The sequence below is a fragment of the Haliotis cracherodii genome, unplaced genomic scaffold, assembly GCF_022045235.1.
Source record: "Haliotis cracherodii isolate W230 unplaced genomic scaffold, xgHalCrac1.p SCAF_8, whole genome shotgun sequence".
Taxonomy (NCBI): Eukaryota; Metazoa; Mollusca; class Gastropoda; order Lepetellida; family Haliotidae; genus Haliotis; species Haliotis cracherodii.
The window spans coordinates 35,077,814-35,138,761 of record NW_027266341.1 but is presented as its reverse complement, the minus strand read 5'-3'; the positions used below and the strand labels follow the sequence as shown (position 1 = coordinate 35,138,761).

The window sequence follows — 60,948 nt, the reverse complement described above, 5'->3', positions numbered from 1 at the left end:
GAATGTCTTGTTTCGTCCAATCAACAACACCAAAAGAATAGGAAAGGACGGGTACAGCAGAAGTATTTGTGGCTTTGACTATATTGCGGGCCTTCAGCTCTGAACTCCAGATTTGCTTATGTCTACATTTGTACTATGCCCGAAGGTTTTCCTTGAGTTTGTTCCTAACCTGCATCCCTAAGTTCGTATGGGCTTGACCTCCCACGAGATTGTCAATAACTCCTCCCCCAAGTAAATTTACTGATCTTATCCGTTCTATCTTGCCACGTTTCAGATGAAGATGTCGCAAAAGGACTCCGATATTATAAAAAGGGACTCGACAATGAGAATATGTTTTTAGTGTGGATCCTCCACTGGCAATAACGTCAAGGTCATCCATTTGAAGGCGGTGAGTAAGAGGTGTTGGTGATCTGTGCTGAGGAGGTCCATGATGATAACCTTCCTTCCAGCAAAAAGCTTCAAGGATTGAGTGACAAGGGACTGAAAGAACCGCCCTGAAATATTCCTACTGACTAGCAACATATAATCACCTTGCCAGTTTGAGGGTGTATTTGTATATGGATATTGTAATGAAAAATAATGAAAATAAACTGTGATATACATCAATGTATACGCTCTTTTAGGCTATGTACCTAATTTGGTGAACCCTGAATTATTTACTCTTTGCTTTGGAGACGCCCCACCACCCCACCCTCTTAATCCGGAATGAGCAAGGCACCTGCATGACCGACGGTAACCTCCTAAACGCCAGATGCCCCAGTTGTCAGTCAGCTCCGACCAGGATTAGTCAAGGTTGGTCTGTCAAGTAATAGTTACGTGTTTACCCTTCATTAAGTTGCCGTAACTTGACATACGATGGACAAATAAGCAGGAAGTGGTACTCGGTTTCAACACAGTCTAATTTACAAAATTTGCATTTTCTTAAATTTCTTGGGATTTTAAAATGACGTCCATTCTTAATTTCCAAAGTATGACAACTCAATCTGAATCTCGTCCTACACAAGCCCCTGTACTCATTGCGTACCTTGTTGTACTTGGCTAGATGTTCAGTGCTTTGAGTAACCCGAAAAGTGTTCTGTGCATGACAGCGTTCGTGTTTTTTAGTAAGACATTCGTTGTCATACCATGGGGAGTCACTATGCCTTTTACATCTATTCTCCTTTTTGAACACACAAGCGGCAGACAGAATAGCATCTGTCAGTAGAGTCACTGCAGTAGATGCATCTGAGAGTGAACATAAAGCTGCACGTTCTAGCATATCAGTGATACATGGCGATGCTATATTCATCATGAATGTCTCACGAAGTTTATCAGTCCATATGTACTTATAGTGTAACTGTCTATTCTCAGGTTCGAACGCATCCCCCTTATGATGAATGCTCACACGGATTGGTAAATGATCACTTTCTGAGCGGGACATTATGTCAAAGTCTGCAATATGTTGAAATATATCTGTTGATGCTAACGCATAGTCTATGACGCTGCATCCCAGATATCCTACGCGGTATCCTACGAAAGTGAAGTGGCCGGAGTTTGCCCCAACCCTTCCATTGATAATATGGATGTCCAGAAGTGAGCACATTTCCAGGAGAGATCTACCGAACGTATTCACCTACTGGTCGCTAGATATTCGTGGCATATCGAACTTGGTTAAAAGGTTGGTATAATGTTCATCCCCTTCCACATAGTGAATGATATCATCTCCAATATAGTCTTGTTCTGTGCCATTTCTGCTGTTTAAGTCCCCGAATAATAAAATAGAAACATCTGGATACTTTTCCAACACACTAAGTGATAAGTTCAAAAGTAAGTCTACACCTTTGCGACTATCTTTGTCATCATACCATGACGAGCCTTCTGGCTGAATATATCTAAAAACACATAAGATATTTACAGGTAAGTCACAACTTAATATGTCCTTGTCAAACAACACGGTTACTGCATTATCCCCAACCTTAACATCAAGAATGTACTTCGCTAATTGTGCTTTAACTAAAACTATTATTCCCCCAGAATATCGACCATACTGAGATAACTTATTTGCTGGTAGAGAAATGATCTTATAGTCGGGAAAATGAGTGCTAATGAAACCGATTTCTGACGTCCATGTTTTATATATCGCGATGACCTCATGGCTGTATATGAAAGTACAAAAGTCACTATCCTTAAGTTTACTCAGTAACCCTCCAATATTCCAGGAGAGAAATCTACAGGTGTTGGGTAAAGCATCACGGTCACGGTGCAAAATATTATGTAAACCTCCCGCCCTTCAAAAGATCTGTTCTCGCCTCCCTTCGTTCTGGTTCTCTGAAGCTAGACGTTGAAACCGACAGGCTAAGTATCCCGGCTTATAGACGTTATTGTCCCTTCTGTGTTGACACTCCTGCCGACGAAAAACACTTTCTCCTTGAGTATCCAGTCGATATTCGCTACAATGATTTAACAAATTATTTTCTATGAACTGTATTCATGGTATAATATGACTATTCCAAACAATCCCAACGCCGGTATACTGTATCATCCAAAGGTAAAATGTGTTTAAAATACGTGCTCGCAGAAAGTTTTATTACAATTAAGTACAATGTTCTTTTTATCGGTCATGCAGTTCAATCTATTATGTAATGCTACTACTGTCTCGTTTCAGCCTATTTGTTTGCTTCGCAAAATGTGTGAATTTTATATATGGGTTTTTCACCATAAGAATCAGCAAGGCTGTAATTTTGACTCGAACGCCTGACAGACAATAGATACACACACAGGATGTATAATCTTGTCAAATGTATATGTGAACGCAGATTTGTCCATGTATGTATGTATGTATGTAAGTATGTATGTATGTCAGTATGTCAGTATGTCAGTATGTATGTATGTATGTATGTATGTATGTATGTATGTATGTATGTATGTATGTATGTATGTATGTATGTGACTGTATGAAGGTACAATATCTGTTTATTTGAATGTGTATAATATGTAATCGGGTATATGAATAAATATGTGGATTGCCTTTAAATGTAACCTTAGAACCAACGTATTGAGATATGCATTTATGCATGTGTGTATATGTGCCTATGTGTCTGCATATGTATGTAGGGATAATTATGTATATTTGCATGTGTGTAGGGATGCGAGCACGTTTAGGTGTGTGCTGAATTTGCATATATATCTGTATGTATGAGTTTTCGCTAAATTGTGTGCGTGTGTGTGTGCGTGTGTGCACGTGCGTGCCCAAATCTGTGTGAATGTGGGCATGCATGCTAAGGTGAAATGTATGGAATGGGCATGTGCCCTGTTCGATGCATATATATGTGCTTACGTATGCGCACATATATAAATATGTGGTTCATGTGGGGAAGGGCTCCTTCGTGATTTTATAATTATATGTACCAATCTTGCTTTTATGCATGTAATGACACGTTATTCTTATATCATCCTTTGTATAATGGTATGTCTCCTAAAGACAAAACTGGTCTTGCATGGTTCGTTCGTTCGTTCGTTCGTTCGTTCGTTCATTCACTTATTTCGAGAAAATACGCACGACATCCCAATAGGGGATAAATGGAAATATTAAATGTTCTGTAGCTTACGCACGCTGGTGTGATGTACAGCGTGGTTTACAACAGGGCTGTTCGTTGTGTCCCTTACTTTTTAATCAGTGATCAATGATCTCATGCAGACGATTTTGTTTTAATAGCTATAAGTGAAAACGAGCTGAATATTTTGTTAGATAGTCTACATGACTGGTGTGTTTGCAACTAAATGACTATAAATAGTGCCATGTCAGGTATTGCATTTTAGACGTCCTTCGGTGGTGAGAACTAATATTTTGTTTTCATGCTGAGATGTTAAGTTAGAAAATGTTGGTTGCTATAATTAATTAGGTTTGCTTGTAACTGAGCATTTTGATTATGCTCGTATGTCCATCCGTGGCAAATTCAGCGAGCAGAGTCCTTGGGTTGCTTTGCACAAACTATAAACTCCTGGGTGAAGTGCAGTATCAAACCTATTCTAAGCTTTGTCAGTCTATGGTATGGTCTGCTATTGAATATAGTGTTGCAATATGAGGTACTCATAATATTTCACTTATAAAATATTCTTTTGTATAAGTTAGCTCGAATTTGAAACTAATAACATTTTTTTGTGGAGTAACGCTTTTGCTCAACAAAAGAAACGAAATTTTAATTTATGAGTACATGTACACTTTTTCTGACCTTAGCCGTGAACATTAAAAATGTAAATACACAACCCTTTTGTTGTGTCACAAGTAACAAACTTTATGTATAAATGGTTGGTTGCAAATCAGCGGAAACAAGCCGTAGGAAAAACGAATGGTAGAACTAGCACAGGTGGTAATGAGCTTCGCACATATTCAACTCTTAAAAATGAATTCGTAACGAATTCAATGTGCAACGTAACATAGTCCGATCTCAATGAAAGGCATTGACACTTTTTAGATTTGGTACTGTTCCACTAAGAGTCGAAACTGGAAGATATGAGCCATGTCTTTTATCTGAGAGAAAATGCTTTTATTGTAAAGATTTGATTGCACTGTCCTTGATGCTCTGATGAAAGAAACCGCCCTTTTAACAAATGCACACACATAATATACTATTCATGTCCTTTTATGATGTTGAGAAAGTTGAGTTTCTTTTGTCGCATCCTGAAATGGCAATTTGACCTGCTTGAATATCTTGAAACAACGTATGTCACTTTGTATATACATGTCTAATATTCACCTAACTGTAAATTAGCTCCAGTATTAAATGTTTAGTTAATTTTTCTTTTCTTGTATCTTACGTAAAATACTCTCTCATAACGTCTTTGAGAGGCATTTAGAAGTTGGAGTTCTAAGTAAGATTAAGATATATGGATGAAAAACTTCTTTACAATTATGAGTCCTAACACTGTTCTCAAGCAAGTGAACAACTTCCTTGTTCCAATATACTTGCTTGACAACCGTGTCAGAACCTACACCGAAACGTCGCTCCTAATTGTAATAAGAAGTTGTTCATCCCTACACTTTATCCTTACTTAGTATTCTCTCGTAGTTCCACATGGAACGGCTCAGCATTCTAATGTATTTTATCTCGTGTATTATTTGTTTGTATCATATGTTGAGGTGAGACTTAAGTAATCTATCTGTCCGCCTGGTTGACCAATCCTACTGAGTAAGGAGATGTGAAAACTACATGAAATGGTCTTAGGGTGGGACAGCATCGCACGCCATGTTGAAAAGCGACGTCTCAAAGTTAGCACCAGGACTTTATAACCTTGATTGCAAAGTTTAGTGCCATGTGTATTATTTTATATAGTTTCTGTTTGATTATTCAGCAAGACTAGACAGAAACGAGTGTTTCTCTTCATGGTTGGTTGGCTACATACACGAAGTCTCACACTCGTGTAGATGAGGGGATGCACTCGTTTCCCATGTCAAATGGTATATATATGGACTTAAACCTTATGCAAAATATATTGACCATAAAAGGCAGTTGACCGTTTTCATAAGCCAATGAAACAAATTCAGCATATATGTTTCCACATTTTCCCACCAATTCAAATAGAAATTACAGATTATGTAAGCTATATGAATATCATTAGTTGAATGTATAAATACACCCTTGTGACAGAAACTCGGATAGTTCTCCAATAATCATTTCTTCGTCGGTGTCCTGCACGTGAATCCTTAGAAAGATGGAAGCTCCCGCCTATCAAGTTTCTCGTCAATACAATTGCTTGTATCACAGCGGTAAGACATATCCGGCGTCGTATGAAACCCCAGGCAGTATTTCAGGTAGGCGTTTAAAATATATATAAGACTTTGGTTATTTACAATTTACAACAATACAGTGCATAAATTGTATTTACCAAGAGGACTTGATTTATTATTGAAAACTTAGATACATTGTTTGACAAATATTTCAAACTGCTGAATTTTAAAGACAATTTGCGTATTGTGATAACATCCATGTGACCAATCGTTTTCAAAATACTTGCATGTACTTGGAAAAGTACATGATTTGTTGGCATCAGTGCACAAGACTGATTGTCAAATTTTCCCTTTTTCCCATGAAAAAACCCGTAACCACTTGAATACGGTTTCTTTCAAACACATTGTTAAATTTATTGCTTAAAATAAAAGTGACAAGTTCTCTTCCTTATTCATAAGAAATCTCTGCTAAAAGCAGAGTCGATTGTACGATTCCGACTATAAAACATGGGATCTTATCGTACATGTCAAAATAAGGAACTGCATCAGATAAATCTTTTATCGCTGATGCGTCAAATTTGGAAATGCCCACCACATGTCAAGCGTGAAACGTTTTGAAAGCATTAATATGGCCTTGAATGTTGCAAAAAATTATTTAACCACGAGGTGCTTGTGAGTGTTCGGGACACAACACATTACCTTGCCTTACACCAGCTTCAGATAATGGCTTAGATACAGATCGACAGTATGTGGTGGGATTGTCCTGAATTTACGCAGGTGTGATATCATAGCCCCAATAAATGCATTACCTTTTGAATTATCATTAAAAAATTAAGATACCGGCACTCAATGTTATTCTCGTGAATAACATTGTGCACCTTTGTTGTCTGCTCCAAGCATTGGATGTCTGCCAATGTCACGGATTGAAGTCGTTATGACAATGTCAGCATTTACACATGTGCAGAAATTAAGGAATAAAGGAATACAGGAATAAAGGCTATTCATCAGCGGTTTTCATTCGAACATTTAACCACCATAACCATAACCAGTTGATTTTTCCTGCAGGCTAAAAGAGACCGCGTCAATAGAGAAGGGCCGATCCCCTTGTGAAAAGACGTTGTACAAGTTAACATCTAAGATAGCCCGATACCGCGTCGAATCATGAACCTTTGAACTCTGCTCAGTGGGAAAATAAGTTTCATCCTAAAAATTAATAATAATAAAAAAAATAAAAAAAAAAAAATAAATAAATAAATAAATAAATAAATAAATAAATAAAATAAAATAAAATAAAATAAAATAAAATAAAATAATAACAATAATAATAATAATGTACTGCTGGACACCGTGAGTGTCAACCAGGCGAAGTGCCATTTCAAATCGACCTAGACTCAACTTTTCAAGGAGAGGCTATCTGAACGACCATTCTATCGAGTATATGTGCAGTGTGTTGAGAAGCCCAGCAACCCTGCAGAATCCTTCGCTTGGATGAAGTCGGCTGGCCTGAAAAGTGAAACAGAAGGATTTCTGTTTGCTCCTCGGGACCAGTCACTTCCCACTCGAAACTGTCAATGTGTGATTTTGCAACAAAATGTAAATATGAAATGGGGTGGCTCGATAATTTTGTTACCGTCTTCGCCATGCTTGTGGTTTGTACGACCAAGAATATGTAGAGGGCGTCATGAAAAATGATAAATACAAAATTCTTTGGAACAGGCCCTTTACAGCCTCAGACGTATCCAGGACAACAAACCTGATTTTGTCCTTTTTGATAAATCCAATGAAATCATTTATGTCATTGAATTTTCTGTCCCTTTGGACACTTATGTGATTGGCAAGATTGAGGAAAAACATGGCAAATATGAGGACCTCGCTTTCGAAATGTCATGCTTGCATCCCAAGTACCAAGCTGGCCGACTCCGAATTGTTCTCAGTGTACCTTCCAATCTTTTCATTGACATTGGGAGCGTGCCCGGGTTTGCTCCCAGGAATACAGCTCTTCTGACAATCTGAGTAATGCAGAAGGCTGCAGTGTTGGGGACTCGACATATTCTCCGTTCCGGGTAGGTTTGACAAGGCAGTGCTTCCTGGGAGAAGTCCCATTCGCTGTCTGGGCTGCGTGGAGAGGGGGCAAGGGCCCTGAGCTGATGATGAGCCTAACCAGACTGACTGTGCCAGGATCACCCAAACCCTCTTTGCTGCATCTTGTATTTTGATCTGTACATAATCATAATGATGATGAGTGAATTAAAATAAATAAATAAATGAATAAATGAACGAACGAACGAACGAACAAATAAATAAATAAATAAATAAATAAATAAATAAATAAATAAATAAATAAATAAATAAATAAATAAATAAATAAATAAATAAATAAATAAATAAATACCTTTTTTCTATGAATCAGTATCAAATATCATATAATCAATAATCTCGGCTTGCATTACTTAGCATCCAGATAGTTCTTTGTGGAATCTTATAGTCTAATGACACATTTTAAACCCATAACCAAGGGCCAGGAAAACTAAGTGATAGTGATTCATATACACATGATATGGTCAGAATCCCACAACGTACTCTGCTTTCAACAGAGTGACCCAATGAAAGGTTAGCATTTCTATTATCATGAGACTTTATATAACTGTCATAGAAGTATAACACTAAAAAGGTATCAACAAGTTCAGTGAACACAATACGTAACTTCATGGAGTTACATTCCAGACATCTTCCTCCGGCGATTTCACAAAACTAAGGTAGTAGAGTAGGTAGCTAAGCAGATTAAGTACTCAGCCGAAATGCCGTCGAGAAACCTTATAGCCAACTTCCCGTGGCAAGCGTGTCCAACAGCCTAGATCAAGGCCTAGTTTCTACCCTTGACACATCAAGACCACTTTTCTTGGCTCGACCCTGGCGCCACCACGCGTTGATCATGACTTGTGCCCTTTGTAATGAAAACGCGATATCCAATCAGATCGCTGTTCTTATCTCGGATGGCTTCACAGCGATGGCGACTGTGACGAACTAGTCGGTCAGATAACGAAAACATTCGCGATTTCATCCGTGATAGACAGATAATCACAGGCAATCACTGGGATGAAAAAAGACACATTCGTGTCAACAAAGACAGGCAGCGGTAAATCACTTACGTACGAACATGTGGATGTTGATTTTGTGAAACGTTCTCTGATTGGACTATTGATATTTGCGATAGTCTAATCATATTTAAAGGGGCACTGATCTAACGCCATTCCCCGGACTGGTTGTTGCCTTTGTTATTATTTTTTTCCCCCGTGAGTACCCGGATGATACGCAACGCAACTGAGCGTGACCAGAGACTGGGCTACCGTCTGCAAGGACAGCTAAATAAACTTGGAGGCTGGAGGCAATATTTGTTTTACGCATTTTTGCATAAACACTGATTGGTTAACTGTGATCTATAAAGATTCGACAAAGGGCGCATGTTAAATAATTTCTTCAGCCTAAACAAACTGACAAAAAGAACGGCGGAGCTCATCGGAAGTCGTCATTTGGAAATACCCCAGATGGTTATAGTTTAATACTAAAAAAAGTATCCATGCAGTGAAAGCATTTTCGGATTTCGGATTGCATAATACGATTACTACTCCCTTGTTGTCATCCAGATTTTCTCGTATAACCCTACACTTGTGTATTTGTCGTCATTCACTTGATGCTCAGTTAATGAATTTATTACAGGTACAATTATTGGTAGCACCACTTAGATTACCTGACAAAGGTTCTCATTTGGCATTTATTGTGTCTGGGGTAATTATTCAATCTAAATCCAGGTTTGAAGTGAGGTTATGTAATATGCACGTGGCAGCCCAGCAAGAGACTTTTTTTTGTAAATCAACGGATCGTTCCTAGTCATCAAAGGATTAACAGAAAATACGTTGATTGATTAATCACTGTTATCTTGCACAGTGGGTATGTCAAAAGTGAGTGTTTACATGTCTAGGTTTACTAAAACAAAGGGAATACACTCATATCATGGCGTGAAGTGCCGATGTAAAAACAACATACAATTTGTTCAAAGGGTTAACTGATAATACGTTGATTGGTTGCTCATTGTTATCTAACTCAATGGATTTTTTAGGAACCGTCGACGTAATGAAAATAGTTGTCACGTGGCCTTTCTCAGCCGACCCTTGAGACTTGACACCCGAAACGATATATATCTTTTAGAATATTTGATAGTTACAGAGACACGTGACATCGAACCGATTCGTTCTTGTTTTTCTACGTCTTGGTTGGGAAATTCTTCAATGCTTGATAGACGTTGTTTTCACAGGTCTTTTCCTTTGTTAGAGTGTATAGATTACCGTCAATTTGTAAAATGTGATTCTCTCAGGCAATTTATAAAATGTGTAAATATTTCAGTCATTTTGACTAAAAAATCTGTCCAGATTGATTAAGACGATCAAAAGGGCCTACAAACATCACAACAGATTATTATGTAGGATTAGAAGCCAAACAACATAGAAATGTACTTTTCAACGTAACATTTTCAGTCTCTTGGTGATGACATTAAACATCAAAATTTTTGGAATATGTTATCATAATAATACAGATGGAAATGTTTTTCAGTCACTTTGTAAAATAACTGAATATTTAGACGTTTAATAAATATGTTACACATTTTGACAGTAAAAAAATATACACACTATAAAAAAAGCAATGCTCAGGTGAAATATTTACTTTGTGTTGCAAGTCAAAATAGTGTAAACGAAAATCGCAAAATTACCAAGCAAGTGACTTATCAAAACTTCGTCACCATTACCGATGCTACCCACAAAGATACCTACATTTCCTTATTATCTCGAAAACTGGATTTCATTTTGTTGATCAATGTGACCATAGGCCCTTATTACTACCGGTATCCATAAAAGTGACCCATGCGCTTACGAATGGCGCAACAGAGGTCGCGAACTAGTCGAGATTTCTGCTCTACATCCGGGTACTCACTGGGAAAAAACAATAACAAAGGCAACAACCAGTCCCGGGGAATTGCGTTAGATCAGTGCCCCTTTAACACATGAAAATGTGCTTGATGTGCAAATACTTGGATTAAAAGGCTAGTGGACGCTCTTGCCTCGGGAAGATGCCTTATAACAGTGCCGCGAGAGATCTGGAGTATTGCTAAAGACAGCGTAAAATGTATACGACTGTCACCGGGTCGTAAAACCAGTCTAATGACCATACCGCTTCCCTCTCCGGCGTCGTCACCGTTCGGCAAACTCCGGCGGTCGTCGTTGTCATGTAGCTTCACACCCAAGGTAATTGGTGACCCGAAAATTATATTATCTAGCGCATTTTATTTTAATCGCATACTTTTATCAAGTATTGATTTGATATATGTTATCTTATATATGTTTGTTACCTTATCCATGTATGAAAATGTTTTAGTAACTTTGATTTTCACACAGTAGCACGATTATCTAGAACTGGTCGATATTATTCGTGTTTTTATGGTCATTTTGGAGGTAAATCTGTAGTGGAACAGTTGGACAGCATATGTTAAGCGCTTTATTTGGTATTTACATCTTCCGTTTTGGTTTAGTACTTAGTTTGCTATTTGTTTTTTTCACAATGAAAAGACGCTTTGTTTCGCTCGCCATTCTATACCAATCCCCTCCTTACCCAGAGAGGCTGCTTTCTCCGAGGTCCGCGTGTGTCATGATAAAAAAAAACAAACTCTTGGCGAAATACTGTGGCTTTACGCCCAGGTATCGCGAGCCGTTTTCGGGTCGTCTTGCCACTGGTTGGATCAGGTCGATAATTAGGTTATTGGGGAGTTTTCTATCTGATACTGACTTACTCTGGTGGTATTGAGATAAAACTTAATAGCTAGGCTTTCATATTTCGCACCCACTTTCCCAACTATCCGTGGGAAACAAACTTTCCCGCGATTGTTTAGTTTAGATCAAGTACCTATGTACCATTTGGAGTGAAGTTACTCTTTTGGTCAAGTACCCCTTTCAATGACTGTAAGGCTGGATACTCCTCAGGTCAAGCACCTTGTATTTTGGGGAATTTTAGAATTCCCTTGCCCAGTCAAAGTGACTGAGCCTTTCGTCTAGACTATTTTGCTATTCAGAAGTTTTTCGTCTATTTTATTGTTCAACTGATTTATTTTAGTGACAGATCCGTTGTGTTTATTTCCAGCTCTATAACCCAGCCGAAGCAGAAGTTATTCACTCATTAGAGTGTTGAGTTAGTTGGTGGCAATCAAATCTCAGGTCAGTAAAAATATACACCCCCTATATGTAAATAGAGAAAAGGAGCGTCACTCGCCATCTTGCTGGTTTGTCTACATTCTATATCCAGGTCGACTTTTTTATGGTACACTTATTGGCAAGCACATTTCTGGTCGTTGATTGGTGGATACCACATTTCTACACATGTACAAGTCATCTGAATTGGATTAATATCCCTTACTTACCGAAATATCGACAGTTTATTACTGACCAACAACAAGTTCCTGTGAATCAAATTAATTCCCACCCCCACCCCCCCCCGAAAAGAAAAAAAACCCCCAAAATCAATAAAAATAAAAATCAACAAATAAAAACAAACAACCACACACACACAAGTAACTAAATGTATATTTAGATAAATATATAACCCAGAAAAAATAAAGGAGAGAAAAAAATAAATAAAACATACATAAACAAATAAACATTAAAACCTAGAGGAATATGAAAATGTGTAATGCTAAAGCACGAAGACACGATAAACTGTACCAACATTTAAATGTGCCCCGTTATGCATGCTTTACCTGGGTTACATACGGGTGATCTACGTTAGAAATAAGCATGCAAATTACACTAATACGCGATATTTCATGAGAAAATATCATATCTCCGTTAAAACATAAAACCAATATTTATGAGTCTACATATTGATATAAGACTTTATCACTGTATCCAATTCCAAAATTTTAGATGTAAACTTTCGGACAGTTCAGTTCAAAATTCTTCAACCTTTAATACATCACAGGATTTGTAACTAGACGACGGGAATCTGCAGTCTTGACTGTGTGTTTTCTTTGATGAGAATGTTTCTCACCGACCTTAGCGTGTAGGGGTGTGATATCCTGGGCAGGAAATGACAGTGTTTTGACATTAATTAACGTGTTGGACATCCCTAATTAACCTTTACTAATTCATGTTAAACCAACACACGATGTTTTCTGGAAGTGGACAATCGCGAATGCCATAGGGCTGACACGACACATGTTAATAACTGTCCTAGAACTTCTAAAGTTACTAAACAATCTTTATACCTAACGACTAGCATATAAACTAAACATCGTCTCTATCAGAAGCCAGCTAAACAACCAAACAATCAAATTTCAAAAACAAACCAAATTCTTAGGACTTATTTTCAATGAACATCTCACCTGGGATGCTCACATCCAAAACCTAACAACTAAATTCAGTAAAGACCTAAACACCCTAAGATGCCTAACTGGCTCTAGCTGAGGAGTTTGAATACTATTCCTGTTGTTTTTTATGAGTTAAGGGAGAAGCCCCATTTGTCAGCCCATTGTTGTATTTTATTTAGATATTTTTGGAGTAAATTTTGGGCCATTTTAATGCTTTTAGTGCGGATCATCCGCGAATTTAGATGTGTTTAGTTTAGGGGATAGGCCATCGAATAGATCGTTTATCATTATATTGAAGAGGGTGGGGCTGAGGATACTGCCCTGGGGAGTGCCATTTTCTAGGGGACATTGGTCCGATAGTGTTTGGTCTATACCCATGGTTGTTTTACGATTGTTTAGGAAGTCCTGGATGTAGTTTATTATCTGACCTTTGAGTCCTATTTTTTAAAGTTTTTGTATGAGCCCATCGTGCCATACCATGTCGAAAGCTTTAGAGAAGTCTAAGAAGATGCCTGTGGTATATTGTTTATTTAATTGTCCTCTCTTAATATCTTGCTCTAGTCGGGCGAGGTTATCTAGGGTTGAGCGGCCAGGAGTGAAACCGCTTTGATCTGGGTTTAGTACCTCAAATACAATCACACTGCCTCCCAATGCACATACCCTGAAACTAAATGTAAAAAATGCGCACAAACAGACTGCCCAGGCACATGCACACCCTGGTGCATCCACTGCAAATCCATCCAACACACTTCACTTTCAAACCAATGCCCACACAGACACACACTCACCCAGCAGGCCAACAAACACATAAATATAGACACGGCCAAAATCCAAACACGAAAATTTGCTACACCCGCATCCAAACCACTCCTCCCTACACCACACCCAAACACCATCCCACAAACAAACACCACACCCATAAACGACAGCTCTGTCTAGGGCCCCTACCGAGAAACTGCACCCACCTCACACACACAAGCAGCCACTCAACCAACCACGAACCCTCCCACATCTCAACATAGCCAAAACATCAACCCCTGCATGCAAAACAAACCGTAACACGACCCACATCCAAGCACCCTACAGCCCACATGGCAACAACACTCCCCCACAAGCAAGCACAACAACAAAACACAAACACTTAGAAATCCACAGCTACACCCATCCCGCAAACACCTACACAACCCTCCACATCACATGCCTCCCCTATGGAAACTCAAACAGCTAAACCTAATCTAACCGATGAGGAACATTTCCTTCACTACTGAGGAGACAATTGACACTACTCCAACTAAAACAAACCAAACTTCCCTCTCAGCCCCAAAAAGGAAGAAAAAACTAAACCGCAAAACTCCCCAACCAGCTAACACCCAAAACCTAAATAACCCCACCTTACTCCTAGTATACATGCATAGTCAAAACTCACCAAAAGCTAGCATGAAATCCTTCCACAAAGTAGCTTTCAATCTAAAATTAACCCATCTTCCCTTCTTCCTCTTTAACCTCCATCTAAAAGAAGTCACCGAATAAACTAAAAACTAAACACTAAATCACCAATCACCCGAACCCAATAATGGAAGGACTAAATATTTTTCAGTGGAACGCCAACGGACTCACCTTCCACGGCCATGAACTAAAAACTAAATTTAAACTAAATAAAGGCCCTCACATTGCTTGTATCCATGAAACCAAATTCTCAAAAAAATCGAAATTCACACTACCTAACTACAACTCAGTTAGAACTGACAGAGCCAAACCAAAAACATGAAGAGCCGCAGGAGGACTAATCATATTTATCAGGGAAGATATAAATTACGAAGAAATAAAAATAGACACGCCAAACCTAGAGGCCAACGGCATTAAAATCACATTATATAACCGAAAAATAAACATCATAAATATATACCACTGAGCGGAACAAAAAGTCCAACCTGAGGATCTAAACAAACTACTCAAAATAAGCGATAAATCTACTATATTCCTAGGAGACTTTAACGCTCACCATCATACATGGAGCATAGATGATAAAATAGATATTCATGGCAAATTAATTTCCGAATGGATAGAAACAAACGACCTAGAACTCCTAAATAACAACCAACCCACGAGGTACGATAAGATAAACAAAAAAATGTCGGCTATCGACCTAACCATATGCACCGCAGATCTAGCTCAAAGTACTCAATGGGAAGTGCACGACGTCCAGCTAGGTAGTGACCACTTCCCCATAAACATAACCATAGGAAATACAAACGTACCAATCCAAACAGAAAACCAAGAACCAAAATTCCATTACAATAAAGCTAACTGGGACCAATTCCAAGATATCTGCAACGAAGCTAACTTAAACGAAATAGAAAATAATGATCCAGAAACCTATTGTAGAAACCTAACAGACTATATAATAAACGCAGCCAAAACCTCCATCCCCTTCAAAACATCTAAGACAGGCTAGGCAAACCCACGGTACCATGGTGGAATGAGGAAATAGAACAGACTAGACGAAAACGTAAATCAGCCTTCAATAAAGTAAAACGCGACTACAAACATCTAAACATAGCCCACGAACTAAACCACCAGGTTAAAAAACTAGTCCAAATAGCCCAAAGTAGAGACTGGAAAAAAATCTGCGAAGGTATAAATAACCGTACAGATGCCAGAACGGTCTGGCGCAAAATCCACGCCATTAGAGGCTTAAAACGACATAAAAAAACCCCTAACATTAACAACTCAACCAACCCCGCCCAAAAAGCAAATAATCTCGCCAACCACTTTTCGACCGTTAGCAGTAACACCAACTTCAGCCAAAAATTCCAAGATAAACTTAAAACAAAAAACAAACCCACAAAAGAACCAAACAATAACAATCTAGAAATAAACCAACCCTTCACAATGGAGGAGCTCCTCTACGTAATCCAAAACAGGAAAAAGGGCACAGCCCCAGGATTTGACCTCACTTCTTACCAAATAATTAAAAATCTCCCGCTAAAACTACTCCAGGCACTACTCAAACTATACAATCTCATCTACCTAAACGGACAGGTTCCTACTCCCTGGAAACAGGCCCTAGTCATACCAATCCCTAAACCTAATAAACCAGCTAATCAAGCTAACTCATATAAACCAATATCCCTAACTTCAAACTTATGCAAAGTAATGGAATCAATGGCTAAAAATAGATTACAACATTACCTAACCCAAAATAACATCAACTATTGAACTGCATGGCAAGTATTTATAAAACGACCGGGGGAGGACATATTCTGGGGGGAGATTTTATTTCGTAGGGTGGGGGAGAGTTTATTTCGAGAGGGGCGGAACTGTACTGGTATAAATTCGCCGGGGGGAGATTTTATTCTGGGGGCGAATATATTTCGTGACACCGTCACACGACGACACGTCCACGAAATGCCATTATGTTAGTGTAGGTCGCGTTTTCCTTTCGTTTAAATATGAAATTTATCAATCACTAGGACGGTACCCATTGCTGTAATTTGATTGGCTGCCTTAGGTCACGAACTTGAATTTGATCATAACGATACCCATAGCAGATTACGGCAAAAGAGCATCATTAGAAACCAATTTCTATCTAATAAATTCGTATGTTACAACTACAAAAATACTCCTGGCGAGGTTACTGTTTTATGATTAAACCTTTCTAACGATACCAAATTAACACCGAACGAATCTTCACAAGTGTTATTCATACAGTTTCGAAAACGGAAGTATGTTACTCAGCGGAAAACCACTGTTATTGGGAAATATCTGTATATTTGTATATCTGTATATTCCGATTACGTAAACTATGAAAATAAATAAAAGTGAAATATTGTGAAATTTTACAACAGCCAAAGATCGGCACAATTTTCGCTTCCTTTGGGCCTCATCTGGACGCTATAAATGTGTTAGCATACATTATTAAATAACTAAATTAATTTTGTTGTAAATGCATTAATTAAATAATGTGATAAACACCGCCTTTATATTTATAAACAGTGGGATCAGATCTTTCAAATGAATGAATGAATGAATGAATGAATGAATGAATGAATGTCTTGGTTTCCTCTGAACAAATCCGAAGATTCTCAAAACATCAGAATTATGTAATGAAATACTTAAATAACAAAATAATCAAACATATATATCAATGTCCCTCATATGTATAGTCTGTAAACAGTGAGAAATATTGGTTGGATATTTTAATTTGATATAAATACTTTGCGAATCCTATAATAGTGAAATGCCACGTTAATTCATCAATGCCATTGTTATGTGCACCAAGAATGAATGCTAACATATCATGGTCTTCCATCATCTCTCATTTAACATACATTTCAACATCAAGATTATCAGTTAGAGTGGAAAAGAATACATCTCTCTCTCTGAAAGTACACCTTAACAGTTTAAGATGACATGGTGATAATAATCATGAACAAAAGTATTACATTTTGTACATTCCTTAGATATTTTGCTTCTGGATACAATCCTAATTACATACTGCATTTCTTCTCTCAATTCTGGATGTGACATTACAATGCTGTATAACAAATGAAGAGTAAGCGTTGAGCGAATTTTAGGATATCGAAACAGGTCAGCTCCACATGATAATTTATATTGCCATACATCTTCCTCGTGGGTAGTTTAATGTAATACAATCTATTGCGCGTATTCTTCGCAGGGAATTCCCCTGTGCAAACGTAGTGAAATACATGATGAAGTAGATTAAATTTCTTAGCTGTTGAAAGCAACACCCCACATAAACTCCACATAAATTATTGTTAAGAAAAAAATAGAGTGACGTAGATGCTCAGTAAACAGTTTTACAAATTGAGACACATGAGTTGTTGCAAAGACACCCCAGCAGCTGTAGTCTACATTTAGCTATATAGCCAACCATGCTCGAAAGTCCCTAGATTAGCAGTAGTGGCAAGAATAGGAGAACGTTTGTCAAAACCATGTATAATCCTGGAAAAGTAATGTTGGGTGCTTTCAGCTAATTCAGGATCTTTACCATGGTAATGTAATCCACATCTATAAAAACTTGTTGTTAAAGTCATTCTTTTCCATATCTGAATATTTGCATACTGATGTAAATCACTACTATTCAGACCAACAGAGAGGAGAGAGTTAATACTACGCCTTAATTTTGTGCAGCTCCCTTCAATATATAATTTGAAAGGACGATTACTTTGTAGAACAACACCCGCATATTTTACATTATCAAACACAGGTATGTCATAATCCCCAAAGTGATAAGATTACGTACACAATAATTGCTTCTTTTAATGAAACATAACAATTTTACTTTTCGATGCATTATAAGTTAATCGCCATCAGATTGCTCGTCCTTATACTGAACACACGCAAACATGGAAGTATAACAGTGATGTAGCAGAGACCACATGTTACCTCTAATACCAAGATGATAGAGTTTTACAAAGAGACCCGAGTGCCATATTCGATCAAAAACTTTCTCGTTATCTAGAAATGCTGTGTAGATACATGTTCCCCTGTTAACACAGCTTTGTACACATTCGATGAGGGTAAATAGCGACAGCGCCGTGCTCAAACTGCAACATATCGGGAAAATTACAGGCATTTCGGGATGTCCACGTTTCTAATGTGTCTAGGAGCATTTTCTCAAAAAGCTTACCAAGGCAAGAAGTTAGCGTAATACCTCTATAATTGACAGGGTTTGATTTATCTTTGTTACCCTCATAAATAACTATAATTATCTTTAGGCTGCAGGTGTGTACTGAAGTCTTAGAATTGCATTAAATAGTGGTGCCAACTTCAGTACTAGCAGCTCACCGCCAAACATAACATGTTTATTATCAACAAAGTCAGGGCCAGATCATTTGTTCCTCATCAGTTTCTGTACATGTCTAGAGACTTCGTGAACGGATATTTCAGCACACAAAATCCGTAAAGCAAGTTAAAAAGACGATATAAATCGCCAACGCAGAGAATATACAATGTCGATTATCTGCCAAAACAAATTCAATTGGGCGTAAAAGGAAAATAGTGGTGAAAATTTATATGAATGGATCATTTAAGATCAGCGACTTTACCAGGTATTTGTGATAAGCATCACCAACACAATGTGCTTAAAAAAATAAGAAAGTAATCTCGTGTGGATGGCGTTTTGAAACGGCGGTTTGTATATCCTCATTCATGTTCGACGAAGTGTATACAAACATGCGTAGGGGGAGACAAAACCCGCTATGTATTCAGCAGATAATGCCAATTTTGTTATGGGGTTGGTTTTGGGTAGATTATTTGCCTATTTCGTACGCTCGACGGTTTCGACCCTTTCTAAAGTGTATACAGTTTTTACAGTCGTGTATTGTTATTAGATCGCATTGGAGCAGAAATGTCTGGATAAATGTCGTGCTGTGTATTATATATGTATAATATATAAAAAATATAACAAAAAATAATGTGAAAATTTGCAGAACACAGAACGCGACAAATTATTTCGTGTAAATTCAAATACCACCTGAGTAGCTCCACTTTAAAAATTACGCTGTAAGGATGGCTGAGAAAGACGGGTCGAAAAGAACCAACAACATACGTCCTTGTGGATAGGTTTTCGTCTCGCTGACGATGCATAGATCTAAATGTAGCAGGGCGTGGAGTCATCCCACAGATGACATTCTTACCTTGTCAGCTTGCTGACGTGGTAAACCTCTTTGGTCATGTGGACAAGGCGTCCGACCTCTGATCAGAAGGTCCGTGGTTCGAATCCCATCACGGTACTGGGAAATTTTATGGCCGCTACATTGACGCCCAACGTGGGGCTGAGCACGTTCATATTAAATTTGAGCAAAATAAGCCTCAGTACCCTACTATGCGTCCCGGGACGTGCCTTCTGTTGACGCGGGAGTATGTCGCAGGGCGTGGAGTCATCTCACAGATGACATCCTTACCTTGTCAGCTTGCTGACGGGGTTAACCTCTTTGGTCATGTGGACAAGGCGTCCGACCTCTGATCAGAAGGTCCGTGGTTCGAATCCCATCACGGGACTGGGAAATTTTATGGCCGCTACATATGAAACACGAGAGGCAGATTCACTAGTCTCTTTTATTTCTTCTTCAGGTGGGTAAACCATAGTATACATGCCATTTATCATTTAACTAAAGCATTTATCCATGACATAAGCTTATGACATAAAAACATGTATGTCATACCCCAATGACATAAGTATGCAAATTAGATATGCAAATTAGATAACCGGAAGTGGGACTTTTTTCGCCGGTGCACGTGAATAGGTGTTTACAAACAACATGGATACCTTTGATGTTGGAGACAATGTTTTAATAGATCAAAGGGGAAGTGCTACAGTGATATCCGTGTTGACAAATGGATATTACAGGTTACAGGTTGATGGTACTTTTTTTTCTCAGCGAAGGAATATGCCATAAAGGAGTTAAGAGGTTGTTTATTTTGGTTTACACGGCTATGGAAAACATGTATCACTACGCACGATCTATACGTAAGATTTCGACAAGTTGCTGATGTTATTGTTAATGCAATTATTCCTTAATAGGGAAGCAAAAATGATAAATAGAATTCATCACTCGTGTTTTTTAATATGGGAAATATCAAAAAACACTCGTGATGAATCCTCTATTTACACGGTTACATGACTTTGACATGACTCATTATATTGAAAACTTTGTTGTGTATCTGCAGTCAGCATTGAGATTCACAGACAGAGTTAATACGGGCAGATATGCCGGAGGAATTATTGTTCTGGTTAGAAAGGAAATAAGTAGTTTTGTTTCACATTTTCATTCATGTCATTTGGGTATATTCCTGAAGTTTAGTCATGATTTATTTTGTCATAATCGTGACGTGTTGTATGGATGTACATATATACCACCACAATATTCCAGATATTATGACAGCAAACTTGAGAAAAATGGTATTATTGAATTAGAAGAGTTACTTTTAGACCAAGCTATTAAGTTTAGATATGATCCTATATTATTGATTGGAGGTGATCTGAATGCTAGAACAGGTAATTTACAGGAAGTGTTTCCTACTCTAGCATATAGTACAGAGCGAGATGACGTAGATAAGATAGAGATGGAGGAAAGGATATCCGAGTATAACGTCATTAATACTTTCGGAAAATCTTTAATTGACCTCTGCGTATCCCTGAGTATTTATATTCTCAATGGGAGACATGGCACTGAGTCTAAGACAAGTAGTTTTACATTTAATCGGAGTTGCTGGAGTAGTTTAGTTGATTTTTGTTTAACGTCTATAGAAAATAATGATTATGTAAAAGAATGTAATGCTGAAAATAGGACTGCGCTTAGAAAACTGCGTTGCCAAAGAACAACTTTAGAAACTATAGATCGGTAAGAAATAAGAATAAGACTATACGGAGAGAGAAACAGATCACATTTAGAAAACAGACTGTAAGTTATCTAGATAATTTAGTAAAACAAGACGGAAAAACTTTTTGGCGAAAAATTAGAAGTCGTCGGTGTCAACAAACTCCATGTAATATAAAGATAACGGATTGGTTTGATTTTTTTCAACACTGCATAGTGACCATATCGAGATTGATTGTGATATTAATATCTGTATGTCAAACAAATATGAAATGAATTTTGATGATGATTATAACAGGAAAATAAGCAACGATGAACTTATAAAAGCTATCAGCAATCTTAAAAATATGAAAGCTCCAGGTTTAGATCAAATTTTAGGGGAATATGTGAAAGCAGGACAATGTTACTTTATTCCTTATCTCCTTGATTTATTTAATTATCTCTTTAAAAATGGTCTTTTGCCGGATTCGTGGAACATAGGTATAATTCTTCCTCTGCATAAGAGTGGTGACAAAACAAAGCCAGATAACTATAGGGGCATCACTTTAATATATATTAAGCAAACTCTATACATCAATCATTAATAATAGATTAACAAGTTGGGCAAATAGTTCTAAGAAAATATCGGAGGAACAAGCTGGTTACTCTACTTCTGATAATATTTTTGTTTTGAATGCTCTAATCGACAAGCATTTGTCTAAGCGTAAAGGTAGATTCTACGTCGCTTTCGTAGATTTTAAAAAAGCGTTTGATTCCGTAGATACAAAATATTTATTATATCTCTTGGAACATATAGGTCTAAAAGGAAATATGTTTAATGCTATTAAATCTGTGTATGAAAAGGTTAGAAATATCGTAAAGTCTAATGGACAATTTTCAGATATATTTGAATCTCACATAGGTTTAAAACAAGGGTGTGTTTTAAGCCCCTTACTATTTTCTCTGTATATAAACGAACTTGTTTATACTTTAGACAACGAAAACATTAGAGGGGTACAACTTTTTCCTGTATATATGGAATTGTTGATACTTTTATTTGCAGATGATATTGTATTGTTTTCAGATACGATTTCAGGTTTACAAAACCAATTAAATACTCTCAATAAGTATTGTAACAAATGGAAATTGACAGTTAATTTAGACAAAAACAAAAATAGTGGTATTTAGAAAATATGGAATTTTGAAAAAACATGAACGATGGACTTTTAATAACCAAAATATCGAAATAGTAAAACACTATAAATATTTGGGTGTTATGTTTTACTCAAATATGAATATGATAAAAACAGTGAAATACACATGCCAAAAGGGTAAATTAGCACTTTATGAAATTTTAAGATCATTAAATGAACTTGGGTGCTTGTCTTATGACGTATTCTTCAAAATATTTGACGTAAAGATTAAGCCTATTTTGTTATACGGTGCAGATATTTGGGGCACCAATACATTTGATCCACTTGAGAAAATTCAGATTTATGCAAAAGATTTCTTGGTTTACCGTCACAAACTCCAAATGCTATGGCTGTGGGAGAATGTAGTAGATACCCGTTATATGTTGATTCATTTGTGCAATGTGTAAAATATTGGCTAACATTAATACACATGTCAGATGATAGAATACCAAAAAAGTCGTATAATATGTTAAAACACTTAGATGAATGTGATAGGAGAAATTGGGTAACAAATGTTAGAGAGTCGTTATTTTTGATAGGTCTTGGAGAAGTCTTGGTTCTCACAAGGTGTTGGTAATATTGATTATTTAATAAGCATGATTAAACTTAGATTAAGAGATATTTCTCTTCAAGAGTGGCAAACAAAATTAAGAGAAAGTTCAAGATTCGATAGTTACAGTAAATACAAATTTTCATTAAATGCTGAACCATATGTGTATTGCATAGAAGATACTTAGCTCTTTTAAGAACTGGAGGTGCAAAAATTTACATAAATGGAAAAAGATGGAAAAATGATGAAAAAAGTAAACGAATCTGTCAGAATTGTAATTTAAATGAGCTAGAGGATGAATTCCACATAATAATGAAATGCCCATGTTTTAATGATTTGAGAAATGATTTTGTACCAAAGAAATATTTAAGGAAATGCACATCCAAATGTTTTGTTAATTTAATGAATGATTATTATCCAGCTATTGTAGAAAACTTGCTAAAATTCTGTAAAGCTTTTACTCGGGTTCTCGGAAATCTCGCTTTTTAGACGTTATCCATGCGCAGACGTAATATCATAAAGTCAGTGCGACTGTGCACTTTATTAGTCCCGATGTCATGCTTTGTTCTTGCACTTCATTTTCCATGTAGCATTCAGCAACATTATGACCTCGACACTGATTAATTAACGTCTCTTGGTATGACGCGGCCACCAGTGGCGACGTCTTCAGCTTGAAAGGGCTGTGTAATTTTAACACACAATCCTATGTAATGCATGCAAGTTCTCTCAAGTTGTTAGAGTTTCGTGTGTCCTTTAATCAAAACCTTCCACATGCTCAATATAATTTAACCAAAACAAATATGAGTTTACGAATGAATGGCCAATGATACTGAAACATAAAGCGTCTGGAAGCAGGAAAAAAGATACATCACTGTCAGTTATAGAAACTATCACAGGCCAACGAGCTTCACAATGAGGTTTTTCGGCTAGCACATGCATTAAAACAAAATTTACACAGACCAATTTTAAGCGTTCGGCTAAAACGAGCAGGCCCAATGTTTTACACGACTCAATATTCACTACTTTAGGCCATACAAAATAATTAACTGATTTCCCCTCCCACTGACTACGAAACATCCCGCATCACAAAATGGCCCTACTAAAAACGCATGATGCACGTGAATCGCATCCTTCGACAGTAACTCTTCACAGATGCCTTAAATAGTTCGACAGATGCCTTAAATAGTTCGACAGATGCCTTAAATAGTTCGATCAGGAACAAATAAAATGCCTCCCGCCTCCCATATCCTTAAAAATTCAATCAAACTGTAATAATCAATTTATTGTGGCCATAACATCCACATTCAGAATGCGAGAATACCCCTAACAGTATTCCATACAAAACAGTTGTATCGTGTTTCACCTGCTTTGCCGTTCTTAGTCCGTCATTACACCTAATCATGTTGCTGTTTCAGAATATGACAAGGACCAGAAAACAGGAAAAAAGGTGTCAGCCTTTCTTGGACCCGACTTGTGGGACGAGACCTACGACAATACTGACATCAGCTTGGAATACATGGATCTGGAAGAATTCTTGAAAGAGAATGGCATCCCAAACAATCCGGACAAAGCGAACGCTGCCAATCTGACCAAGTTTCAGTCTCCAAACAGACAGGTGATCAGTAGTGGTCACAACCTCCAGGCCTGTGACTCGCCACAAGACACGTTACCTAGTATGAGCCAACAAGCCATCAACTCAGCTCAAGACACGTTTCCCAGTAACAGCCAACAAGCCATTAACTCAGCTAAAGACACATTTCCCAGTAACAGCCAACAAGCCATCAACTCAGCTCAAGACACGTTTCCCAGTAACAGCCAACAAGCCATCAACTCAGCTCAAGACACGTTTCCCTGTAACAGCCAACAAGCCATTAACTCAGCTCAAGACACGTTTCCCAGTAACAGCCAACAAACCATTAACTCAGCTCAAGACACGTTTCCCAGTAACAGCCAACAAACCATTAACTCAGCTCAAGACACGTTTCCCAGTAACAGCCAACAAGCCATTAACTCAGCTCAAGACACGTTTCCCAATGACATTCCACAAACCACTCCATCGCCACAAAATACATTTCCCAATGACAGTCGACAAACCACTCCATCGCCACAAAATATGTTTCCCAATGACATTCCACAAACCACTCCATCGCCACAAAATACATTTCCCAATGACAGTCGACAAACCACTCCATCGCCACAAAATACGTTTCCCAATGATATTCCACAAACCACTCCATCGCCACAAAATACATTTCCCAATGACAGTCGACAAACCACTCCATCGACACAAAATATGTTTCCCAATGACAGTCGACAAACCACTCCATCGCCACAAAATATGTTTCCCAATGACATTCCACAAACCACTCCATCGCCACAAAATATGTTTCCCAATGACATTCCACAAGCCACTCCATCGCCACAAAATATGTTTCCCAATGACAGTCGACAAACCACTCCATCGCCACAAAATATATTTCCTAATGACATTCCACAAACCACTCCATCGCCACAAAATATGTTTCCCAATGACAGCACGCAAGCCAGCTCCTTGTCTCCAACCACGTTTCCCAGCCAACTGCCATCTCACCAGTCACAGCTCGCCGTCTCGCAATACGACACGATGCAATCACTACCAACATCAGGTATGTGGTTGAGGATATCATCACCGTGTGTTGGGCAAGGCCTTGTAATGCCATCAAAGCTTTCTTAGGTTACCAGTTGTCTATGTGAGAAATTAAGAGTACAGGCTACTTCACCAGGGATGCCTTATTGAACAGTTCAAGAATTGTTTTCGTTTTGAAGACTTGTTTACCATCCTCACAAAGTACTCGAGGTGTTTTTCAACGTTTGTTTAGTAAAATCAGTGGAAATTGGCTACCGATCGGGTTGAGAACGTACTTTCAAAGAAATATTTCCTGTTGCGATGATTGAGCCATCAGCAAGATCATGGTCTAACGTAGCGCTAAATGAACAGATTTCAGAATGCATCATGTCAAACTCGGATGTAAGAATTTTGTTTGGAGTCTTTAAAACTGGAGACTAAGATGTGTTATTGCATCCTTTTCAGCTCCAACAGAAAGTAAGCTTGGTGAATCCAAAGCCACTGAGTCGTCGTACACGGGTGGGCCCGAGCCTAAAGTAGACTTTGACCTTTCACCTCCTGATTTGGCTTTGGTGAGCATACCAGGTGTGTATTGTTTTTCTGACCCATGTTTTCCTACTTTGTAGTGACCTCCTCAGCAGCTTACAGTCCAGTAGGAAGTCCAGCAGCCAGTCCTAAATCTGTTGACTTTTCTGTGTCTTCAGATGATTTGACTCTCGTTAATATCGAAGGTAAAACAGATATAATGTGTGTCTTCTGTTTCTAAAGGTATATCTGTATGGTCCATCACTTGATTGTCTGGTTTGTTTAGGGCGTGAGTACTACTCTGCGGCGTCAGGCAACAAATTTTAAACAAACGTTTACTTTTATATGCAAATTGTGAGAGTGGCAATTGCTCCCGGTAGGGCTGGACATGCCTACCCTTTTCGCGAACAGCTGGTGTCATCACTGACTTTCAGCGATAATTCATATATTTTTCACCGCTATTTTGCCTTTTACGGCTAATGGAATCTGTTTCAGCGGATCATCGAGACTGATTATTCTCTGGCGTTGACGTTAATGTTAATATTGTTGTTGCAGGCTTAAAAGACTTCGATCCTCGAAAGCGAACATTTTCAGAAGAAGAGTTGAAACCTCAGCCGATGTTTAAGAAATCAAGAAAGGTATGTCCATTTAGCGTTTTGACAACCAGTGCCTAATGTATCTTCGTTGCCTGATATTCTCCAGAGAACGAGGATTAAGGTTCGAGTTTCACATCAGCATCACCCCTGTTGTTAATGTGCATCTCCACCAGCAAAATACAATACGGGGCGGTGGGATAGCCTAGTGGTTAAAGCGTTCGGTCGTCACGCTGAAGGCCCTGTTTCGATTCCCCACTAGGTACGCGTTTTCTCACTTTAATTGTTTAAGTTCTCTGAGGAGAACCGTGTTTTCTATGGTCATGATATTGTTGGAATATTGCAACAGCGGCGTAAAATCCAACTCACTCACTCAATATACAATACATATATTTCATGCCGAGACGTTAACATTGTCCCCCCACCCCTCCAACACACACACAGACACACACACAGACAGAGACAGACAGACAGACAGACAGACAGACAGACAGACAGACAGACACACACACACACACACACACACACACACACACACACACACACACACACACACACACATTCAATGGTATATTTTATATAATTCCAGATCTTTGTCCCTGACGACAACAAAGATGACAGATACTGGTGTCGGAGGAAGAAGAACAACGTCGCAGCTAAACGATCCCGGGACGCCAGACGCATCAAGGAGAACCAGATAGCCATGAGAGCTGCGTTCTTGGAGAAGGAAAACACCGTTCTTCGCAGAGAACTTGAACAAATAAAGAGAGAAAACGCGGATATATTGATCTCATTGACCGAGTTTGAGACAATGGAAGCATGATGGACACCTCTTCCATTTTCTATAAGATGTTAGTTTGTACATCGTTGGACCTGTATGCTAAAATGAATTCGTCTGTGATGAAGACAAACACCCCATGCCGCCGGGGAGCGGTAATGCGCAATCAAGACACCGATCAAGGTGCCCGATCCATTTGATCGCCAATTACCTTTGGTTGGTTCATTTGTTGTTTAACGCCACACTCAGCAATATTCCAGCTGTATGACGGCGGTCTGTAAATAATTGAGTCTGGACCAGACAATTTAGTGATTGACATCATGTACATCGACCCCTGCAAGTCAGAGAGCATGACCACCCGATCCCGTTAGTCGCCTTTTACGACAAGCATAGTCGCATTTTACGTTCCTGAGGACCTATTCTTACCCTGGTCTTCACGTGTCCGCCAATTACGACAATGCATGATAAGTTGGCTTCCATATTTTACTTCATGCTGGTATTGTCTTGTAAAACAGGAATATCCCCAGCTGAAGGAGATAGATTTATAACATGTTAATACCGTTAAATAGACCGAAATGCCATTCTGTAGAAAAGATATCTGCAGTATTTGGTACAGAGATTATATGAATTTACTGTTATAGTGTTGTCAAATAAACATATTATTTTTTTATTGAGTTTTATGTTGTGTTAAAGCAATGTAAAGAGGTATCTAGTGATGGTAATGGATGAATAAGAGATGGAAAGGATTAGGTGTACCAACAGATTATGTTGGAGGTTTATAGTAAAGGTGCACGCAACCAAGAAACACGATAGGGGTGTGTAGTGAAAGGATGGAATCACAATCGTGATGTGATACGTACCACTCCAGATAGGACACGTACCTACCAAGATGTTATACGTACCACTCCAGGTAGGATACGTACCACTCCAGATATAATACCTACCGTCACTGTCCTTGCTAGAACCAGGGCCCCGTTCCACAAAGCGATCGTAACGCGGGATTGCCTAAAAGTCGGGCCAAGAAAAGTCGGGCCGGGCCGGGCCAGCGGGTAATACTACAAATGGATTGCAGAATAATAAAACGAAACGCGCATATCTAGGCAGATCTCAAATGTCCACAAAGGTATAGTTTTGCTCATTTAATTGAGTTTGAATAAAAATGCACCTTCAACAATGTAATAAACTGATGATTATGACTACATACCGTGAGTCTCGTAGAAAAGTCAGTGTCTTGACTGTGTGTATTCTTTGATTAGAATGCTTCTCACCGACCTTAGCGTGCAGGGGTGTGATGTCCTGGGCAGGAAACGACAGTGTTTTGACTACTCTTCTTTCATTAATTAAGTTAAGGTAATTAACCTTTACTAATTCGTGTAAAACCAACACAGGATGTTTCCTGGAAGTGGATATTCGCGAATGTCAAAGGACTGACACGACACGTGTTAATAACTGTCCAAGCACTTCTAAAGTTCCTAACATTCTTTATATCTAAAGACTAGTATTACATCTAATTATATACCACTTTATTGTCTCATATTTCAGTAGTTTAAGAAAACACAGAGCTCAAAGTGAAGCCTTTTTCATTCCACATTCTCAACATAGTCTCTATCAGAAGTGTTTGACTTGTGTTGGGTCCGACTTGGCCCGATCTGTCAAAATGCACTTTAAACACACAAATGTATCATCAAATGTCTATAAATCTATAGACTAACATTATATCTACCTATATACCACTTTATAGTGTCTCAGTTCGCTGTATTTAAAGAAAACAAGGGGCTCAAAGTGAAGTCCTTTTCCCTCTACATTCTCAACATAGTCCCTATAAAAAGTGTTTGGCTTGTGTTGGGTCCGACTTGGCCCGGGCCGTCAAAATCAACTTTAAACATATACATGTTTCTTTAAATGTGTTTACATCTATAGATTAGTGTTATATCTACCTATATACCACTTTATAATGTCACGGTACATCGTATTTAGAGAAAACAAGGGGCTCAAAGTGAAGCATTTTTACTGTATTTTCTTAAGAAAATCCAAGTCAGAAGTGTTCGGTCCGACTTGGCCCGGGCTGTCAAAATCAATTTAAACCTCACAGATGTATCATCAAATGGATCCACATCTGTTGATTAGTATTATATCTACCTAAATACCACTTCATAGTGTCTCAGATCGCTGTACTTAAAGCAGAGGGGCTCAAAGTGAAGCCCTTTTTCCTCTACATTCTCAACATAGTCTCTATCAGAAGTGTTTGGCTTGTGTTGGGTCCGACTTGGCCCGGGCCGTCAAAATCAACTTTAAACATATACATGTTTCTTCAAATGTGTTTACATCTATAGATTAGTGTTATATCTACCTATATACCACTTTATAATGTCACAGTACATCGTATTTAAAGAAAACAAGGGGCTCAAAGTGAAGCATTTTTACTGTATTTTCTCATAGAGAAGCCCTTTTCCCTCTACATTCTCTATAGTCTCTATCAGAAGTGTTTGGCTTGTGTTGGGGCCGACTTGGCCCGGGTCGTCAAAATCAACTTTAAACATATACATATTTCTTCAAATGTGTTTACATCTATAGATTAGTGTTATATCTACCTATATACCACTTTATAATGTCACGGTACAAAGTATTGAAAGAAAACAAGGGGCTCAAAGTGAAGCATTTTTACTGTATTTTCTTATGAAAATCCAGTCAGAAGTGTTCGGTCCGACTTGGCCCGGGCTGTCAAAATCAACTTAAACCTCACAGATGTATCATCAAACGGATCCACATCTTTCGATTAGTATTATATCTACCTAAATACCACTTCATAGTGTCTCAGATCGCTGTACTTAAAGAAAACAAGGGGCTCAAAGTGAAGCCCTTTTTCCTCTACATTCTCAACATAGTCTCTATCAGAAGTGTTTGGCTTGTGTTGGGTCCGACTTGGCCCGGGCCGTCAAAATCAACTTTTAACACACAGATGTATCTTCAAATGTGTTTACATCTATAGATTAGTGTTATATCTACCTATATACCACTTTATAATGTCACAGTACATCGTATTTAAAGAAAACAAGGGGCTCAAAGTGAAGCATTTTTACTGTATTTTCTCATAGAGAAGCCCTTTTCCCTCTACATTCTCTATAGTCTCTATCAGAAGTGTTTGGCTTGTGTTGGGGCCGACTTGGCCCGGGTCGTCAAAATCAACTTTAAACATATACATATTTCTTCAAATGTGTTTACATCTATAGATTAGTGTTATATCTACCTATATACCACTTTATAATGTCACGGTACAAAGTATTGAAAGAAAACAAGGGGCTCAAAGTGAAGCATTTTTACTGTATTTTCTTATGAAAATCCAGTCAGAAGTGTTCGGTCCGACTTGGCCCGGGCTGTCAAAATCAACTTAAACCTCACAGATGTATCATCAAACGGATCCACATCTTTCGATTAGTATTATATCTACCTAAATACCACTTTATAGTGTCTCAGATCGCTGTACTTAAAGAAAACAAGGGGCTCAAATTGAAGCCCTTTTCTATCACTAAAAACTCAGGACAGCTAATTAAGGGCAAATGGTTGATTGATTACGCAACACCTACTTGATTGCAATTAAGCAAGGGGCAATTAAGCAAGCTGGGTACAGGTGTAATTTGGATTAATTCCACACTTAACGTGCATATACGGACGCAATGAGAAGGATCGATGAGACACAAGACTTGAAGTAAGGCAAAAACGTTTCTCCAGTATAATCGAATAATCAAATTAGCGTATTGTGAGACGATGCTTGAACTGTGAAACCAAACATTAATGTTATCAACTCAAGTTCGGGTGCAGGAAGTGTTTTTCTTGAAAAGAAGAGATGTACATGTGCATATGTTAAGTTACGAAAACCTGGTCCATAAGTGGTACCTCAGATGTAAGTACAAATACTAACAGTTCACGATAATCTTCATCATTGAGATGTGTTCACATGTGTTAACCAGTAGTACGTTATGAATAATTCTCAATTGGAAATATTATGCGTTTGTTCTATGAGTACATGTGAATCAGTTTTGTAAATGCATTCTCAACCCGCATCGGTATATTCATAATTACAGTTTAGTTATCTTCTGAGATTATAATTTGCTTTCGGGAAAGAAACCGCTAGTGTCTACACCTGATGTTTGAACAAATATTGCGTAAAATGGCAAAACATAATTGAGAACGTTAAAAACACATGTTTAAAATTCACATTACAATATTATGAATATGAATGTTGCGTTTTCTGAATCAACATAAAAAAGGAACATATGTGAGTCTTGAAATAGTGTTTTTCTACATTTCTTACAAATTCAAAACACGTTTGACTAAAGATCATAGCTTATGACACCATATAAACAGGCCAAGACTTCAACACACGTTATCTGTTGTTGGAATAAACAGCTTAAATTACAATTTATTCAGCAACATAGCTGCAAAACTTACACTACAATGAGATCAAACAAGGTATACAAGCTTAGATTAATCTCGAGAATGGGGAAGTCAAAAGCATTTACTCACTTATTTTGGAATTATAAATATTGTATAACTAATAACGGGAAGTGGAATGGCATGTAGTACATACATCGTACTAATAGTGACACAATACGATAAGATAAACCAAAAAATGTCGGCTACCGACCTAACCATATGCACCGCAGATCTAGCCCAAAGCACTCAATGGGAAGTGCACGACGTCCAGCTAGGTAGTGACCACTTCCCCATAAACATAACCATAGGAAATACAAACGTACCAATCCAAACAGAAAACCAAGAACCAAAATTCCATTACAATAAAGCTAACTGGGACCAATTCCAAGATATCTGCAACGAAGCTAACTTAAACGAAATAGAAAATAATGATCCAGAAACCTATTGTAAAAACCTAACAGACTATATAATAAACGCAGCCAAAACCTCCATCCCCTTCAAAACATCTAAGACAGGCAAACCGACGGTACCATGGTGGAATGAGGAAATAGAACAGACTAGACGAAAACGTAAATCGGCCTTCAATAAAGCAAAACGCGACTACAAATATTTAAACATAGCCCACGAACTAAACTACCAGGTTAAAAAACTAGTCCAAATAGCCAAAAGTAGAGACTGGAAAAAAATCTGCGAAGGTATAAATAACCGTACAGATGCCAGAACGGTCTGGCGCAAAATCCACGCCATTAGAGGCTTAAAACGACATAAAAAACCCCCTAACATTAACAACTCAACCAACCCCGCCTAAAAAGCAAATAATCTCGCCAACCACTTTTCGGTCGTTAGCAGTAACACCAACTTCAGCCAAAAATTCCAAGATAAACTTAAAACAGAAAACAAACCCACAAAAGAACCAAACAATAACAATCTAGAAATAAATCAACCCTACACAATGGAGGAGCTCCTCTACCTAATCCAAAACAGGAAAAAGGGCACAGCCCCAGGATTAGACCTAACCTCTTACCAAATAATTAAAAAACTCCCGCTAAAACTACTCCAGGCACTACTCAAACTATACAATCTCATCTACCTAAACGGACAGGTTCCTACTCCCTGGAAACAGGCCCTAGTCATACCAATCCCTAAACCTAATAAACCAGCTAATCAAGCTAACTCATATAGACCAATATCCCTAACTTCAAACTTATGTAAAGTAATGGAATCAATGGCTAAAAATAGATTACAACATTACTTAACCCAAAATAACATCATAAACCCAGATCAAAACGGTTTCACTCCTGGCCGCTCAACCCTAGATAACCTCGCCCGACTAGAACAAGATATTAAGACAGGACAATTAAATAAACAATATACCACAGGCATCTTCTTAGACTTCTCTAAAGCTTTCGACATGGTATGGCACGATGGGCTAATACAAAAACTTAAAAAAATAGGACTCAAAGGTCAGATAATAAACTACATCCAGGACTTCCTAAACAATCGCAAAATAACCGTGGGTATAGACCAAACTCTATCGGACCAATGTCCCCTAGAAAATGGCACTCCACAGGGCAGTATCCTCAGCCCCAGCCTCTTCAATATAATGATAAACGATCTATTCGAGGGTCTATCCCCTAAAGTAAACACATCAAAATTCGCGGATGATGGAGCCATCTGGATCCGCACTAAAGGCATGAAAATGGCCAAAAATCTACTCCAAAAATCTCTTAATAAAATACAACAATGGGCTGACAAATGGGACTTCTCCCTTAACACAGAAAAAACAACAGGAATAGTATTCAAACATAAAAACATGAAACCCGCCTCCCCAATCCTCCAGCTAAACAATCAAACAATCAAATTTCAAAAACAAACCAAATTCTTAGGACTTATTTTCGATGAACATCTCACCTGGGATGCTCACATCCAAAACCTAACAACTAAATGCAGTAAAGACCTAAACACCCTAAGATGCCTAACTGTCTCTAACTGGGGAGCCTCCAAAGATACTCTCCTCTCTCTCTACATATCCCTAATTAGATCAAAACTAGACTACGGCTGCGCCATATACAACACCCTAAACAACTCTCTATCTAAAAAACTTGACTCAATACAATATCAGGCTCTCAAACTCATTACACGCACCCAACATGGCACCTCCTACACCTCACTTCAGGCCTTAACAGGAGAAATGCCACTAAGTCTACGCAGGGAACAGCTAAGCTTAAATTTCTGGGCCGCGTCCCAATCAAACCCTCTCATCCAAAACTTAATAAACCAAAACATCAGCCCTAAAAACCAAGCTCTAGCTCGTAAACACCCCTTACTTACCCCAATATCCCAAAGAATAACAAACTACCTAAATGAACACCAAATTAAAAATCTTAAACAAAACTGCAAACAATCAAATATCTTCACCCCTAAACTTAAAATACCCAAAATAGACACAACACTAGCTAGCCAAATAAATAAACAAACCGACCCAAACATAGCTAAAACTACCACACTACCACACATACACAAAAATTGGCCAAATTGGTGTCACATTTACACGGACGGATCCTCAGATCCGACCTCCAAACACACGGGTTTCGGAGTCCATACCACACAACCAACTAAAACCACACAATCCTTCCGACTCCCAAATAACCAATCAATATTCACGGCAGAACTAATGGGCATGGCCTCAGCCCTCCACAATCAAGAATCCAAAAACCACCAAAAAATCCTAATACTTACTGACTCCCTAAGTGGACTACAAGCCCTCCAAAACAAAAATACCAAAAACCGACCTAAATTAATAAATCAAATACTTAAAAGCTCCAAAGACCTAACTAAGGCAGGCAAACAAATAACCTTCTTGTGGATACCCGCCCACGTAGGAATATACGGTAATGAAAACGCCGATAAAGCAGCTAAGCTATCCCTCAAAATCCTAGAAATAAGCTTAAACTTACCCATCTAAAAATCAGAAATTAAAAGTGTAAACAAACAAAAAATCACAAAAAATGGCATAACCTATATCTAAACTCAAATAGCCAAATCAAAAGAGTGCTCAGCAAACCACTAACCAAACCAAAAATTCTCCATCCATCAAAAAAAATCGACAGAGTAATCACTAAACTCCAAACAGGACACACCAACCTAAATAACCACCTAAAATTTTTTAAAAAACACACTACAGGTAACTGCCCACACTGCAAACAACCAGAAACCCCAGAACACGCACTCATCCACTGCACACACTACCTAACACATCGAACCGCATTACAAACCACCCTCAATCTAAACAAGGCTCTCACTCTAGAAGCAATACTAAACCCACAAAAAAAACTAGAAAACTTCAAGGCCTTAGGCGTATTCCTAATCAAAACGGAACTAATAAAACGCATCTAAAACCATAATAACCTACCAAATCAAAATCACATAAACAAACAATCATCCACCATACCCAGCTCCCTTAGTTCTCCTCCCCAACCCCATCGGCATCTATTCCAAATCTCAAAATTCCCAAATTCTATATAAGCAACCCCTAAAGCCCCCTCTTGGGTTGCACAGACCACCCTCGCCCCTTTCGGAAACACATTAAATGGCCTGGCCGGGCCCGTGTGCGAAATACGCATCAGTCGGAAAGCGCACGTTAAATCTCCAAAGTAAGTAAGTAAGTAAGACACAATTAGATGCCAACAACTACGGCCCGTCTACACAACCTGCCAGTATCTAATTATTTGGAATAATCCTTTCCGCTTACTTACTTACTTACTTACTCAGTTACTGACCAGACCAGACCACACCACGGGTTTGTGTCTACGTAAACATACCAACTGTGTTTTTAGATCACAGACACCTTCGTATGAAATTAGTCCTTTATAATTGAAAGAATCCTTTCCGGCGTTTCTTTCAATTATAAAGGACTAATTTCATACGAAGGTGTCTGTGATCTAAAAACACAGTTGGTATGTTTACGTAGACACAAACCCGTGGTGTGGTCTGGTCTGGTCAGTAACTGACAACATGCTGATGACAAATGTCAACACACCGGGTCAGTAAACTGACCACTGCAATGATCGAAGGATGTGTTATGTCCATTCATCTAACAGTTGAAACATTTGTACATCAACGCATTCGTTTTCTCTTTGTTGAAGTTCACGGATGACAAGGTAGACACAATTTTATGGGTAACGTCTACCTTGTCATTCGTTTTCTACCAAGGATTTACGATTTGGAGGCCTCTAAACGAGTAAGTTATTTTCCTTTACAAAAGAATAGGATTTCAATCAAAAGGTTACAGTTAAAATGACATATACAACGTTTAAATCTATAAGGTTATGGTGAATTTTGGCTAAGGCGAAACAACCACTACTTTGAGAGTGAGTGTATGCGAAAAAGTGCTTCACTTTGTATACATGTAAATACATTTGATACATCTGTTGATTTTGACGGCCCGTGCCAAGTCGGACCCAACACAAGCAAAACACTTCTGATAGAGACTATGTTGAGAATGTAGAAGGAAAAATGGCTTCACTTTGAGCCCCTTGTTTTCTATAAAAACTGCGATCTGTGACATTATAAAGTAAGCATAGGTAGATCTAATCTAAATATGTAAACACATTTGAAGATACATCTGTGTGTTAAAAGTTGATTTTGACACTTCTGATAGAGACTATGTTGAGAATGTAGAGGGAAAAGGGCTTCACTTTGAGCCCCTTGTTTTCTTTAAGTACAGCGATCTGAGACACTATAAAGTGGTATTTAGGTAGATATAAAACTAATCGAAAGATGTGGATCCGTTTGATGATACATCTGTGAGGTTTAAGTTGATTTTGACAGCCCGGGCCAAGTCGGACCGAACACTTCTGTCTTGTATTTTCTTAAGAAAATACAGTAAAAATGCTTCACTTTGAGCCCCTTGTTTTCTTTAAATATGATATACCATGACATTATAAAGTGGTATATAGGTAGATATAACACTAATCTATAGATGTAAACACATTTGAAGAAACATGTATATGTTTAAAGTTGATTTTGACGGCCCGGGCCAAGTCGGACCCAACACAAGCCAAACACTTTTTATAGGGACTATGTTGAGAATGTAGAGGGAAAAGGACTTCACTTTGAGCCCCTTGTTTTCTTTAAGTACAGCGATCTGAGACACTATAAAGTGGTATATAGGTAGATATAATACTAATAGAAAGATATGGATCCATTTGATGATACATCTGTGAGGTTTAAGTTGATTTTGACAGCTCGGGCCAAGTCGGACCGAACACTTGTGTGACTGTTGAGAGTATAGGGAGAAGAGGTCTACTTTAACCAACGTGTCTGGTTTAAATACGACGATCAGTGACATTATAAAGTAGTATTTACTTATATATAGTACGTTCCTATAAATATAAACGCTATGCCGACAGATGGAAATTTGTATCACGATAGCTGGAAGTATTTGATACGTTTCAAATCTTTTTCGTTTAACGATTGCTCTTTTACATGTTACCAAGATCAGCGACGCTTACACACAGCTCCACTTTCTGGTTTTCAAGCGATTTACTCCGAATTACTTATTTATGGTGCACTTTTTTGTTTGGTGATTGTTCATTAATGTCATGTGTGTATGTTTCATCAATTATATGTAGGTATGATCGCCGATAATGAAGTAATTAGCCAGTAACACTTTGGCCCGTCTTGGCCCGGCCCGGCCCGACTTTTAGGCAATCCCTCGTAACGCTACGATTGCCATAAGTCTATGTAAATGTATAGGAGTTATTATCGTCTCAGCGCTGGGATGTGTGTGTTTGGTGTATGTGCCTGTGTGCGTGGTTGTTTGTTCTATCACAATCCGGTTTTATAGTGCTAGCGCATTGAGATATCATGCTGCAGTTTGAACATGAATAGGAGGTCACCCAGTCCCAGGCTTTCTGTAATTTAAACTACTGCACGCGACATACACCCAAAAGGTTTATGTGTCAAGGTATTTAAATGACATAAGAGAAAAACCTTGACACGAATCTGAAAACCTAGTTCACTCGGTCGGCACACACGCTTGCAGCCTTGCCAGACTGTAAACGTTGAAACTAATGTTATAGTGCAAACCATTTCAATACTTTTACTTAAATAGTGCAAACCATTTCAATACTTTTATTTTACATTTCATTTATCTAAAGACCTAACTGGTTCAATATGTTTCCAAGTGCACCGAAATTCTATGCCCTTTGTCTGTTTAATATATTCAGCAAACATTCGGCGTTCCCCTCTTATCATAAGCCCCTCCGGGCAGCGCTATCTATAAATTTTAATTTTAATTAACACCTCCAAACGTCGCCGGATCTTACGTATATACATACACGTGGGACAATGACCTTGCCACTCGTTACTACTCGTTAATACCTCGCTCTACAAAACCCGACTGACATGGTTCACATATCTATTGTGATTTCGATGTTCACATAATTTCTGACATGGTCAGTCAGAAATTATGTGAACACCGAAATCACAATAGATATGTGAACCCTTCTCACACACAGGAGTCCCAAAGAGGTCAGCCGAAATTGCCTAGGCAGAAGGCGACCTCTTAAACACCTAATGCAACAACAACAACATCAGTCAGGGAGACAGCCTGGAGACAACCAGACGATTGACTCGTGTAAGTGACATAACGGTTACCCACCCGGGAAGATTGGCCACTCGGTCCCGGTGTGCGTTCTGTGACGTTCTTATCAACATGTACCCTTTCGACTCATTTCAACCTGCATCAATAAACATGGCTGCTGTCGTCTTAAACTTCACCCCTGAGTTTTGTCTTCCGTCATCACCCTGAGTTACCATCCGAGGGCCGAAACATACGCCCTTGAACACTAACACTGGTTTTGATGGTTCCAGATTGGAAAATATACGGGGCATATAAACAACCTTGACCTATGCCTATGTTTATGTCACTTTCGTTTGTAAAATACTTTAGGTTTCTGCTTGTTTAATTAAATCGCCTATAAGTCTTGTTTTCTTACTCAACAAGGTGAATATCTACTGCCGGGCTATATAAACTATACCATGGTTGATGGCTAAATATGAAAGAAACAAGAAATGGTTATTCCATGGTGATGTATTTGATACGGGTATCACAGTTGTGGTTTGGACCTTAAGTTTGCATTGTTTCGGCGACTGGTTTCAAGCTAGTATCTTTTTCATGACGAGTGAAATGTTTTGGGTCAAATCCAACTCCAGGTGTATACTTTCTTTTTCCCGGCAGTTATATTACGAGGTTTATGAACAATATTCAGACTACCGTAAGAGCTTCAATATATATGTCGAAACAATTTTCTTTTATACAACTTCACACATTGTACCCACATCGAGAATCGAACCCTGGTCTTCGGCGTGACGAGGGAACGCTTTAACCACTAGGCTAACACCAGTTGTGTGAGTGTCTGCGGCGTGTTCTGACGTTGACGTACACGTCGATCGAGTTCATCCCAGTGATGTTCCATTGGGTTGAGATCTGGAGATCTCGACGGCTAGGGCAAGTCGTTGATGTTCGCATTATGCAGGTAGTCTACCGTGACACGAGCTGTGTGCGGTGTAGCGTTGTCCTGTTGAAACAGCCCCCTCTGGCGGTCAATGATTGGAAGAAGGTGAGGTTGACGAATTTGATTCATGTCACGATATGCTGTCAAATTTCCCTGAACCACAACAAAGTCAGATCTCGTGGTGTAGGATATGGCTTCCCACACAATACCTTCCATCCCATCTCTAGCGATCCAGTGCAGGGGAGGTAACTCTCGGTCGGCCGGTTCTCGGGCGGTCTGCAGTGGAACTAAACTGTGTGTATCGGTCCAAAAGGCGGTGCCGTGATGCGTCCTGTGGCGATGTTCGATCGGCATTTTCGAACTTGAAAAATGTTGACAATTGAAAGACAAATCATTGGCTTATGCTTGCCTTTTTATAGCCACTACCACGAGTTACGAATGCCATAACTTGCACATGCATTTTACTTTACAGTTTTTCTCCATGACATTTTTGAAAAAGTGTGAAAAAAATGCCGTTTAAGACATTGCAAATCGACAATGGCTGTTTTGACGCATCGTTTGTCGAATATCAGGACACCAACATTTTCCAATAACATATGTTCAATTTATATGCCTGATGTTTTGTGTAGTCAGGTTCAGTGAACTACACACTACCTGTGCTTTTCTTTTTTTTGAAGAGTGTACAAGACAGTAGACATCAATATTTATTATGTGCATATTCACATCCACTTCCACATCCACACCCTAAAGGATGCTAAAAACGGTACATTATTACCCAGGCCAATGGATCAGTGTGCACTCGATTTTCATTCTCAGCTCCCTGGGGAGTATGCAGCCATACAAAATCTTTTGATCCTACCGCGAATCCATTCACCGCTTGGTGAACTGAAGCACATATGTTAGATGTGCTACATGTGCTTCAGTGAACCTCTCTGGAGTCCAGCTACCCAACACGGCCACGCACAACGTTCCATGATCGACGTTGCATAACTGCACCTGAAGTGTGACCAGTGCGCTGTACGCAGGGGAGCAACCACCACCACATTCTGTCACAAGAGTGCAATTGAGGACGTCCATTAGCTGTAAACGTATCAACTCATGACTGACACCCTAAGTTGGTGTACCCCCTTATTGGTCCCAAAACAAGTTTATCGGTTCCTATTATGGTGCCAGACAGCCTCCGTGGTCTAGTGGTAGAGCGTCCGCCCGGGGAGCGGAAAATAAGGGGTTCGATCCCCGGCCGCGTCATACCAAAAGACGTTAAAAGATGGTACTTGTTGTTACCCTGTCTGGCGCTCGGCATTAAGGGGCTAAAACAAGGACTGGTCGGCTCGGAGTCAGTATACTACGCCTGAGTGGGGTAAGCTGCTGCATGGTAACTCTGTGAGCTAGCACTATCAATCGGCATCAGTCTATAAATCAGGACTAGTACAAGCAGCCACACAAACACAAACACGTACATGCACGTGGCTATATAAGTGCAATAATCTTGGACGCGACGTTAAACCCCATTTCACCTCACCTATTATGGTGCCCCAGTTCTGTTGCATTAGATAAATGATTTGTATATACAGCATGTTTATAATCACGCATGGGGAGTGAAGATATTGATTGCTTAAGCGTTTGAATCAACCATTCAAAATTTGTGTTATCCATTATGCTAATATGTCGTGGTCACCAACACAAGGCCGTCATGCCGAAGTCCATGGTTCAATTCCCAACCCACGCACAAAGTGTAAACAATATGTGAAGCACATTTCTGGTACTCCCTGTCGTGGTTTTGATGGAATATTTCTAAAACCGCGGTTAACGCTCTCACTCAGTGAAATCAATGGAGGGGAGAAGAGAACCCTTGACGTTGTGGGTGGTTTCTCCGTCTCCGTCACATGAACAAATGTGCGGTGCAGGAATTGACAAATTGGAGGCTTCACAATGTGTATTTCGCTAATTTGTTTAAAATGAGTTTAGGGAGCGACGAAATATGTATTTTTTTCACTCTCTCACACGTGCGGTGTACGTCCATGAATGCCCCCACACATTAGCTGACGCTTCAATGACAGTGCTACACAAAGGACGTTGGGAAAGAAGTGTCGCAAAAATAACTGCATCATCACCGCCCTTAACATATACATTAGCATGGTCACACTATGAAGAAATGTTTGCGACAATAACAATAACTCCAGTTCGGTGATATTATGATTTCAGGATGACAGCGGCGTTTAGAACACTGAGTCACTGTATTCGAACGTTTGTGGTGAAGGTTCCATCGTATATTAAAGATGAAAAAAAAGTATTTATGCCCGATATAAAAGATTGAAGTAAAATAATAGGACAACAAGTCATAAATAATCTTTTACTGTTGATACAGTTTCGATACTTTGGCTCTGATCCGAGTTTATGATGATGCATATTTATGCGTGCATGCAGTTTATAATTAATACCATGAGAGACGCTGCCGCCGATGTAGTCTCTCCCTCTTTCTGTCTCTCTCTCTCTCTCCCTCTCTCTGTCTCTGTCTGTCTCTCTCTCTCCATATGTTTTCGATCGCCAAGCTATAGTAGTTGGAAATGGAACATAACCTGCATAGTCTTTGATCATGTTTCCTAAAGGATATTTGTTGCAGGATATAGAACATATATATATATATATATTTATCATATAATGGGTAGGTTTCTCGGCAGGATAAAGCCAACGGATAAAGACGATATCCGTTGGGGTCATATGCGGATAGAGATGAAAATATCAAAGGTCAAGTAGGGACTACTTTCACTGTTTATTTAAACAAACATGGCGTCGCCCTCGTCATTCGGCGATCGAGTCAGAATTAACCATCTGGAATCTGAATAAACTACAGGGATAATTGCTATCATTATCAAAAGAACAGTCTAATATACTGAAAATCAGTTTTGGCAACTTTGGCAACTTTGGCAATTTTGCGAGGGCACGAAGCCTAGCCAAGCGGGATCAGTAGCCATATCTGTGCTTGTAGACCTCTGCGGCTTGAAACCTTCTCCACAAATTAAAAAAAGTTGGATTTAGGCGAAATATATTTGAATTGTTACCTTGTTTCGTTTTGTGTACATCTGACTGCACTTCTTAACGTTATGACAGGACAGACCGACTGTCAACAACGTCTGATCGTGGCCGTGACGTCTCAAAGACTAGGGTTAGAGTAGCCTCCCTTTGACAAAGGGAAGTTACTCTAGCGGACAGACAGATGGATTGCCGCGAAATGCAATTAAAAACAAATGTTGTTTTGCGTTTATGTTACTTCGCCACTGTATGAGAAAAAGATTTCAGTTGGAACTATATTGGCTACTGTCACTGTCCGACTGACACATCACTTACCCTCTGACGTAATAAATATTAATGCGCGCATTCCAGGAAAACTCACAATGTTTCGGGAATGTTTGTGAGAAAGGGGAAGCGATTTTCAAGCACAGAATTATAGAATGACATTATATGATAAAGAGGTTATCACGCTTGTGTGTTTGGGGATGGTAAATATCCTGTATTAGGAATAAACACTGTGTATGTAGCTCGCCAAGGCTCGCTAAATACAATGTTTAATCCTAATGCAGGCTATTTACCATCCCCATCGCGTGATAACCTCTCTCTCTCCCTCCATAAATTTTCCGTGTTCCTGAAATCAAATTGTCATGCACAGGGCACAGATTGGAGGCCACTCTCTGTGCAGTGTGCCAATCTCTTTGAAATGAGTTTTGTAAAGGTTTAGAGGGTGACGATGTAAGTGATGGATATATTATATTTTTTCACTCTCTCACATATGCGGTATACGTAAGTATTTTCCGTCCATGAATGCCCCACACATTAGCTGACGCTTCAATGACAGTGCTACACAAAGGACGTTGGGAAAGAAGTGTCGCAAAAATAACTGCATCATTATCACTCATTACATAAACGTTAGCAAGATCACTTGTAAAAGATTTTTTATGGAATAATAACAACATCTTCATTTCAGCTACATTATGAATTCAGGATGACAGCGTTTCAAACAACGAGTCACTGTATTCGAATTTGGCTAGACAGAAATGCTAAATAATCACTTTACCTACAGACTGACTTGCTATCTCTAGGCTGCACAAAGTAAAATTGTATTAAATGCATATTTTTAAGATATCAAACATTACAGATCCAGAGACAAGGGTGTAATTGTAATAGATTTAGGTATATTTTTTGTCTTAGAAGACCACGTGTTGATTATAACTAAGCCACGTTCCAACGACTAGGTTCTGAACTAAAATCGAAAGGGGGACGGAGGGACGGACGGAGACACTGGTGGCATGAGCTCACATTTGTCTTTACCGAAATCGATGAAACTTTGACACTTGTGATTGTATATTCGTGAAATAACTTCTTTTCCACCTTCACGATATAGAACTTGGTAAAGCAAACGCAAGTGATACGAGAGGTGGAATCTGATTGGTCCATAGGAGAGGTTTAGAAGGGACATAAATGGTAATCGCCACTGGTGGCGCTACGATCGGGCCCAGGAATTCCAGCCTAGTTCGGCAAGGGTTGAAACTGGACTTTTAAAGTCAGTTAACTCTCTTGCCTCGGGATGATGAGTTTCAACCTTCAAGGCCTTAGTTAAGCTTTCAAAATGTCTTATGGAAGAGTCTGAGACTGCATCACTTCAGGATTTCCTCCCACATTAAGCTGACACGACGTGATATAACTTGAATACTGTTAAAAAGCGGCGTTAAACCCAACTCACTCACTCACTCACTCACTCTTATGGAAGACATGTAGAGGACACATCAGTGACCAAAATGATGATCGATGCAATTCTCTATTTTGACGTGTACCATATGTTCCCGTGCTTTTTTAGGTGAACAACTGACTTAACTGTGCATGTGTTTGTGACGGGTGCCACCGGTGGGGCAGGATACGCTCACCTTTTCGCAAGCATCTAGTATCATCTATCACTATTTGATAGTGGTTCAAAACCACATGCTCAAGATGCAGTCGGAATCGTACACCAGACTGCTTTCAGCAGAGATTTCTCAGGATGATTGAAAGGGTGGTGTCGCTTTTATGTGCTATGATATTGAGACCAATGGTATATTCTGATGTTGCTCGATGGGGAGTATGGCTGTAAAAGGTCTCTAGAAATATGCTTGTTGTAAAAGACGATTGAAATGAATCTGCTGGTCAGGCTCTGACTTGGCTCATTTGCCTGTCAATGTCCAACAATGGTGTAACTATCTGCAACTGCTCTTACTGTCAATCTACAACTTTCCCTCATTTGGTTTGGTTTGGTCTGTTTGTTGTTTAACGTCGCACTTAGCAATATTCCAGCTATATGACGGCGGTTTGTAAATATTCGAGTCTGGACCAGACAATCCAGGGATTGACATTATGAGCATCGATCTACGCAATTAGGATACGATGACATATCATTAACCGAGTCCCCGAGTGATTGAGCCTGATCACCCGATACCGTTAGACCGATTCGCTTGTTACGGTAAGCATTGGTTGCTGAAGACCTATTCTAACCCAGATCTTCACGGGGCGAAGAGAATATTAGTGCCAGTTCAAGATGGTAGGATATCCGATGGGATTCAGATCTTAGATATTACAACTTTAAACATAGGACCATGGTCAGGGCGAATCTGGGATTCGAACTTCGTTTTAGAAGAGCAACTGGGCACAGCGAATCGTTGCACCTCAAATGACCTTGAATGGACGTGAACATCTCTATTAACATCAATCTGTGATCATGGTGACACGAATAACCTCAATATATTCTATATTATACAATTTATACAAGTAGTGATTTAGTTTGTTTGCGTGTTTGTTTTTTAACATCAAGAACATCGATCTATGCATTTCGGATACGATGACATGCATCAACTTATTATAAATCAGCGAACCTGACCATCACGTAACTCACCTGTTATGACAAGCACGTGTTGCTGAAGATCAATTTTAACCCGAATCTTCACCGGGACAAGTTACGTATGACCTCGACACTTAATATGCATATCACGTTCTTGTACCATGCTGTGAATGGCGGATAATAAACTGCAATACACACTTATTACGTACATTTGGCTATTTAAAGCGGTTGGAATTATATTACGATTGGATAATTTCACTTGGGAGGCGTTCTTTCTTGCGAACAACCAGGGCACCCTGACAAAGGCCACACCAGCATGCTCAATAATTATGAGGACAACAGGTTTCGCTATATAATCTTACGGTTAATATTATTGCGGTGTACATGCCTTTATCTGGTGGCCGAGAGGGGACATCGCTTTCTCGCTCTATCGCTTTCTCGCTTTCTCGCTTTCTCGCTTTATCGCTCTATCGCTTTATCGCTTTAACGCTTTCTCGCGGTTAAGCGCGCAGTATCCCCTCTTGACCACTACAGGGGCTGCATGTGATATCTGATGCAATTGGGAGGTAATGTTGAACTTTTCTCACTATTTACTTAAAACATAATTAAACTGTACAGACGTAGGTGATTTTAAAACAATCCACCGATTTTTGCGTAAAATGTAATTGATTTATTTATGGCCCTATTCAGTTGTATGTGACCATCACGCCAAAAGCGCGTGGCAGATCATGGCAATACGCTCTAAATAAATCAGGTTAAAATCTAAATATATACTTTTCAAAAGAAGTTAAGAAGACTATGGTTAATTAGTCATGGCTGATTGTTTTGCAAAAATACAATCTTATAATTGTGGGTGTTCTATAACTTGTTTTCAGTAGTATATGATTTACAGTGTGTCATAAGGTTGTCCGTAAATGTTCTTTTTGACATTTGATGTATGTTTAACTTGAATTGTGTTTCTTGTCTTGTGCAAATCTACAAATATATGTACTTGCATATAGTAATTTGATAAACACAGCTGTGAGTGAGTGAGAATGGTTTCACGTCGCTTTTAACAATAATCCAGTTATATCACGGGTAACACCAGAAATGGGCTTCACACATTGTACCCATGTGGGGAATCAAACTGGGTCTTCGGCTTGACGATCGAACGCTTTAACCACTAGGCTACCCCACTGCCCCCATCGCTGTGGCGTTACCACAGTTGATATGTGTACTTGTGTAAACTACACATATGGAGAGACATAATTAGTTTATCATCCAAAACTGGATCCCACAGGAGATATCGCTTGGGTGAGATCAAGCGATATCTATACTGTAGATATCGCTGCAATGAAATTGCATCACAATGCTTTGCAGACCATTGTGACGTCATTGGTTACCATGACGTCACAATCAAATGACATCACTAATGGCTCTGCTACTTAAGCTGTTAGTAGTACTTTTTACACTGCTTATAACTTTCTACAAACTGAAAAAGTTGGAAGAATGATGTTGGATGATAAATAAAATCTCACCCTCGTGTCTTTTGATATCAAATATATCAACACTTGTTGATAAAAGTGGAAAATATCCTCGGCAAGCCTCGGAGTTTTCCCACTTTTATCAACTCGTGTTGATATATTTGATATCAAAAGACACTCGGGTGAGATTCTCTACATGGCCACATAGTTAAGGTTGAAAACAATACGAAATGCATTACTATGATTATCTATAACATATATTAAATCAGCTATCATTGTGATATGTTATGTATATCTTAAGTATAGTTTTGTCAAAATTATGTGTGTGTGTGTGTGTGTGTGTGTGTGTATGTGTGTGTGTGTGTGTTCCCGACTCATTGTCTGTGTAAAAAGGTAGTAGATAACAACATAATTCACATCAGAACGCACAATTGTTAACCATACAGTTTAAATGGATAGAGAATTGCTACATGAATATGTATATTCCTGCCTGAGCCTATACTATAATTGGATATCTAGTTTCTCCTTGCGGGAAAGTTAAACTTTATTTTACCAGCACTTTAGCATTAAATTTAATTCCCGAAGACAGTTTGATCGAGAGTCATTATAAGAAACGAGTTGTTTAAAAAAATATTTACAACGCATTTCATTTCTATTGTCCAAGGAATGGGGTTACGGGTTAATGACGCTCTCGAAAGTCGTATATCTAATTCATCTGTATTTTGTAAGGGAAACATAACTGTGTACATGTATGCATAATGTACATGCAACTTAATGAACATAATTGTGATCCCGAAATCGGACGAGCACATATTCGGGTTCAATTCCAAATCTAATTACCAAACAAAATAATTCTTTGGACGTTGCAAACAATACAAACTGGCTAAGGGGGGGGGGGGGGGGGGAATACTATGAACAAAATGAAAATATGAACAGTGACTATTTGTATTCTTTGAATCTTGCTTATTTATTACACTACAAGAAAATATGCAAGCTAAACGAGAAAATATTACGTGTGTATTTTGTAACATATTTATCTACTACAGGATGTGTAAAAAATATAATCATAAGAGGCAAAATAGCGATGAGAATTACAGGATCACTAAATATCAGCAAAAACCGTTTTAATGTACGGCATTATGGGAAATATCGCTTTCTCGCTCTATCGCTTTCTCGCTTTCTCGCTCTATCGCTTTCTCGCTCTATAGCTTTATGGCTTTCCCGCTCTATCGCTTTCTCGCGGTAAAGCAATATTCCCTCTTGTGGGTTTTAATCATAAAAGAGAGCTGAGATTTTTCCAGTCGCATTTCAAATTATACATATGGACGGAATGTTGAAATTTTCTCACTATCTACTGAAATATAATTTAACAGTACAGACATATGTGCTTTTATAACAATCCACGTATTTCTGCGTAAAAAAGAATTTGATTGATTTATGACCCTATTTAGCTATTGGATCCCCCGCCCCCAGGCCAAGTTATCAAAACAAATAGCAAAAAACACCGCTCAATAGCGCTGAGTAGTACGTACTTCCTAAAAAATAATAGTGTTTTTCTAAAAACAACGCTTATATCAACGTTTATTCTGTTTGCGGAGTAGATGTCATCAAAGTGGAAGTCCTCACCCAAGCAATGGTTAATACTACCGGGTGTCCTTTATGTAATTTCTAGTTTGTGGATTACATATTGTTCTCAGTAACCGTAATGTGGAAATAGATAGTTGATTGGTTTTATATTCAAGTTGGTATTTCCGCAATTTTCAAAGTGTTCAGTGAGGCCGTCTTATCAACAGTCATTTCTGAGACATAAATGCAAAGTATAATTACCTTATTCGAAAGTAATAAGCGCCCCGCTCTAATCAACGCCCACGGCGATATTTGCTAAAATATTTGCTAGTGAACAATCCCAATTAGCACCCCTTCCGATTGATTAATGTACACCAGACTTATTTACTCGCGTATAATACGCACTCGTGCCTCATATGCACACTTAATTATGGGCAATTAAATTCGGGAAAAATATATCTGTCGAACATAAACATTTCAGGCTGTCAGCATAAACCACGAAATTGATCTTTCAACTCAACTTTTTTTTCCCGCCAAAATATTATTCTTGAGAGCGCCCTGGGCACTTATTACGTCGAATACGGTAATTATGTCTACGCTATTTTTTTTTCATTTATAATTAACGTTAATTTCAAGATTTACAGCACATACTATTCAAAAGAAGTTAAAGAACACCCGATTCCTTCATATGACTATGGTTAGTCATTAGAAGAAGCAATAGGGCGAGAAAGCGATAGAGCGAGAAAGCGAGAAAGCGAGAAAGCGATAGAGCGAGAAAGCGAGAAAGCGATAAAGCGATAGAGCGAGAAAGCGAGAAAGCGATGTCCCCTCTCGGCCACCATCCGGTATGAATAAGACAGTGGCATGTCAGACCGCCTCCTTGGTCTGGTGGTAGAGCGTCCGCCCGAAGCGGAAGGTCCGGGGTAGGATCCCCGGCCGCGTCATATTAAACGATTTTAAAATATGGTACACTGTCTGGCGCTGGTCGACATGGAGTCAGTATATTGTGTCTGAATGGGGTATTCGTGTTAAACTGCGGGCTGGTATCTCAGTGGGCTAGCACCGCAAAATCGACATTAGTCCAAACTAACTCGGCCGTCTGTGTCAGTGCGAAGAAAAGAATAAAAGGGTTAAACACATTATTTTATCGAGTGTACGCTGGAACAGCAACTCGGCTATTGAACTCTTCATCAACATATCATGACACGTCTGACCGGACAATTGGCCCACTCATCTTCGGCGTACAAGGGTTTGGAATGTAGGTTCGAATAGGTCAGTGGCGACCAAATGAATAGGGCAGTCAGACTTGGTGACTTGGTTGATTGCGTTTCATCGTACCCGAACGGCTCAGATCGTTTTCACACCATCGACCACTGATTGTCTGGTCCAGACTCGATTATTTACAGGCCGCCGTCATATAGCTGAAAGGTGAAGTGTACTATCGCCTACAGTGCACTTTGCCTACAGTCACTTTGCCTACATAAATTGTAGCATGGTGTGGTAGTTTGCCTACACTAATAACAATACATCCCTAACTGACAAATGGATTAGTCCACTCGGGGAGTGTGGCGTTAAACAACAAACCCATAAACGTTCAAGCATATGGTTGATTTGGAGAAAGCCCAGATTCGACTTGAGTTCCCGTTCATGCCCATGTTCAGCGCTGTCACTAAAGTGGTTAACGCTTAGATGCTGCGTCATTGTGAATCACAATGCTGACAGGCTGTGGTTTAACTGAAAGTGTTCAAAACAGCGTGTAAAACAACTCGTTGGTTACAGACACTGTTGGTACAGTGAAAAACGACCCCGTGTGCGGTTTACACACATTCAGAACTGCTATCCCCGGGTTGTATTTAAGATTCTGTAGTGCATTGAGCATTAATTTTAAATCACACTCGATCATTTTCTATTTATCCTTTACACAACGGTTAAAGTCATGAATCGCGTCGTTAATAAAAATAAAGCTGCAATCCATTAATTTACTAAAATATATTTCCAAATATTTCCATATGAACAAAGATACATTTGTCCCATATAATCCGTCGTTCGAGTCGTCCCAGCCAATGGAAACGCAACACCCCACTGCGTCTGTGAGCAGTAATGTTAGTTTATGGATGTTTTACGATGGAAAAAACAACCTACATGCACATAAATTATATATTCACTGACATTCAGGATGCTGAAATACACATATAAATGATTCGCTTGTTCGTTTCCCTACATAAAAATCCGTTCCATTGATAATTAACCTCTTTTTTTCAGAAATATACCATGTGAACCTATTTAACGAATTTGAATATTTAGCACAGAAACATATCATTGTGGAATAGTATTCTATTCAGACACCTTTATGGCCTCTTGCTTCATCTGCCATTTGCAAAATATCTCCGTGATAAGAACAAGTCCAATTATGTTGTTAAAACTTACAGACAGGCGGAAATTGGATTACGCGATAGAGATTAAACGCGCTTTATACTGCTAAATTGGAATTCCCATTCGTAATTCAAACCAAAGAGTCCCCGTGGAGATTTCAACTTAGAATTGGTCCCCAGCAATCTATGCTGGTCGTCCATTGGGGTTCCGGGTAAGAATAAGTATCAAGCAATCTTTGCTAGTTGAACCGTGGGAATTCCGGTATGCTTTGTCCTCAGCAATTTATGGGGGTCGTACCGTGGAGATTCCGGGTATGCTGGCCGTATCGAGGGGAGTCCCTTATTAAATTGTCCCCTACAATCTATGCTGGTCGTACATAGGGGAGTCCCTTATTAAATTGTCCCCTACAATCTATGCTGGTCGTACCGAGGGGAGTCCGTTATGAAATTGTCCCCTACAATCTATGCTGGTCGTACCGAGGGGAGTCCGTTATGAAATTGTCCCCTACAATCTATGCTGGTCGTACCGCGGGAAGTCCGTTATGAAATTGTCCCCTACAATCTATGCTGGTCGTACCGAGGGATGTCCGTTATGAAATTGTCCCCTACAATCTATGCTGGTCGTACCGAGGGGAGTCCGTTATGAAATTGTCCCCTACAATCTATACTGGTCGTACCGAGGGGAGTCCGTTATGAAATTGTCCCCTACAATCTATGCTGGTCGTACATAGGGGAGTCCGTTATGAAATTGTCTTCTACAATCTATGTGGGTCGTACCGTGGGGAGTCCGTTATGAAATTGTCCCCTACAATCTATGCTGGTCGCACCGAGGGGAGTCCGTTATGAAATTGTCCCCTACAATCTATGCTGGTCGTACCGAGGGGAGTCCCTTATTAAATTGTCCCTTACAATCTATGCTGGTCGTACCGAGGGGAGTCCGTTATGAAATTGTCCCCTATAATCTATGCTGGTCGTACCGAGGGGAGTCCGTTATGAAATTGTCCCCTACAATCTATGCTGGTCATACCGAGGGATGTCCGTTATGAAATTGTCCCCTACAATCTATGTGGGTCGCACCGAGGGGATTCCGTTATGAAATTGTCCCCTACAATCTATGCTGGTCGTACTGAGGGATGTCCGTTATGAAATTGTCCCCTACAATCTATGCTGGTCGTACCGAGGGGAGTCCGTTATGAAATTGTCCCCTACAATCTATGCTGGTCGTACTGAGGGATGTCCGTTATGAAATTGTCCCCTACAATCTATGCTGGTCGTACATAGGGGAGTCCGTTATGAAATTGTCCCCTACAATCTATGCTGGTCGTACATAGGGGAGTCCGTTATGAAATTGTCCCCTACAATCTATGCTGGTCGTACATACGGGAGTCCGTTATGAAATTGTCCCCTACAATCTATGCTGGTCGTACTGAGGGATGTCCGTTATGAAATTGTCCCCTACAATCTATGCTGGTCGTACATAGGGGAGTCCGTTATGAAATTGTCCCCTACAATCTATGCTGGTCGTACCGAGGGGAGTCCGTTATGAAATTGTCCCCTACAATCTATGCTGGTCGTACATAGGGGAGTCCCTTACTAAATTGTCCCCTACAATCTATGCTGGTCATACCGAGGGGAGTCCGTTATGAAATTGTCCCCTACAATCTATGCTGGTCGCACCGAGGGGAGTCCGTTAGGAAATTGTCCCCTACAATCTATGTGGGTCGTACCGAGGGGAGTCCGTTATGAAATTGTCCCCTACAATCTATGCTGGTCGTACATAGGGGAGTCCGTTATGAAATTGTCCCCTACAATCTATGCTGGTCGTACCGAGGGGAGTCCGTTATGAAATTGTCCCCTACAATCTATGCTGGTCGTACATAGGGGAGTCCGTTATAAAATTGTCTTCTACAATCTATGTGGGTCGTACCGAGGGGAGTCCGTTATGAAATTGTCCCCTACAATCTATGCTGGTCGTACCGAGGGGAGTCCGTTATGAAATTGTCCCCTACAATCTATGCTGGTCGTACATAGGGGAGTCCGTTATGAAATTGTCCCCTACAATCTATGCTGGTCGCACCGAGGGGAGTCCGTTATGAAATTGTCCCCTACAATCTATGCTGGTCGCACCGAGGGGAGTCCGTTATGAAATTGTCCCCTACAATCTATGCTGGTCGTACCGAGGGGAGTCCGTTATGAAATTGTCCCCTACAATCTATGCTGGTCGTACCGAGGGGAGTCCGTTATGAAATTGTCCCCTACAATCTATGCTGGTCGTACCGAGGGATGTCCGTTATGAAATTGTCCCATACAATCTATGCTGGTCATACCGAGGGATGTCCGTTATGAAATTGTCCCCTACAATCTATGCTGGTCGCACCGAGGGGAGTCCGTTATGAAATTGTCCCCAACAATCTATGCTGGTCGCACCGAGGGGAGTCCGTTATGAAATTGTCCCCTACAATCTATGCTGGTCGTACATAGGGGAGTCCCTTACTAAATTGTCCCCTACAATCTATGCTGGTCATACCAAGGGGAGTCCGTTATGAAATTGTCCCCTACAATCTATGCTGGTCGCACCGAGGGGAGTCCGTTAGGAAATTGTCCCCTACAATCTATGTGGGTCGTACATAGGGGAGTCCGTTATGAAATTGTCCCCTACAATCTATGCTGGTCGTACATAGGGGAGTCCGTTATGAAATTGTCCCCTACAATCTATGCTGGTCGTACCGAGGGGAGTCCGTTATGAAATTGTCCCCTACAATCTATGTGGGTCGTACCGAGGGGAGTCCGTTATGAAATTGTCCCCTACAATCTATGCTGGTCGCACCGAGGGGAGTCCGTTATGAAATTGTCCCCTACAATCTATGCTGGTCGTACCGAGGGGATGTGTTATGAAATTGTCCCCTACAATCTATGTGGGTCGCACCGAGGGGAGTCCGTTATGAAATTGTCCCCTACAATCTATGCTGGTCGTACCGAGGGATGTCCGTTATGAAATTGTCCCCAACAATCTATGTGGGTTGCACCGAGGGGAGTCCCTCATGAAATTGTCCCCTACAATCTATGTGGGTCGCACCGAGGGGAGTCCGTTATGAAATTGTCCCCTACAATCTATGCTGGTCGTACCGAGGGGAGTCCCTTATGAAATTGTCCCCTACAATCTATACTGGTCGTACATAGGGGAGTCTGTTATGAAATTGTCCCATACAATCTATGCTGGTCGTACATAGGGGAGTCCGTTATGAAATTGTCCCCTACAATCTATGCTGGTCGTACATAGGGGAGTCCGTTATGAAATTGTCCCCTACAATCTATACTGGTCGTACCGAGGGGAGTCCGTTATGAAATTGTCCCCTACAATCTATGCTGGTCGCACCGAGGGGAGTCCGTTATGAAATTGTCTTCTACAATCTATGTGGGTCGTACATAGGGGAGTCCGTTATGAAATTGTCCCCTACAATCTATGCTGGTCGTACCGAGGGGAGTCCGTTATGAAATTGTCCCCTACAATCTATACTGGTCGTACCGAGGGGAGTCCGTTATGAAATTGTCCCCTACAATCTATGCTGGTCGTACATAGGGGAGTCCGTTATGAAATTGTCCCCTACAATCTATGCTGGTCGCACCGAGGGGAGTCCGTTATGAAATTGTCCCCTACAATCTATGCTGGTCGCACCGAGGGGAGTCCGTTATGAAATTGTCCCCTACAATCTATGCTGGTCGTGCCGAGGGGAGTCCGTTATGAAATTGTCCCCTACAATCTATGCTGGTCGTACCGAGGGGAGTCCGTTATGAAATTGTCCCCTACAATCTATGCTGGTCGTACCGAGGGATGTCCGTTATGAAATTGTCCCCTACAATCTATGCTGGTCGTACATAGGGGAGTCCGTTATGAAATTGTCCCCTACAATCTATGCTGGTCGCACCGAGGGGAGTCCGTTATGAAATTGTCCCCTACAATCTATGCTGGTCGCACCGAGGGGAGTCCGTTATGAAATTGTCCCCTACAATCTATGCTGGTCGTGCCGAGGGGAGTCCGTTATGAAATTGTCCCCTACAATCTATGCTGGTCGTACCGAGGGGAGTCCGTTATGAAATTGTCCCCTACAATCTATGCTGGTCGTACCGAGGGATGTCCGTTATGAAATTGTCCCCTACAATCTATGCTGGTCGCACCGAGTGGAGTCCGTTATGAAATTGTCCCCAACAATCTATGCTGGTCGCACCGAGTGGAGTCCGTTAGGAAATTGTCCCCTACAATCTATGTGGGTCGTACATAGGGGAGTCCGTTATGAAATTGTCCCCTACAATCTATGCTGGTCGTACATAGGGGAGTCCGTTATGAAATTGTCCCCTACAATCTATGCTGGTCGTACCGAAGGGAGTCCGTTATGAAATTGTCCCCTACAATCTATGTGGGTCGTACCGAGGGGAGTCCGTTATGAAATTGTCCCCTACAATCTATGCTGGTCGCACCGAGGGGAGTCCGTTATGAAATTGTCCCCTACAATCTATGCTGTCGTACCGAGGGGATGTGTTATGAAATTGTCCCCTACAATCTATGCTGGTCGTACCGAGGGGATGTGTTATGAAATTGTCCCCTACAATCTATGTGGGTCGCACCGAGGGGAGTCCGTTATGAAATTGTCCCCTACAATCTATGCTGGTCGTACATAGGGGAGTCCGTTATGAAATTGTCCCCTATAATCTATGCTGGTCGTACCGAGGGGAGTCCGTTATGAAATTGTCCCCTACAATCTATGCTGGTCGTACCGAGGGATGTCCGTTATGAAATTGTCCCCAACAATCTATGTGGGTCGCACCGAGGGGAGTCCCTTATGAAATTGTCCCCTACAATCTATGTGGGTCGCACCGAGGGGAGTCCGTTATGAAATTGTCCCCTACAATCTATGCTGGTCGCACCGAGGGGAGTCCGTTATGAAATTGTCCCCTACAATCTATGCTGTCGTACCGAGGGGATGTGTTATGAAATTGTCCCCTACAATCTATGCTGGTCGTACCGAGGGGATGTGTTATGAAATTGTCCCCTACAATCTATGTGGGTCGCACCGAGGGGAGTCCGTTATGAAATTGTCCCCTACAATCTATGCTGGTCGTACATAGGGGAGTCCGTTATGAAATTGTCCCCTATAATCTATGCTGGTCGTACCGAGGGGAGTCCGTTATGAAATTGTCCCCTACAATCTATGCTGGTCGTACCGAGGGATGTCCGTTATGAAATTGTCCCCAACAATCTATGTGGGTCGCACCGAGGGGAGTCCCTTATGAAATTGTCCCCTACAATCTATGTGGGTCGCACCGAGGGGAGTCCGTTATGAAATTGTCCCCTACAATCTATGCTGGTCGTACCGAGGGGAGTCCCTTATGAAATTGTCCCCTACAATCTATACTGGTCGTACATAGGGGAGTCTGTTATGAAATTGTCCCATACAATCTATGCTGGTCGTACATAGGGGAGTCCGTTATGAAATTGTCCCCTACAATCTATGCTGGTCGTACATAGGGGAGTCCGTTATGAAATTGTCCCCTACAATCTATACTGGTCGTACCGAGGGGAGTCCGTTATGAAATTGTCCCCTACAATCTATGCTGGTCGCACCGAGGGGAGTCCGTTATGAAATTGTCTTCTACAATCTATGTGGGTCGTACATAGGGGAGTCCGTTATGAAATTGTCCCCTACAATCTATGCTGGTCGTACCGAGGGGAGTCCGTTATGAAATTGTCCCCTACAATCTATACTGGTCGTACCGAGGGGAGTCCGTTATGAAATTGTCCCCTACAATCTATGCTGGTCGTACATAGGGGAGTCCGTTATGAAATTGTCCCCTACAATCTATGCTGGTCGCACCGAGGGGAGTCCGTTATGAAATTGTCCCCTACAATCTATGCTGGTCGCACCGAGGGGAGTCCGTTATGAAATTGTCCCCTACAATCTATGCTGGTCGTGCCGAGGGGAGTCCGTTATGAAATTGTCCCCTACAATCTATGCTGGTCGTACCGAGGGGAGTCCGTTATGAAATTGTCCCCTACAATCTATGCTGGTCGTACCGAGGGATGTCCGTTATGAAATTGTCCCCTACAATCTATGCTGGTCATACCGAGGGATGTCCGTTATGAAATTGTCCCCTACAATCTATGCTGGTCGCACCGAGTGGAGTCCGTTATGAAATTGTCCCCAACAATCTATGCTGGTCGCACCGAGTGGAGTCCGTTAGGAAATTGTCCCCTACAATCTATGTGGGTCGTACATAGGGGAGTCCGTTATGAAATTGTCCCCTACAATCTATGCTGGTCGTACATAGGGGATTCCGTTATGAAATTGTACCCTACAATCTATGCTGGTCGTACCGAAGGGAGTCCGTTATGAAATTGTCCCCTACAATCTATGTGGGTCGTACCGAGGGGAGTCCGTTATGAAATTGTCCCCTACAATCTATGCTGGTCGCACCGAGGGGAGTCCGTTATGAAATTGTCCCCTACAATCTATGCTGTCGTACCGAGGGGATGTGTTATGAAATTGTCCCCTACAATCTGTGTGGGTCGCACCGAGGGGAGTCCGTTATGAAATTGTCCCCTACAATCTATGCTGGTCGTACCGAGGGGAGTCCGTTATGAAATTGTCCCCTACAATCTATGCTGGTCGTACCGAGGGATGTCCGTTATGAAATTGTCCCCAACAATCTATGTGGGTCGCACCGAGGGGAGTCCCTTATGAAATTGTCCCCTACAATCTATGTGGGTCACACCGAGGGGAGTCCGTTATGAAATTGTCCCCTACAATCTATGCTGGTCGTACCGAGGGGAGTCCGTTATGAAATTGTCCCCTACAATCTATGCTGGTCGTACCGAGGGGAGTCTGTTATGAAATTGTCCCATACAATCTATGCTGGTCGTACATAGGGGAGTCCGTTATGGAATTGTCCCGTACAATCTATGCTGGTCGTACCGAGGGGAGTCCGTTATGAAATTGTCCCCTACAATCTATACTGGTCGCACCGAGGGGAGTCCGTTATGAAATTGTCCCCTACAATCTATGTGGGTCGTACCGAGGGGAGTCCGTTATGAAATTGTCCCCTACAATCTATGCTGGTCGTACATAGGGGAGTCCGTTATGAAATTGTCCCCTACAATCTATGCTGGTCGTACCGAAGGGAGTCCGTTATGAAATTGTCCCCTACAATCTATGTGGGTCGTACCGAGGGGAGTCCGTTATGAAATTGTCCCCTACAATCTATGCTGGTCGCACCGAGGGGAGTCCGTTATGAAATTGTCCCCTACAATCTATGCTGTCGTACCGAGGGGATGTGTTATGAAATTGTCCCCTACAATCTGTGTGGGTCGCACCGAGGGGAGTCCGTTATGAAATTGTCCCCTACAATCTATGCTGGTCGTACCGAGGGGAGTCCGTTATGAAATTGTCCCCTACAATCTATGCTGGTCGTACCGAGGGATGTCCGTTATGAAATTGTCCCCAACAATCTATGTGGGTCGCACCGAGGGGAGTCCCTTATGAAATTGTCCCCTACAATCTATGTGGGTCACACCGAGGGGAGTCCGTTATGAAATTGTCCCCTACAATCTATGCTGGTCGTACCGAGGGGAGTCCGTTATGAAATTGTCCCCTACAATCTATGCTGGTCGTACCGAGGGGAGTCTGTTATGAAATTGTCCCATACAATCTATGCTGGTCGTACATAGGGGAGTCCGTTATGGAATTGTCCCGTACAATCTATGCTGGTCGTACCGAGGGGAGTCCGTTATGAAATTGTCCCCTACAATCTATACTGGTCGCACCGAGGGGAGTCCGTTATGAAATTGTCCCCTACAATCTATGCTGGTCGTACCGAGGGGAGTCCGTTATGAAATTGTCCCCTACAATCTATGCTGGTCGCACCGAGGGGAGTCCGTTATGAAATTGTCCCCTACAATCTATGCTGGTCGCACCGAGGGGAGTCCGTTATGAAATTGTCCCCTACATTATATGCTGGTCGTACATAGGGGAGTCCGTTATGAAATTGTCTTCTACAATCTATGTGGGTCGTACATAGGGGAGTCCGTTATGAAATTGTCCCCTACAATCTATGCTGGTCGTACCGAGGGGAGTCCGTTATGAAATTGTCCCCTACAATCTATACTGGTCGTACCGAGGGGAGTCCGTTATGAAATTGTCCCCTACAATCTATGCTGGTCGTACATAGGGGAGTCCGTTATGAAATTGTCTTCTACAATCTATATGGGTCGTACCGAGGGGAGTCCGTTATGAAATTGTCCCCTACAATCTATGCTGGTCGTACCGAGGGATGTCCGTTATGAAATTGTCCCCTACAATCTATGCTGGTCATACCGAGGGATGTCCGTTATGAAATTGTCCCCTACAATCTATGCTGGTCGCACCGAGGGGAGTCCGTTATGAAATTGTCCCCAACAATCTATGCTGGTCGCACCGAGGGGAGTCCGTTATGAAATTGTCCCCTACAATCTATGCTGGTCGTACATAGGGGAGTCCCTTACTAAATTGTCCCCTACAATCTATGCTGGTCATACCGAGGGGAGTCCGTTATGAAATTGTCCCCTACAATCTATGCTGGTCGCACCGAGGGGAGTCCGTTAGGAAATTGTCCCCTACAATCTATGCTGGTCGTACATAGGGGAGTCCGTTATGAAATTGTCCCCTACAATCTATGCTGGTCGTACCGAGGGGAGTCCGTTATGAAATTGTCCCCTACAATCTATGCTGGTCGTACCGAGGGATGTCCGTTATGAAATTGTCCCCAACAATCTATGCTGGTCGCACCGAGGGGAGTCCCTTATGAAATTGTCCCCTACAATCTATGCTGGTCGCACCGAGGGGAGTCCCTTATGAAATTGTCCCCTACAATCTATGCTGGTCGTACCGAGGGGAGTCCGTTATGAAATTGTCCCCTACAATCTATGCTGGTCGTACCGAGGGGAGTCCGTTATGAAATTGTCCCCTACAATCTATGCTGGTCGTACATAGGGGAGTCCGTTATGAAAAAGTCCCGTACAATCTATGCTGGTCGTACCGAGGGGAGTCCGTTATGAAATTGTCCCCTACAATCTATACTGGTTTTTCCGAGGGGAGTCCGTTATGAAATTGTCCCCTACAATCTATGCTGGTCGCACCGAGGGGAGTCCGTTATGAAATTGTCCCCTACATTATATGCTGGTCGTACATAGGGGAGTCCGTTATGAAATTGTCTTCTACAATCTATGCTGGTCGTACATAGGGGAGTCCGTTATGAAATTGTCCCCTACAATCTATGCTGGTCGTACCGAGGGGAGTCTGTTATGAAATTGTCCCCTACAATCTATACTGGTCGTACCGAGGGGAGTCCGTTATGAAATTGTCCCCTACAATCTATGCTGGTCGTACATAGGGGAGTCCGTTATGAAATTGTCTTCTACAATCTATATGGGTCGTACCGAGGGGAGTCCGTTATGAAATTGTCCCCTACAATCTATGCTGGTCGCACCGAGGGGAGTCCGTTATGAAATTGTCCCCTACAATCTATGCTGGTCGTACATAGGGGAGTCCGTTATGAAATTGTCTTCTACAATCTATGTGGGTCGTACCGAGGGGAGTCCGTTATGAAATTGTCCACTGCAATCTATGCTGGTCGTACATAGGGGAGTCCGTTATGAAATTGTCCCCTACAATCTATGCTGGTCGTGCCGAGGGGAGTCCGTTAGGAAATTGTCCCCTACAATCTATGCTGGTCGCACCGAGGGGAGTCCGTTATGAAATTGTCCCCTACAATCTATGCTGGTCGTACCGAGGGGAGTCTGTTATGAAATTGTCCCCTACAATCTATACTGGTCGTACCGAGGGGAGTCCGTTATGAAATTGTCCCCTACAATCTATGCTGGTCGTACATAGGGGAGTCCGTTATGAAATTGTCTTCTACAATCTATATGGGTCGTACCGAGGGGAGTCCGTTATGAAATTGTCCCCTACAATCTATGCTGGTCGCACCGAGGGGAGTCCGTTATGAAATTGTCCCCTA

At 40.4% G+C, this 60,948-nt stretch overlaps 1 protein-coding gene across 5 annotated transcripts; it reads left to right on the top strand.

Annotated features, from left to right (window-relative positions):
- Positions 1–302: 302 nt before the first annotated feature.
- On the top strand, positions 303–28,353 carry LOC139449418 (cell surface glycoprotein 1-like). 5 transcript variants are annotated; one of them, XM_071230801.1, is made up of 5 exons: positions 303–792; positions 24,598–25,827; positions 26,253–26,372; positions 26,868–26,950; positions 27,495–28,353. In XM_071230801.1, the coding sequence occupies exons 1-5, from the start codon at positions 723–725 to the stop codon at positions 27,726–27,728; spliced, it is 1,737 nt and encodes a 578-aa protein (XP_071086902.1). In that variant the 5' UTR covers positions 303–722; the 3' UTR covers positions 27,729–28,353. The 5 variants fall into 5 exon arrangements, with proteins under 5 accessions (XP_071086902.1, XP_071086901.1, XP_071086903.1 ...); XM_071230800.1 differs by lacking the exon at positions 303–792 and adding an exon at positions 5,436–5,791; XM_071230802.1 differs by lacking the exon at positions 303–792 and adding an exon at positions 5,633–5,746.
- Positions 28,354–60,948: the final 32,595 nt, after the last annotated feature.

Bases quoted from the DNA above. Each gene is read 5' to 3' on its own strand.
- LOC139449418 (XM_071230798.1), top strand. From the start codon at position 20,081: ATGTGGACAAGGCGTCCGACCTCTGATCAGAAGGTCCGTGGTTCGAAT. The intron at 25,828-26,252 runs GTATGTGGTTGA...CATCCTTTTCAG, and splicing joins GCAATCACTACCAACATCAG to CTCCAACAGAAAGTAAGCTT. The intron at 26,951-27,494 runs GTATGTCCATTT...ATATAATTCCAG, and splicing joins TGTTTAAGAAATCAAGAAAG to ATCTTTGTCCCTGACGACAA.